General features: G+C 43.4%; 3 protein-coding genes across 3 annotated transcripts; 1 reads left to right on the top strand and 2 right to left on the bottom strand.

Annotated features, from left to right (window-relative positions):
* The first annotated feature begins 4292 nt into the window (after positions 1-4292).
* EVA1B (eva-1 homolog B (C. elegans)) lies at positions 4293-5085 on the top strand. The gene is made up of 2 exons (XM_006867537.1): positions 4293-4359; positions 4649-5085. Exons 1-2 carry the CDS (start codon positions 4293-4295, stop codon positions 5083-5085), a joined length of 504 nt encoding a protein of 167 aa, XP_006867599.1.
* A 758-nt stretch (positions 5086-5843) lies between these two features.
* SH3D21 (SH3 domain containing 21) lies at positions 5844-26473 on the bottom strand. Its single transcript, XM_006867613.1, has 18 exons — positions 26363-26473; positions 25977-26118; positions 25659-25816; positions 25510-25573; positions 25138-25256; positions 24808-24898; positions 24384-24439; positions 24228-24273; positions 23982-24082; positions 23775-23861; positions 23224-23266; positions 8215-8305; positions 8057-8109; positions 7859-7953; positions 6585-7687; positions 6432-6495; positions 6291-6349; positions 5844-6039 (listed from the first exon to the last, which is right to left on the bottom strand). The coding sequence occupies exons 1-18, from the start codon at positions 26471-26473 to the stop codon at positions 5844-5846; spliced, it is 2679 nt and encodes an 892-aa protein (XP_006867675.1).
* A 2241-nt stretch (positions 26474-28714) lies between these two features.
* THRAP3 (thyroid hormone receptor associated protein 3) lies at positions 28715-46545 on the bottom strand. Its single transcript, XM_006867536.1, has 10 exons — positions 46378-46545; positions 41458-42360; positions 39211-39921; positions 37770-37942; positions 36928-37039; positions 35927-36011; positions 33868-34055; positions 31143-31341; positions 30532-30675; positions 28715-28936 (listed from the first exon to the last, which is right to left on the bottom strand). The coding sequence occupies exons 1-10, from the start codon at positions 46512-46514 to the stop codon at positions 28715-28717; spliced, it is 2874 nt and encodes a 957-aa protein (XP_006867598.1). The 5' UTR covers positions 46515-46545.
* Between the last annotated feature and the right edge of the window lie 15822 nt (positions 46546-62367).

Genomic DNA, 62367 nt, shown 5'->3' with positions numbered 1-62367 from the left:
TGACCCAAGTCATGGCATTTATAGTAACCTCATATGCATATGAAAGCATACGGAAGATCATAGAAGAACTGATGCTTTTGAGTTATGGTGTTGGAGAAGAATACTGAAAGCGCCATGGGCTACCAGAAGAACAAACAGATCGGTGTTGGAAGAAGTACAGCCAGAGTGCTCTTTGGAGGCCAAACTTTGTCTCTCATACTTCAGACATCTTGTCAGGAGGGAGCAGTCACTGGAGAAGGATATCATGTTTGGTAAGGTAGAGGATCAGAGAAAAAGAGGAAGACCCCCAATGAGATGGATTGGCAAAGTGGAAGCATCAGTGGGCTCAAGTGTGGCAACAATAGTGAGGTTGGCCCAGGATCGGGCAGTTTTTCGTTCTGTTGTGCATAGGGTCACTATGAGTTGGTACTGACTCGATGGCAACTAACAACAACAACAACACACATGGACCTCACTGGATGGCATACACAGAAACCAAACCCACTACATCTGTGGAAAGAAACAATGGAGGAGGTCAATGTCCTCAGCCAGAACAAGGCCAGAGGCTGACTAGAGACCATCAATTGTTCCTAAGTTCAAGTTGAAACTGAAGATACTTGAGTTCAGAGAGCCCAAGGACAACCTTGAGTATATCCCAACTGAATTCAGAGATATATTGAACACAAATGACTGCAGATCAAATGAGTTGTAGATGATATCAAGGACAACCTACATGAAGAAAGCAAAAGGTCATTAAAAAGACAGGGAAGAATGAAAAGATCAAAATGGATACCCAAAGAGACTCTAAACAACTTCTGCCCTGAGACATCAAGCAAAATAAAAATGAGAAGTTTCCTTCTATTTTAGCCATCAACTGGTCTCCAGTATCCTCTTTAGAGACAAGTCAGACACTGAAGTTGTGGAGCTAGCTAAGGTGGGAAAGGAAGTGAGCAAATGAGTCTCGATGCCTGAGTTGTTGAGACTCCAAACCTGGTATTAGTGAATTCTCTCATATTTCATGGCCAGTGCTCTACTAATCCTGTTGCCTGGGCCCTACCTTCAGAACATAAGCAAAACATCATTTTGTCACACCTCCACCCCGTTGTCTGGACCCTCGGTGTGGCTCTGTAGGATCAGCACTGGATTGCAACCCAAAAGGCCCGCAGTTCAAACCTACCAGCTGCTCCTTGGAAACACTATACAGGATCACTATGAGTCGGAACCAACTCAACGGCACTTACCAACCCCCTTGTCTAAGCCACCATCTCTCACCTACCTCATTGGTCTCTATCCCTCTGTTCACATCAGCCACAGTGAACCTTTTAAAATTGAGTCGCAATCAAGTCTCAAGGCCTGATTGGCTCTCCCTAATCAGGTCCTGGGCTACCTCTGACTTCTCAGCCCCGCACTCTGGCCAGCAACATAGGCCTCCTTGCTGACCCAGGAACAAGCCAAGCACATTTCTTCTACCTCCAGGCCTTTGCTCTGGCTGCTCTTTTCTGATTAGAAGGCTTCCCCCAACCCCCCAACATTCTCATGGCTCCCTCTCATTTCATTTAGATCTTAGCTCACATGTCACCTCCTAAAAGAGGCCTTCACGGACCACATCTCCCATGTATTTTTCTTCACTGCATTTAGCACAATCCAGGTTATATATTTAACTATTGTATCTGTCCCCTATTCTTATGCTGAGTTTCATGACTCCCTGAAGGGGTGGGAGGGAGTTTGGGGAGTTGGTTGTCAGTGACTGGGAATTGTTGTTGGGTTCAGGGACTCCAGACAACCCCACAAAGAAGACCGAGTCTGTGTCTCACATGATATAGGAGAGAAAAAAAAAAAAATTTGTTTATAATGATTCGAGCCAAGAATCTAACTCCATTTTAATCATAAACATGAAAGACTTGTGTACACATAATATACACTGAGCCTTCCAGGAATGCAACTACTGCGTCAAGTGGAAAGAATTTGTACTTTGTGTTGTTGAGAACTTTACTGAACGCCCGTCACCACTTAGTCACTGACACCACCTCAACATTCCAGGGTCCTCTGCACTCAAGAGCGGTCACCATCTTGGCAATTGATGGCATCCACACTTTACCTTTGATTTATTAAATACTGTTGTACTCACAACCCTGTCTATGCACAATAGAAAAACACTGCCCAATCTTGCGACGTCTTCATAATTGTTAAGGTTTGAGCCCATTGCTACCATCTCGTTGGGGGTCTTCCTCTTCTTTGCTGGCCCTCCACTTTACTAAGCATGATGTCCTTCTCCAGGGACTGGTCCCTCAGTGACAATATATCCAAAGAACAAGAGACAAAGTCTCTCCATCTTGGCTTCTAAGGAATATTCTGGAAGTACTTTTACCAAGACAGATTTGTTTGTTCTTCTGGCAGTCCATAGTAATTTTAATATTCTCCAACACCAGAATTCAAATGCATAGATTCTTCTATGGTCTTCCTTATTCATTGTCCAACTTTCACATGCACATGAGGTGATTGAAAAATACCATGGCTAGGGTGAGGTGCACCTAGTCCTCAAACTGACATCTTTGCTCTTAAATACTTTTAAAAGGCCATATAGATTTACATAGACACAACCCCCCCACACACACAAAATACCCAACCAGATAAGCCACATAGACGCACAGATACACATACATGGACAGAACAACCTCCACAGAAACGTCCAGAAACAGACACAAGAAAGCCTTTCCCCACAGGCATCAGTCCTTGTCCTTCCTCCCATGCAGACCTGCCCTCTGTTTGAACCCAGTACGAGGCCTGGGAGTGGGGTCTCCAATCTGGACAAGGAGGGGTCGCTGGCCCACAGGCCTCAAGCAGCGCCTTCAGCTATGTCTGCAATTTCCTCTCCCCCTTCCTTCCCTCCTCTCTAAAGGCTCCCGCCAAGAAGGCCTCCCCCTCACCCCAGCTCCGGCCCAGGAAGGGGGACCAGGGAGGAGGGTGCAGGGAGTCTGGACAGGAAGAAGACTCCAGGCTGCACACACCACACCACAGCACAGGGCATGCACAAGTCCTAGCTCAGGAGGGAATGTACGCAAGTGCTTGGCTGGTTTAACCAGTGTGGAGATGCACCCCGCCACATGCTCTGAGTGAGGAGCTCAGGAACCCATGGCTGGGTTTTGCCAAGGCTGGCCTGGCCTGGCCTGGCCTGGAGCCGAGTTCAACAATCATTAACCCTGCGTCACACAGCTCTGCCAGCTGGACACACACTGCTGGACCCTGGTTGGGAGGGGCTGAGAGCGCCCTCTCTTCAAAGTCGGGTTGAGGGACTGTAAGACTGGCAACCTTGGGGTGAAGGGACGGTAGGTTTGGAGCAGGGACTGAGCATTTGAGCTGGAGGTGAGGGGCGTCCTGGGAGGAGGAGCAAGGTATAAGGAAGTGATCAAGAGCCCAAGATGTAGGCTCGGAACGGAATAGGTTCAAATCCTGACTGGAAGTTATTCAAGTTCTCCGTGACTCAGGTTACTTATCTGCAAAGTGAAAGAATACACGTCAAGTGTTTAGCCCACAGCCTGGCATCTAGTCAGAACTTCATCCTCATTACTATTACTGTTGTTGTTAGCAGCCTGGGGGCGGGTCGCTGCCACCCGCCTCCCCAGCGGTTTCCTGTGGGAAAGCTGCCGGGCTTGGCTCCCCTCCTCCCTCCCTCGTTCCTCTCCCCTTCCTCCCGGGCCCTTTTCCTCCCCGCCTCCCGCGCCCCGCCCCGTCCCTCCTCTTTCCTCCGAGGAAACTTTCCGCCCGCTGGTCCAGCCGCCCGTGTCCGGCCCGCGCTGCCGCCGCCTGGAAGTCAAGCAGGACGGGCGGCCGGGACGGACGGGGCGGGAGCGACCGGGCCTGGGTGTATGTGACTGCCCAGAACGAAGGCCTAGCCGCCGGGGAGCGGGACGTGACGGTGAGTGAGCCCGGGCTGTGGGTCCCCACGGGCGGGCGGGCGGGCGGGCGACGGCCTCCCTTCCAGAGACCGCCTAGGTAATGGGGGAGGCCGCAGCTGCGATCTCCATCCAGCTCCGGCCCTAACTGGGAACCCACAGGGCGGAGCCTCCTGCGGCCCCTCTGCCCCAGGATGGAGGGGCGTGCGGGCCCCGTGGAAGGTGTCCCTAGAGCCAGTCCAGACGTGCCACGAAGTTAGGGAAGTGTTCGCTCCAGGGTGGAATCGGGGGCTGCTCCTACAAGGAGAGGAGCTACCTCGAGAAGGATGCGGGTCACGATCAGCTCTGGACTTAGAAGATGGGGCTGACCTTGCTGATCTCGCAGGCTGACAGGAGAGCCGTCTGTCTCCCTAGAGCAGCATGGACGCCCCCCGAAGGGACATGGAGTTACTCAGCAACAGCCTGGCGGCCTACGCACACATCCGTGGTGAGGGCGTGCGCCAGGAGAGACCCTGGGGACTTGGAGCCTTCCCTGGCCCTCTCAGGCCCCACTCCACCCTTGGCCATCCTAGTCTTCCCGCCCGCCCATAACACTAACTCCCTACTAGCCACTCGCTTCCTCTCAACTTCGCCACCCTCCTTTCGCCCCACAGTCCGTGGCGGGTCCTTAACGTCCTTGTACAGGGGTTAGAACCCTTGCCACCAAACCTTGGTCCAAAAAGACCAAAGTCTTTTCCAGAAGGACCCCTACATGACCTCTGCCCTCTGATCCCCAGCGAACCCTGAAAGCTTTGGTCTCTACTTCGTGCTGGGCGTCTGCTTCGGCCTGCTGCTGACTCTGTGCCTCCTGGTCATCAGTATTTCCTGCGCACCCCGCCCGCGACCCCGCGGCCCCCCTTCCCGCCGTGACCCCCGTAGCAGCACCCTAGAGCCCGAGGATGATGACGATGACGAGGATGAGGAGGACACTGTGACGCGATTGGGACCTGATGACACGCTGCCAGGAACCGAGCTGTCCCAGGAACCTGATGGACCCCTCAGCGTCAACGTCTTCACGTCGGCCGAGGAGCTGGAGCGGGCTCAGCGGCTGGAGGAGCGGGAGCGGATCCTAAGGGAGATCTGGCGCACCGGGCAGCCGGACCTGCTGGGCACTGGCACCCTGGGGCCCGGCCCCACAGCCACTGGCACCCTGGGCCGCATGCACTATTATTGACTGATGCTCTGGGTACTGGACATTGTAGATGAGCCCTGAGCTGCCCCAGGACCTTGGAACTGTCCCCACCCAAGGTGCTCTGGAGGCCCCGCACTCACGGCTCCCTGGTGCTATCGGGCATGGGCCCCCCCCATCCTCTGGGAGGCACCCTTCCCTTGTCCTGCCAGGCCAGGGGGTTGGACAGGAGGCGGGGTTCCCACCCCCACTAGGGGGATAATGAAATGACCAATGAAAGCTGCATCCTCAGTGCCTCGCCTTCTGTAACCCCTGCCCCCTCTTCCTAGAGGCCCATAGGTTCCTGCCATTCAGGGGATCCGGGGGCCAAGGCCCCACTGACTCCTTTAACAGGTTTTGCTCATCTGACTCACCCACCAGATGTCTTAGCACAAATGCTGAATTCACTTCATAGACAGCAAACACACCTATTCCTGAGCGCGCATACACACACACACATACACAGTCCTGAACTCACACATGCACTCCTTTCCCACACAGGCCTGTGTGTGCAAATCACATCTCCCTCCAAATACGCTGGGCTACGTAAACACAACTGTCACATACTTACATCACCACCCACCCCCAAGCCTCAGGGTCTTATTGGCCCTAGTGCAGTTATTTTTAAGGGAGACTCAAAAAGTTCGTGGAAAACGGAATTGAAAGATTAATTTTTCTATGACCTGTGGAGCCCCATTCATAAGTGTCTGAGCTGAGGACTCTTCCTGTGAGTCCCTGTGGTACCAAATGAGAGGGCTCTGGGCTTAAGAGAAAGTCTTCCGGGCAGCTGACTCCTCCCCCTGGCACACAGCTGGATTCCGGGATCCAGGCTCCCGCTCCCGTGGGCAGAGCCCGACCCCTCCTGGGCCCCACCGGCCCGCCATTACTGCAGCACAGAGCTGGCGTCTGAAGTAGCCCTCCCCGCCATCATCCGGTGGATAAAAATAGCGGCGCGCAGGCCTTGGGAACAGTAATGGGAGCCACATGTTGGCCAGATGTGCCCTGGAGAGACCGCCAGGAATGCAGAGGGCCGGGAGCACCAAGCTGGGCCCGCCCCCGAAGCAAGACCCCGCCCCCAAAGACCAGGCAAGGTGAGGGCAGGCAGAGTTTACTTTCTTGGTTTTCCAAAGTTGTATGCAAGGACATGGATGGAAAAAGTCAGACATCCCTCCAGATTGAGCTGTGGTCCTTCCCGGGCCCACTCTCAACACGTTTGCGAGCGGATGGAGTCCTGAGACTGGGACTCCTGGGTCCTCTGCATCATCTGAACCTAGTAGAGCGAGTAAGTGAGGGGGAAGGCCTGCCCCCCTCCTCCCTGGTCCCTCCTTGCCTTGGGTCCATATCCCACCCACCTCCAGCAACTGGCGCTGCTCCCTCTCGTTCTGCAACTCCTCCCTGATGTCCATCAGCTTCCTTCTGTGGACAGAAGACCTGGTGGTGAGGGGAGGGTCTGGAAGGCTTAGAGCCCCTCTTCTCACATCACATCCCTCTCCATTCCCACTTACTCCAACTGCTCCCCCATCAGTTCCAGCGCCCTCCTTAGAGACTCCACCTCGACCTTCAGCCTCACGATGTCTTCTTCTCTGTCATCCTTGCATTCTGAACGATATTGTAGGGGGGAGGGAGTATCTTGGGGGTCTGGGGTGGGCTTGGTAAGATATGGCTTATTTGGGGCAGGAGTTAAGTTGGAGGGCCCTCTCTCTTTGGGAGTGACTTCCTTCTGGGGGTGCATTTCATCTTTGAAGGGTGCCTCCTCCTTCTGGGTAGTCTCGTCCTCTGCAGGTAGTGGCACCTCCTGTAGGAGGGTTGTGGCTTCTGTCTGGGAATGGACCTCATCAGGGGTGGGTTTGGACACTCGCTCAGGCAGGAGCAGAGAGCTGTCTCTTTTATTGCTGTAGGGTTTCATTATAGAGCAATTACACGCTGGGCAGTTAGGCTGTAACTGGGACTCTGCTGGCACCTCCTCTTGGGATTGAGTCTCTTTGGACACAAGAGATTTGATTTTCTGCAGGGCTTCCTCTGAGGACAACCGATGGGACTGAGAGTCATGTATGGTACAGGGCGCTTCTTCACACGTCACCTGCTCCTGCACCAAGATTGTGTCTAGAGTGGGGGCCTCATCCCCAGGAGGGGTCATTTTGAGGCCAGGGGCTTCATCCTCAGGTGGGACATCTGGGCCAAGGGCCTCATTCATAGAAAAGACCCTCTCTGGGCTAGGAACTTGGTCAGAAGTCAGGATCTTTTCTGAGGTGGGAACCTCATCCAGAGTCAAAATGTTCTCTGGGGTGGGGGCCTCGTCCAGGGTTGGAATCTTCTCTGGGCTGGCAGCCCTATCTGGAGTCAGGATCTTTTCTGGAGTGGGGGCTTTGCTCAAAGTTGGGGTCTTCTCTGGGCCAGGGGCCTTATCTGGAGTCAAGGTCTCTTCTGGAGTGGAGGCCTTGTCCAGAGTTGGGGTTGTCTCTGTGGAGGGGACTTTGTCAGAAATCCGAGTCTTCTCTGGGGTAGCAGCCTTATCTGGGTGTAGGACCTTCTCTGATTTGGGGTTCTTGTCCAGAGTGGGGGTTTTATTCACAGAAGGGGCCTTGGCCAGGCTGTTCTGCTTGTCGTCCTGTGGTGACAAGGGGTGGGGTCGCAACTAAGGGCTGGAGACCTTGCAGGTCTAGCTCCCCTTTGCCACAGATCCTTTGTATACCTTATATACCTCTGATTCCCAGAGGTATGTATGGTATACAATCAGACTCTGCCTAGTACCCCAATTCCCACATCTTGGGGCTCTCACCTGACTGGGTGCAGGGTGTTGCTGGGGAACCTGGGATTTGGATCGCTTTCTGCCAGGGTGACCAGGAGCCCCACCAAGGACTTTGCCACTGGAGCCTATGAGAGCAGAATTGCAGAATGTCAGCCCCACCTCTGTTCTTCAGCACAACCACCTGCCCCAGCCCTATCCCCAGCCCCACCGGAGGGAGACAGCTCTTACCTGAGTCACGAGAGGGGCGTTTCTGATTTTCCCCACTGGATGTCCAAGATAGCCTGGAACATACATACCCTCATCAGGCCCTGGGGGTGAGGTGGGGGCAGGGAGCGGCTTTTCCTATGTACACTTCTCCTTATCCCACTCCTATCCCTGCTCCTTACTTGGCTTTGCTGGGCCCAGTGGGGACTGTCACCAGCTTCTTGACAGTAGGAGGAACTGTTTTGGACATCTTTTTTGGTTCTTTAACAGGAACTGGGAGGGAAGAGGGGAATGAAGCATTCATTCATCATTTATTCATGTATCTAACAGTCTTCAGCTCCACCATGTGCTGCTCACAGGAGACCAGAGTCAGATCAACTGACCTTGCCTCCTGGGAGTTAGTTCCGTGAAGGGACCCCGAGAAGATGGCTCCATATCCACCTCCAGTTTACCTCCACCCCTTTTAAGATCTGCCCCCTTCTTAGTGCCTGTGGCTACTTTCCTAGTTCCTGGGAGACAACAGCCTTCCCCTTTCTAATCTACTCTCTTTTGAACCTCATTTTTCTCTATCACATTTACTCCCCAAGAGGTCTCACCCAGTTTCATGAGACTAAAATTTCCATCTCTAGAACCTTCTTCTTTCCTAAATTCCAGACTCATAGCCAACTCTCATTATCTCCAATTGGAGAGCTAATTGGCATCATACATTGAGTATATCCCAAACCAATCTCTTGCTTCTCAACACATTCATCCTTCTATATCTTCCCCTTCCTCCCCTTCCCCACCGTTCCCCATCTTGCCCATATAAGAAGCATCCTAGATACCTTTTATTCCTATAAGCTGCACATCCAAACCATCAGCATAGCCTGCCAACTGTACCCTCAAAATAGATCCTGAATCTAGACCACCCACCACCAACTTCACATGGTCTACTGCAACAGCCTCCAACCTGGGCTCTGGCTGACTACCTTGCCTACAGTGTGTACCTCAGAGTGAGCTCATGCTGTATTGGGAAAGCAGACGTATGTAGTAAAAGAAGTAACATATGCACTCCATTAGTTATTGGAGTCCTGGTGTGGCGCTGTAGGATAAGGACTGAACTGTGAACTGTAAGGTGACGGTTCAAACCCTTGGAAATGCTATACAGGGTTCACTATGAGGCAGAGCTTACTTGAAGGCACTTAACAACAACAACAACAACAGATAGCTATTGTTTGGATAAATAATAAGCAAAGTAGGCGGTCAGAGGAGTGTCCACCAAGAAGGGGACATCAGAGCTGGCACCTGAAGGCAGTTACGTACAGTGACATTCATGCCCATAGACACACAAACAGCCACTTTGGAATAAGCACACGCTGACATTTACTTGCTAACACATTAACAATAATACACCGTTAGTTATGGATCGAACTGTGTTCTCCAAAACATGTGTTTTAAGTCCTCACCTCCATGCCTGTAGTTATAATCCCATTTTTAAAATGGTTTGTCTTTATGTTAATGAGACAGGATTAGCATAAAATGTGTTTAAATCAATCTCTTTTGAGATATAAAATAAAAGAGATTAAACAAGCAAGTAAAAATAGAGGATGCCAAAACACCTGGAGATCTCCAAGGAACCAGGAAAAAGAAGAGATAAAGACTTTCCTCCAGAGCCAACAGAGAGAGAGTGACTTCCCCCAGAGCTGGTACTCTGAATCCAAACTTCAAGCCTCCTAAACTGTGAAGAAAAATTAATTTCTGCTTCCTAAAGGCACAAGGGCAGCAGTTTGAAACTACCAGCTGTTTCGTGGGAGAAAGATGAGGCTTTCTGCTCCTGTAAAGTTACAGCCTCGAAAACCCTGTACAGGATCGCTGTGAGTCGGAACCGACTCCATGGCACATAACAACAACAACAAAGGCACTCACATGTGCTACTTCTGTTATGGCAGCACTAGGGAACTAAGACAGTTATATAGAAATTCACTGACAGTGCATCATTGTGTATAAGAACATGGATTCTACAGCCAGACACCAGGATTGTAAACCACTTCCATTACTTGCTAGCTCTGAGGACTTTGTGCCCCAATGTTCTCGTCTGAAAACATGGGTAATTAGCGCTGTTGTGAGGTCTGAGTCATGGGAGGGTAGTACACAGTCAAGGCTCAGTACACCAAGTCCCCGACTTACAATTCAAGTTAAGCCAAACCACACTTACAACCGTCTCTTTGTGGTGCTGTAGGATCAGCACTGGACTGTGAACCACAAGGTGAGCAGCTCCTTGGAAACTCTACCTATACAGGGTTGCTATGACTCAGAACTGACTCGGTGGTACTTAACAATATCTGTCTTAGATATCTAATACTGACATAATAAAAATACCATAAATGGGTGGCTTTAACAAACAGGGATTTCTTTTCTCATAGTTCAGGAGGCTAGAAGTCCAAATTCAAGGTGCTGGATGGAAGGGAAAGCTTTCCTCTCTCTCTGTTGGCTCTGGAGGAAAGACCCTTGTCTCTTCGCGCTTCTGTCATTGGGTGATTGTCATATGACTTAGCATTTCTCTTCCCCATCTCTGCTTCTCTTGACTGTTTACTCTCTTATATATCTCAAAAGATTGATGCAGTACACCCATATGATTTCTGCCTCCTTTGTGTAACAAAGAACCCATTCCCAATGGGAATATAACCACAGGCATGTTGTTCTTAGGTGCCAATAAGTTGGAGTCTTCCTCTTTTTCTCCGACCCTCCACTTTACCAAATATAATATCCTTCTCCAGGGACTGGTCCCTCCTGATAATATGTCTGAAGTATGAGAGACAAAGTTTGGTCATCCTGGCCTCCAAGGAGCACTCTGGCTGCACTTCTTCCAACACAGTTCTGTTTGTTCTTTTGGCAGCCCATGGCACTTTCAATATTCTCCTCCAACACCATAACTCAAAAGCATCAATTCATATTTTTAGGGGACATAATTCAATCCATGTTCACTTGCAAATGTTCAGTTTTATGACTTACTGTTCAAAACACTGTTGGATTTATAAAGATACTGATAATAAAAGGTAATAGTAATGAAAACTACACACACACACAAAAAGGACTTGACTTAGAACTGATTTATAATGGAGTCATTGAAATGAGACCGTGTTGTTAAGTTGGGGACAACCTGTAAATGTTAACTTTGACATGATTTTTGCTGTTGTCAAGTGCTGTCGAGTCACAGTGATCCTGTATCAGGTCTCTAAGGAGCAGCTGGTGGGTTTGAACTGTGGGCTTTGTGGTTTGCAGTCCAGTGCTAATCCTCCAGAATCACACCAGGAGCCCTTGACATGGCTAAGTGCTCTGAAAGGTCTTGTCACTAAAAAATAATTCTATCCTGTTTAGGATATACTTTTTGAGGCATTCCTGAACTGAAAAGAGGTAGGGAGGTGCACTAAAAATGGGGGAGAAATGGAGCCAGAGAAGTGGATTCTGAGCCTTGGTCCTTGGGCCTGTGGTGAGGTATCTCAGACTCTGATGTGTCACCTCACCACAGAACAGTGCTACCCTCTTCTCACTGCCTTTCCTCAAGAGGACTGAAGTGGTCCCAGGTGGTTGGTACACTCTGGCTACTGACAGAAATACAAGCAAATTCTCCTTGGACAAAATCTTCCAACTAAGTCCTGTAAGACTGTCACAGAGTAAGATCAAGTAAAGAATTTATAAACAGAGATCATAGAACACACACAAAGGTAGGCAGGAGTCAGCAGACACAACACAACAGGTACTGGAGTTGTCAGGTAGAGAACACAACTTTATATATTTATATAAATATATAAAGGAAGTAAAAAAAAAGATGGAGCATGTAACAAAGGGCCTGCTAGGGGTAAAAAGGCATTTTGGGGAAAAAAGAAAGTTAAAACTACTAGGGGTAAAAAATAATATTCTTGAAATAAAATGCAATGTACAGGTTACAAAGCAGATCAGATTTAGCCAACTAGCTAGAGAGAGAATTAGCAGACTGGAAGCATAGGAGAGAAATATTTGGAAGCAAAATTAATGGATAATACAAGTGGGACTTGGCTATGACTAAGTAAAGTGGTGGAACCACTACATAGCTGGAAAAAATTGGCACACACACACAAAAAAACATTTAAGTACTCTGGACACTGACCTGAAGCATAAACAATCTAAGAAGTATTTATGCTTGCTGGGGTTCTTGTCCTGTGAGTGTTCCGTCAGAATTGAGCAGACTGTGAGGCCCAGCAACTTCACTGCCACGGTTGAAGAGGGATCATTTCATCTGGAGTGGGCAATGATCCCCACACCTACTGACATGTCAGTGCAGAGATACCTCACGACAGGCCCAAGGCCCAAGGCTCAGAATCCACTTCTCTGGCTCCATTTCTCCCCCATTTTTAGTGCACCTCCCTACCTCTTTTCAGTTCAGGAATGCCTCAAAAAGTATATCCTAAATAGGATAGAATTATTTTTTAGTGACAAGACCTTTCAGAACACTTAGCCATGTCAAGGGCTCCTGGTGTGACACATATTACTGGCTGGCCAGTGCAGCAGAGACCAGAGCAAGCCCGAGTTATCCACATAGTCCTGGGCCACCCTGAGGCTGCTCTCAGGCCTAGTGAATGTGAGATTGGGCTGAGGAGAAAGTAAAAGGCAGACAAGAGTTGAAAATGGCTTCACCTTTGAATGTGCTATTCTACCCACAAAGAGACCTGCTGGAACAGGGTGAGAGCTTTACATACTCAGTATGTCTAAGCACCACCTCTGTCCAATCACTGGCTGAGCAATAGCAAGTTATGCCCACAGGGGTGACCCTTAAGAAGCCATGCTTTACATTAAAAAAATAAAAAACTCAGAAGACTCAATTGGTATGTTATACAACAGAGGAAACACAAATTCAGCCCAGATCAGCAACTAAGCAAAGAAGCAAACAGCAGAACCAACTTTCTTCAGGGAAAAATAAAAATCCAGATTTCTGCAATATGTCCAGTTTTCAATAACAACAACAACAACAAAGAGAAATACAAAGAAAAAGGGTAACCCATACTCAGGCGGGTAAAGCTAATAGAGATTACTTATGACTATCCACAGACACTGAATTAACAGACAAATACTTCAGAACAGCTGTTACAAATGAGACAACGAAAGAAAGGAAGTTATGCTTAAAGACTTGAACCACCAATCTTGAAGTTATCCTACAGTACCACACCAGGACTCTGAATCAACAAGTAGAGAATCTCAATAAGGAAACAGAAATTATAAAAAAAGAGAACCAAATGGAAATTCTAGAGTTGAAAAATATAAAACATTAAATGTCTACTAAAGGCACCCGGGAGCAGATCTGAATCAGTGAACTTGACGATAGATCACTAAAAAGTATGCAATCTAAAGAACACAAAGAAGAAAGACTGAAGAAAAATGTACAGAAACACAACGATTGGTGGGAAAACATTAAAATACCAACATAAGTGTAATGGAAATTCCCAAAAGAAAGGAGAGAATGAATGGGCCAAGATAAAGATTTGAAGAAATAGTTACAAACTTCCAAACCTGATGAAAACCATTAGTTTAAACATCCAAGAATCTCAACAAACCCCAAGGAGGAGAAATATAATGAAATCCTCACCTACACACATCATAGTCAAACTGCTGAAAGTCAGAGACAAACAGAAAATTCTGGAAGCAGCAAGATATAAAACGCCACCAGGGATACAACACAGTCTCTATACAATTAAATGGTCGACTTTGTGTCAGGAATAGTGGACTTTCATCTAGACCAAAAACAAGGATGTCCACTTTCACCACTGCTATTAAGATTGTACTGAAGTCCTAGCCAGAGCAAATAGATGAAAGAAAAAGAAATAAAAGGCATCCAAATCAGAAAAGAAGAAGTTAAATTGTCTCTATTTGCATATGATATGATATTATATATAGAAAATCCTCAAGAATCCACAGAAAGCTACTAGAACTAATAAAAGAATTCAGCAAAGTTGCAACCAGGAATCAGTAGTGTTTTTTATATACCAGAAAGTGCTGTAGGATAATGCACTGGACCTCAAGGTCAGTTTGAACCTCAAGGTTGGTGGTTCAAACTCACCAGCTACTCCTTGGAAACCCTATACAGGGTTGCTATGAGTTAGAATTGACTCAAAGGCACTTAACAACAACAACAAAGGAAATAAGAAAGCCATTCGTTTTACAGTAGCTTCTTAAAGAATAAAATACCTAGGGATAGATTTAAGCAAGTAGGTGAAAGTTTTATACTGAAAACTACAAAACAATGCTGAAAGAAATCAAAGGAGATCTAAATAAATGGGAAAAAATTCTGTGTTTATGGATTGGTAAACTTAATATTGTTAGGATGTTAATTCTACCAAAAGTAATCTACAGATACAACATAACTCCTATTAAAATTCCCAGTGATGGGCCAGGAAGAGGGAAGAGCAGGAGAGGAGCAAGGGACCCTAACCAGAAAAGTAACAACAACAGAGATGGTGGCAGAGGGGATGGCATGGAGAGACCGAGCAGCGGTGGACTCTAGGCCCATGGACTGAGAATGGGCAGGAGGCTGGCCTGCAAAATGTGCCCTTTGGACATTCAAATGAATATATATTTTCAATGTGGTATGTGTACATTAAAAAAAGGTAATAGAGGTAAATACTGTTAGCTGATGGTATATACAGGGGATTGTAATCTTTGCAATGATTTGCTGAACATAAAACAGATGATCCTCCCTATAAACTTCACTTACTCAATTCACAATAAAAGTTTTTTGTTTTTTTTTAATTTCCAATGGCCCCCTTGGCGGAATTAGAAAAGTCAATCCTTAAATTCATAGGGAATTATAAGGGGGACCGAATAACCAAAATAATTTTGAGGGAAGATGATAAAAGACCAAAGCAGTTGGACTACTTTTTAATTTCCCAATTAAAAAAAAAAAAAAAAAGCAAACTACAAACTGAAGTAATAAAAACAATGTGGTACTGGTATAAGGACCAACATACAAACCAATATAACATAACTCAGAGTCTCACAATAAAGCCATGCATCTATGGTCAATTGATTTTTGATCATCAATAAAGTAAAGTGGGAAAAAAACAGTCAGTAAAGTGGGGAAAAGAACAGTCTCTTCAAAAATGGTACCAGAATTGGGGAGCTAGGTTTGCTGAGTGTCTACAGCAGAAGAGAGTGCCCTTTGGGCATTTATCAGCAGTGCTAGAAGAGTGCTGTAGCATTACTATGTGAGAGAGGCTAGTTCAAGGGGCTGAGGGCCAGAGAGGGGCCAGCCTGTGGGCACAACAAAAGAGAATTGTATCCTGAACATTTTTAATGCTGAATTGTAATCTGTTGACTTGCGTAATAAACCCCATAATGGTGGTGGTGGTGGGGGGAATGGTACCAGGACATTGGATTTCTGCATAAAAAGAATGAAGCTAGACCCATACCTTTGACCATATACAAAATTACTCAAAAATGGCAATCGATGATGTCAATATACAAATAAGAGTTCAAACTATAAAACTTTTAAAAGAAAATACGGGAGGGGCAGATAAAGCTTGAAGATTTTCTTTTAGTTAATAGATTTTTAGGAATGATACAAAAGCACAAGCAATAAGAGGAAAGCAAACAAACTGGACTTCATCAAAATTTAAACCCTTTTTGTATCAATAAAGTAGAGAGACAACCCTACACAATGGGAATAAACATTTGGAAACCATATAATAGCCAGAATTTATTATAAAAAGTCTGAAAACTCAACAACAAAAAGACTAAGAACCCAATCAAAAAATGGGCAAAAGATGTTTCTCCAAAGAAGATATACAAATGATCAAAAAGTACAAAAAAGAGGCTAAACATCATTGGTTATCAGGGAAACGTAAATTAAAAAGATGATGAGATATCAGCTCATGCCCACTTATATGGCTATTATTTAAAAAAAAAGGAAAGAAAGAACAAGTATTGACAAGGATGTGGAGAAACTGAAGCACTTGTACATTACTGATGGTGGTGGTGGTGGTCGTCATGTGTCGTGAAGTCGGTTCTGAACCTGTATGAGGTTTCTGAGACTATAAATCTTTACAAGAGCAGAAAGCCTCATTTTTACCCCAAGGAACCAATGGTAGTTTAGAACTGCTGACCTTTGAGATTAGCAGCCCAACTCGTAAACACTACGCCCTTTGTACATTGCTGGTAGGATTGTACAATGTTGCAGTTGCTATGGAAAAGTCAGGTGGCTTTTAAAAAAGATAACTGTAGAAATATCACATAATTCAGTATTTCCACTCCTAAGTGCTGAAAGTAGCAACTCAAAAAGACACATATCCACCAGTATTCACTGCAATGTTATTCACAATAGCTAAGAGGTACAAACAACCCAAGTGTCCATCAATATATGAATGGATAAATTGTGCTACAGACACACAATGTTATTCAGCTAAAACAAAAAGGAAGTTCCTATACATATGGATGAACCTTAAAAAAAACCTTACACTGAGTGAAATACGTCTATCACAAAAGGGCAAATATTGTTATTATCCCATTCATAAAAAATATCTGGAATAGGTAAATCCATCAAGACCTAAGAAAATTGGTGGTAACCAGGGAATGGAGGGAGAGAAGGAGGTGGGGAGGAACCATCATCTTTCTCATTTAAAATTGGTGACTTGTATTTTATGTAATTTTTTCCTTCAGAAAGATTTATGAAAAAAAGAAAAGACAAGGCCAGGATGCATTCAAGGTACTGGGGGCTTGTGCCTGTCAACTAAGACAAATGTCTTATTCAAATATTCAACAAATGTCTCCTTCAAATATAAGGGTAGAAAAAAACCAAACAAGGATATTCTAAGATGTAGAATAGTAGGATCTCATACACACGAACTGTTGTTAAGTGCCTTTGAGTCAGTTCAGACTCATAGCAACTCTGTTTAGGGTTCCTGAGACTCCTAAACATAGCGACTCTGTTTAGGGTGCAGTCCAGTGCTTATCATATGAAGCCACCAGGCTCACTATACACTGCTATTGTGTTGTTAAGTGCCATCTAGTCAGTTCCAACTCATAGTGGCCCTGTATCGGGTTTCCGAGGAGTGGTTCGTGAGCTTGAACCACCAAACTTGCAGTCCAGCGCAATAGCCCGCAGCACTACACCAGGACTCGTATACACTAATAGAGGAGTGTTAAAGGTATACAAAGGAGCTCTGCTAGTTTTGAGTTGGGCTGCTAACCTCAAGGTCAGCAGTTCGAAACTACCTACCATTCCACTGGGAAAAGATGAGGCTTTCTGTTCCTGTAAGGATTTACGGACTGGGAAACCCTATGCAGGATCGCTATGAGTTGGAACAGACTTCACAGCACAATACCACCACCAAAGGTAATACAATCACATTGGAAATCAATATGACTTTATCTTGTAAAAACTGAATATTTGCATACTTTACAATCCATCAATGTCAATCCTCGGATTAATTATATACTGTTGTTGTTATTGTTGTTAAGTGCCATTAAGTTGATTCTGACCCATAGCGACCCTATGTAGGGTTTTCAAGGAGTGGCTGGTGAGCTTGAACCACCGACCTACCTTGAGGCTCAAACGACTTCACAGTCCAGTGTATTAACCCACAGCACCACACCAGGACTCCAATTATATACTAGATAAACTATATATTATACAGGATTGTAGTTGTTAAGTGTTATTGAGTCAGTTTTGACCTATAGCAACCCTGCATAGGGTTTCCGAGGAGCACCTGGTGAGCTTGAACCACCGACCTTGCAGTTCAAATGGCTTTGCAGTCTGGCGCATTAACCCACAGCACCACACCAGGGCTCCTATTGTACAGGCTTAGCTTGAAGATATTGCAGGTTTGATTCCAGATCACTGCAATGAAGTGAATATTGCAATAAAGCTAGTCACACAAACACTTTGATTTCCCAGTGCACACAAAAGTTATGGTGAGCAGTTCAAACCCACCAACCACTCCTTGGAAACTCTATACAGGATGGCTGTGAATCAGATCTGACTTGATGATACCTAACAACAACAGCAATAGTCTACTAAGTGTGCAATGTTGTTTTTAGGTGCCATTAAGTTGGTACCGACTTATAGCAATACTATGCACAACAAAACAAAACATGGCCTGGTCCTGAGTCAGCCTCACAATTGTTATGTTTGAGTTCATTGTTGCTACCATTATGTCAATCCATCATTTTGTTGAGGGTCTTCTGCTTTTCTGATGACCCGCCATTTTTTCTAAGCATGATGTCCCTTCTCCAGGAACTGGGCCCTCCTGATAATATGTCCAAAGTATGAGAGACCAAGTTTCACCATCTTCACTCCCTTCTAAGGAGCATTCTTGCTATACTTCTCCCAACACAGATTTGTTTGTTCTTCGGGCAGTCCATGGTACTTTCAATATTCTTTGTCAACACAACTCAAAAGCATTCTTTTCCAATTTTCATTATTCACTGTCCAACTTTCACACGCACAAGAGGTGATTAAAATACCACCCCCTGGGTGAGGGGCAACTTAGTCCTCAAACTGACATTTTTGCTCTTAAACACTTTAGAGAGGCTTTCCGCAGCAGATTTACCTAATTCAATAAGTCTTTTGATTTCCTGACTTCTGCATCCAAGACTTCTGATTGTGGATCCAAGCAAAATGGAAGTCTTTGACAACTTCAATCTTTTCTCCATTTATCATGGATGCTATTTATTGGTCCAGTTGTGAGGGTTTTCGTTTTCTTTACATTGATGTGCAACCCATACTGGATGCTGTAATCTTTGATCTTCATCAGTAAGGAGCTCAAGTCCTCTTCACTTTCAGCAAGGAAGTTTTGTCATGTGCATATCCTAGGTTATTAATGAGTTCTCCTCCAATCATGATACCACGTTATTTTTTATATAATCCGGATAATGTGCTCCTTTATAGACATTAAACATGGTTCACACTATTCCTGATTTTAAAGCATTCAGCATCCTGCTCTTCTGCTCTAATGACTGCCTTTTGGTGTACGCACAAGTTCCACATGAGCACAATTAAATGTTCTGGAATACCCAGTCTTTGCAATGTTATCTATAGTTTTTTATGATCCACACAGTCGAATGCTTTTGCATAGTCAATACAGCACAAATAAACATCTTTCTGGTATTCTCTGCTTGCAGTCAAGATCCATCTGACGTCAGCAACAATACCTCTCATTCCACATCCTCTTCTAAATGCTGGTTGGATTTCTGGCAGTTCCCCTGTCACTTTACACAATTGCTGTAACCATTTTTTAATTATCTGCAGTAAAACTTTAGTTGCATGTAATAGTAATGATACTGCTGGATGGTTTTCACATTTCATTAGGTCACCTTTTCTTTGGAATGAGCACAAACATGGATCTTTTCCAATTGGTTGGCCAGGTTAATTTTCTTTCAAATTTCTTGGCATAGATGAGTGAGCACCTCCAGCAATGAGTCAGTTTGTTGAAACATTTGTCTTCTATCATTTCCTGGAGCCTTGTTTTTCTCCAATGACTTCAGCGCAGCTTGGACTTCTTCCTTCAATATCATCGGTCTTTGATACATGCTACTTCTTGAAATATCTGAATACCAGCCAATTCTTTTTGGTACAGTGATTCCATGTATTCCTTCCATATTCTTTTAATGCTTGCCTATTTGTTGTTATTAAATGCTCTTGAGTCAGTTCTGACTCATGGCCACCCTGTATAGGGTTTCCAAGGAGCAGCTGATGAATTCGAACTGCCAACCTTGCAGTCCAAATGACCTTTCAGTCCAATACTTCTACAATGCCACACCAGGAATCCATTTTGCCCAAAGAATCCTTCAATACAGCACCTCGAGGTTAGAATTTTATTTCAGTTCTTTCAGCTTGAGAAATGCTGAGTGTGCTTTCTAAACCTTTTTGGTTTTCTAACTCCAGTTCTTCGAACATTTCATTATAATACTTTAAGCTGTCTTCAGGAGCTGTCCTTTGAAATTTTCTGTTCAGCTCTTTCACTTCATCATTTCATCCGGTTGTTTTAGCTTCTCTAAATTCTAGAGCACATTTCAGAGTCTCTTTTGACCTTTTTTTTTTTTTTCCTTCCCGTTTTTTTAATGACCTTTGGCGTTTTTCTTGGAAGATGTTCTTAATGTCACCCCGCAGCTCTTCCAGTCTTCAGTCATTAGTGTCTGGTGCATCAAATCTACTCTTGAGATTATCTCAAACAGGTGGGCTATATTCAAGGTCTTATTTTAGCTTAGTGAATTTGTTTCACTTTTCTTCAACTTCAACCCTGAACTTGCAAATGAGCAATTGATGGTGTGTTACAGTCAGTCCCTCGTCTTGTTTTGGCTGATGATGTTGAGATTCACCACCGTCTCTTTCCACAGATGTTGTCAATTTGATTCCTGTATGCCATCTGGTGAAGTCCATGTGTATAGTTGCCTTTTATGTTGTTTAAAAAAGGCATTTGCAATTAATAAGTTGTTGGTCTTACAAAATTCTATCTTGTGATTACCAACATAATTTTTATCCTCAAGGCCAACTACAGATCCTTCCTCTTTGTTTCCAACCTTCACATTTCAATCATTAGTAATGATGCTGATGGCACATTTGATCCGTTTCAGACTGAAGAAGTTGGTTTTGTTGTTGTTAAGTACCGTGGAGTTGGTTCCAACTCATAGTGACCCAGCACAGGTTTTTCAAGGCCGTAAATATTTACGGGAGCTGAAAGCCTCATCTTTCTCCCACAGAACAGCTGGTAGTTTCGAACTGCTGGCCTTGAGGTTAGCAGCCCGATTCGTAACAACTAAGCTACCAGAGCTCCTTGGTTGTTGTTAAGTACCGTGGAGTCGGTTTTGACTCATAGTGACTTTACACAGGGTTTCCAAGGCTGTAAATCTTTATGGGAGCAGACTGCCTCATCTTTCTCCCGCGGAACCGCTGGTAGTTTTGAACAGCCAACCTTGAGGTTAACAGCCCGATTCGTAACCACTAAGCTACCAGAGCTCCTTGGTAGAAATCTTCAATTTTATCATCACTGGTTTTAGTGGTTGGTGCATAAATTTGAATAATAGTGATATTGTTAGCTGGTGTTCCTTGTTGTTGTTAAGTGCTATAGAGTCTGTTCTGACCATAGCAACCCTTTATAGGATTTCTAAGGAGCAGCTGGTGAGCTTGAACTGCCGACCTTGCTGTTCAAGCCAACTTTGCATTCCAGCGCATTAATCCATAATGCCACACTAGGACTCCTATTATCCTATCACAGACAGCATTGTACTTCATGATAGATTTTGAAATTGCTTTCTGACAAAGACTGCTATGCCCTTCTTTAATTTGTCGTTCTCAGCATAGTAAATCATATGATTGTCCGATTTTAAAGAGCCAATACCAATTCACTTCAGCTCACTAATGGATATTAGTGATATCAATCTTTATGTGTTTCATTTCATTTTGACTTCTAATTTTCCTAGATTCCTGCACTGGACGTGAACTATATTTCACGTTCAGTTATTAACCTATGTTTGCAGCTAGTGTTCTTACTTGAGCTGTACTCATCAGCCAATGGAGGTTCTGAAAAGCTTAACTCCATCCACATCATTCAACTCTACTTTGAGGAGGCAGTTCTTCCCCAGGTGTATTTTGAGTGCCTTCCAACAAGACAGACTCATCTTCCAGCATTCTATCTGACAACTGTCTGCTGTTATTCATAAGGTTTTTAGTGGCTAACCATTTAGAAGAGGTCTGCCTCTTGTTCTTCCTAGTCTGTCTTAGTCTGGAAGCACCACTGAAATGTGTTCACCATAGGTGACCCTGCTGATATTGACAAAAACAGTGGCATGGCTTTCAGGATCACAACAACACACAAGTCACCACAGTACAACAAACTGACAGACGAGGGGTATTAGGAAAAAACTGGAACTAACGTGAGACTTTCCAAACTGTGACAGACAAACATGAAGTGCGCACATGCTGTTGGATGAATGAAACTGAATAATAATATTGAAGTTAGTAATATTAACTTCATTGATGCAGAGTTAATACAAACCTTCAATTTGAAAAAAAGGCAACATCTGTGATGTACAGTAAAACGAAGTTTGCCTGTGCCTGAACACCAGTAGACACACACATAAACACTAATGGAAATACTATTTGAGATACCAAAAAACTGTAACTACAATGTGCATCCTATCAGGAAAACAGACACATAAATTGAAGGACATCCCCTACAAGGAAAAGTATATAAAACAGGAACAATAGATGAACTACAGCTATATACAAGAATACGGATCAATCTTAGCTATAATGTTGATTGAACAATTCCCAGAAGACTATCTACAGTATAATAACACTTTAATATTAAAGTTTAAAAACAAGCAAATCAATATATAAATAAGTGATTTCTTTTGTAGGCACACACATATGTTTTAAAAATAAATAAATAAAACTAAAGGGAGTTAAAACACAAAATTCTGGTTACTTTCAGGGTGGGAGAAGTCACTGAATGGAAAAGGGAAGGAACAGCCAAACTATTATTAGTGTTCTAGTTCTTGACTTGGGTGGTAAAACATAGGGGTTCATTGTTAAGTTCTATGACACATCTGTGTATTTTTGGCATGTTTCAAACATCATATTAAAATATAAATTAAAAAACACACATCCCTACAGACCCCCTGGATACATATAAAGAACTATGGGATGACACACACATTAAGACACATGAATCTACAGTCTCATATACACAGAGATATGGTGGTGGTGGTTATGTGCCGTGGAGTCGGAACTGACTCATAACGACCCTGTACAGGGTTTCCGAGGCTGTAACTCTTTACGGGAGCAGAAAGTCTCATCTTTCTCCCGTGGAACAGCTGGTAGTTTCAAACTGCTGACCTTAAGGTTCTCAGCCTGGTTCGTAACCACTACACTACCAGAGCTCCTTACAGAGAGATATAGATCCATAGATTTCCTCACAAAAATGAAACAGATACATACATTATCTGTTGACAGCCACATTCTAAAGTCACGCACAGAAAACATGAAGCTATACCAGCCCCACATTGACATATTCACACACATTGACTCATGTACATTTCTACCAGGCCCTTGACACACAGGGGAGGGAGCTCCTATAGGGGTGATGGTGAACTAGATGGTGGGGGATCTATGGGTGTTTATGGGTAACTGAGCTTGGTGGGTCTCCCAGTGAGCACCTCCCAATCCAGGCTTCCCTGGCACCCACCTGATTCCCGAGATACCACTTTCCGCGGGACCAGCCTCTTGATCTATGCAGAAAGAATCAGAATCTGATGAGGTACCCTGATCATTCTCCTGCAGTGCCACACCAGGACTCCGGTTAGGTAGGGTGGTAAAGTTAGGTAGGTGGTAAGGTTAAGCAGGGTGCACAAATTTACAAGTTAGATTATGAAAGGATCAAAGGGGTGGAGGGTCAGGCCTCTGGGAGAGTCACTGGCAACTGCAGTCTGTCTGGTCACAGGGTTCATGGGGTGACAGGATGAAGGTCTCACTGTCCAGCAACTCCACACTTTTAGGGGACAGCTAGCCATCCATTTCCATTCAAACTCCTTGGAAACCTTATACAGGGTTGCTATGGGTAGCACTTGACAACAGCTCGTCTTGGGGTGATCCTCCAAGTGGGCTCAAGGAGCACTGTAAACCCCTGACTTTCTCAAGGGAGTTTCATGTCCCTCCTGCAGTGCCCAGAAAGCACCCCTGCAGCTTTGTCCACAGTAGCCTGGCACGTGCTACCTGAGTATGGGGTTCTGTACTCACTGGGGGTGGTGGAAGAACAAAATTGTCTGGAAAAACTCCTCTCCTGCCTTGAGACTCTCCTTCCCACCAGCCCGCATCCGCTGTGGTCTAAAAGAGAAAGATGAGGGTGCAAAGGTGAGCCAGGTCCTCCAAGTTCTCATCTGGGCACCACCCTTTTCAGCACCCACCCCCTTCCCTGGGCCCTCCCCTGCCCTATTCCTTTCACACCTTCCTCAGTACTTTCACCACGTCCCCCCTCCGCAGCTCCAACTCGTCTGGGGCCTCGGGTTGGTAGTCAAACAGGACCCTGTAGGTCTCAGGGTAGGAGACTGAGGGGAGGTCAGTCCACTCAAGTCAACAACCCTCCAGTAGCCAGCAGCTCCCTCCCCCAGTAGCCTAACTGGTGTCCCCTTCAGTTGGTGTGGTTTTGGGGTAGGGGAGGGAAGCCCAGTGACCCTTTGGCTTCATGCTCACCTGTCCGAAGGTACTCTGGAGGGCTGTCATAGGTCAGACTGCTCAGCTAGTAGGGGCAGGGAGAGGGAGGAACAAGCTGGGCCTCCAACCAGCCTACTAAGGGAATGTGCCATATCTACATTCATCTACATCTATGTGCACCCTGACCCAATTTACCTTGGGAGGCCGCTGGGGAGAAGAGCTGATGGAAGGCACGTCTGGGTTATCAAGGCCTGGAATGGATAGATTAGGTGGTGTTGTTAAGTGTCGTCAAGTCGTTTTCAACTTGTAGAGACCTTTTATAGGGTTTCTGAGGAGCGACTGGTGGGTTTGAACTGCTGACCTTGTGGCTCAAACTGACCTGCGGTCTAGCACATTCTCCTGCAGTGCCACACCAGTGCTCTGGCTAGGTAGGGTGGTAAAATTAGGTAGGTGGTAAGGTTAGGTAGGGTGTGCAAATTTACAGGTTAGATTATGAGAGGATCAAAGGGGTGGAGGGTCAGGTTGTGTGGGTGACAGGCTCAGGCCTCTGGGAGGGTCACTGGCAACTGCAGACTGTCTGGTCACAGGGTTCACGGGGTGACAGGATGAAGGTTCTCACTTGGGGGCCCACTGTCCAGCAACTCCACAAAGTTGGATGGGAAGGCTCCCAATTGCCCGTTCTTCTGCCCCAGCCACCAGCCGTCCTCAATCTGGGGAGGAGGGGAGGACGCAGGGGTATCTGGTTCTGCCCCAAGGATCTCTCAAACTCTGACATCCCCTGATGCTCCGATTCTATCTGAGGACCCCCTCCTCTCTTGCTTTCTCACTTCTCCATCTTTGCACCCCTCATCATTCTCATCGCCCAGACCCTCCCTTCATCCATCACCTCTCTCACTCAGGAGGCTTACTCCATTATCTCTGGAGCCCTATTAACACCTCATCCCCTCACCTCCTTTAACACTTCCACCATCTCCCCAGCTTGCAGTTGCAGCTCGTCCGCCTGCTCTGGGCTGTAGTTGAAGTTCACTTTGCACCATCTTTGGGCGCCCCGAGATTTGGCGGGGTGACCTGATGTCGGAGGAGATTGTGATAGCCGCCGCCGGGAGCCCTAGTCCGCTGAGCTGGGGGGAGGGGCAGGCAGCCAGCACACACAAGAGTGCGTCCAGGCCCCGCCCCGTGGCGGAGCATTGTACTTGAGAGCCAATCACAGGCTCCAGCGCGGCCCCGCGGCCCCTCCGAGAGCCGCGCCCGGCCGCCGTGGGACCCCGGTGGCTCTGGTGCTAAAGGCTCTGCGTGCTAGCCCGCCAGCCCCTACGCTTACCTCGGCTGCGCACGCAGCGCGGTCTTGGCGCCTCCACGGCGCCCCGCAGGTTCTCAGGAATCTCCTAGGGATGAGGACAGGCGGGAGGGAGGCGCTCAGCTCCCGGGCAGCGCACTGATTCCCTCGGCGCCCTTCTGGCGCCGCCTTACCTGCACCAGGCGCTCGGGGAAGAGGCCGCAGCGGCCACCCAGCTCTCCTCGCAGCCAGCCCCGCGAGGGCCCCCGGCGCACCTGCCGGACCACATCACCGGGCGCCAGGTTCAACTCGTCGTCTTTCTGTGCGCGGTATCCATATAGAACCAGGACCTCTGCGGGAGGATGAAGCGGGAGCGCGGCTCAGCGGGGCCCAGTCGTCTAGAGTCCCGGGCTCCGGGTAGAGGACGGCGGGCGAGTGGGGTGTTGGTGGTGGCTTTTTGTTACCATGTCCATACGGAGGCAGAGAAGCCACTCAGACCTTTCGACACATACCCATGGCTTCAGGGCGCCCTCCGGATCCGGGCAGCGCAGTCCCACTGCTGGTGGAGAACTGGGGCTGGGCAGGGTGGGACGGGCGGCGAGAAGGTGAAGCAAAGGAGGCGGGGACTAAAGCCGATAGGTCGGGTTCTAGGTGCTGGGAGTGGGTGTGGAAGAGGGGGCGGCCCGGCTTAGCAGGTTCGGCCCCCAACGTGGGGGTGAGAAAGCCTCTGAGGTCTCTGGCCCGCGCTGGGGGTCACACCTTGTCCAAACTCTTCCCGCTCAGTCACCTAAATTCCTGTCTCTCCACTTCTCCTAGTGGATCTTAGCCCCAAGGCACCCACCCACTATTTGCAGTGCCTTCTCGGGCCCATCCTCCTCTTAGCTCTGCAAGGTTTTACCTGCAGGGGAAGAGGTGTGGAGAGGCACATACCAGGGTGGGGCTCCCAGTAGGCAGCAACTGCGCTAACCCTAGTCAGGGTGAGGGTGTACACAGCTATGGATCTGTCCATTACTCCTGGTGTGGTGTCGTAGGATAAGCAAGGTTGGTTTGTAATGCAAGGCCTGCAGTTCAACTACCAGCTGCTCCTTGAAAAGCATATACAGGGTTGCTATGGGTCCGAACCGAACAGGGCACTGAACAATGGCCCTGTTAAGTCCTGGTATGGCACTATAGGGTAAGCAATGGACTGCTAACTGCAAAGTCGGTGGTTCAAGCACCCCAGTCGCTCCTGGAAAACTCTTACATAGGAAGCAGCTGAGCTACTACTACTCAAGGTAGTTAACAAATGGCACTGTAGGATACACATCGGACTGTGGACTGTGGTTCAAACACACCAGCTGCTCCTCGGAAACCCTATACAGTAACTATGAGTCAGAATTGACTCCACGACACAATTGGTGGTATGTTCCAAGCCCTGTTAAAGCATATCCCCCTCCCTCTCTGGTGCCTGTACACACTGCTAAGATCTGGTCTTCTGGACCACAGGGGCATCGACTCTCCAGATTCTTCTTGGGGGAGGCAGGTACAAAGAATTTTACAGCTCACTGCCAAGCCCAGGGCTGGCAAGGGTCCAAAGGTTAGGGTCCACCTGGGGCCAGGATCATGTAGGTTAGGCTAGCTTACAGGTAATCTTCCTGCTTAGTTGGGAGTTCAAAGGTCTGAGCCATGTTATCCACACCCCGTGTCCCCTGCCCCAACACCAGGGAAGCCAAAGTCTTTGCCTATGATGCCACAGTGAGAAAATCGAATGGTTCTCCTGCAATCCAAGGAGCACAAGCACTGTAGTGGGAATGAGAAATGATTGGCCCACAAAGGGATAGACGTAACTCCTCCCAGGGAATCACAAACAGGTTGCCTGAGACAGCTGTGGAGAGATAGATACCCACCCCCTCACCACACCCACACATCTTCACATGGAGTGACAATGACCAGACCCCGCACGTACATCTGCCACTTCATTTATTTTTTTTAATTGCAGGAGGAGTTGAAACAAATTTTAAGGGCATTTTTTTACACACACCCCCCCATAAACATGAATCATTCAAGTAAAACCAACTTAACTATAGAACGTAGCAAAGTAAGGGAAAGTAGCACAACAATCCAAGAGGCAAAGGCTGGGGGTAAGGGGTGGGTGCAGTCCGCATATAACATATGCATAAATGCCATATGGTTCACCTGCTCAGGACCGCCTCCCCAGAAGGCAAGCACAGGACCCATTCTAAGAGGATGCCCCCAAAAAACATCTGAGAATGTTTCAACTTAAAGCTTTAAAAAAAAAAAAAATCAAATAAACCCACAAACTACCCAACCAAGACCACCTTCCTTAATCACAGGAGTTTCTTTATAAAAAGATTAATAAAAAATATTGAAAAATTATTTTCTTGTATTTGTAGAGATAATAGAATTCAGAAGTTTTTAGAAAACAGACCAGAAACCGCCCTCCAGTTTCCGCCCAGTTGCTGAGCAGTCTCAACAAGATTAGAAAGTTGAGGGTATTTGAACTGCTGCTGGAGGATGGGCAGTCTAGCCGAGAAGAAATCAGTAAAGACGGAAGGCTGCATGTGGGGTGGGGGTGGGGAGGGTAGTCAGGAACAGTCATCAAGTGGCTGTGCAGAAAAGGGGAACAAACACAAGGCAGTCATAAAGACCTTGAACTCCTCCAAGACATACAAAATCAGTTTTTACAAAGATCCAAGCAGTTTGGTCCCAACTGAGGTGAACACTTCAATGTTTATTCACATGCTTTGTTTTCTGTTTTAAGAATCAAAGTTGCCCAAATTAAATCTTTTTTAATGCTAATATTACTACATATGTCTAAAAAAAAAAGGGGGGGGGCTTTTAAAGTCAGGAAAGTGGGAGAAGAAATAGAAAATAATCAAATTATTCCAAATGAAATGAAGAACTGTTGGTTTTCTAATAGGGAACAAACTGAAACCCAAGCATCGCTCTCCCCTCCCCACCCCAATCCCCACCCTACACACCAACAAGAACTGAGAAACACAGCTAAAGCCCAATGGGTTGTGTTCTGCTCAAGAGCTGGACCTAACCGCAGGCTCCTAGACCAGCATCCTCTGTCCAGTGGGGTGCAGCGCCAGGGATGCTTTTGGCTGTAGTAGGAATCTGCCAGGCTGGTGGTGGGTGGGTGGGTGGGTGGGTATTTTCCATCGGATCTTTACGAAGCTCCTGTTCAGCTCCTACCAGCCATCTTCCCAGCGCCGCTCCCTTGGGCAGGGGCTCCAATCACTGGTCCTTATTCTGTTGTGGGCTGTAAGTTGTCCTTCTCTTCTCGGTTCTCTGTCCCACTCTCGTCATCTTCAATCTCCCCTTCCTCCCCACTGAATTTGTCATGGGCCCATTTGGGGCTGGTGCTGGATTTCCGGAACATGAACCGGCCTCGACCTCGGGGAAAGGCTCCTCGGCCCCGGCCCCGGCTCACCCACTTCTCGCTGCCTTCACCTTCGCGGTCATCATGCTGAGAAGAGAGAAAATTGCTATCAGTGCCAGAAGCCCTCTTCTCCAGCACCCACTCAACTGTCCCTTTCCCAAAATAACCTGTGCCCCAACCAGTCTTTTACTCCTACATTTCTCTCCGGCCCTCACTCCAAAAGCACCACTGGTTCTGAGTAAAGAGCGTATTGAGTTGGGGGGCCTTTCTGGACTTACAAATGATGATAAATAAACCTTCCCTGAGCACTGAATTTAAGACTTTTACATGCCTCGTCCACCTCATTACCTGTCATTACCTGCACCCCCAACTAAGCAAATGAAGTTCATGTGAATGCCATCTCTCAAAGGATGTGTTTGAGAATGTCGATAACACAGAAACATGAAACTGCCTTTATCTGGGTAGCTGAGGAAGTTCTTCCGGACCCACTCCCAGTCCTAGTCAAAAACAGGTCAAATTAGGGTCTCAAACTAGCTAGTAGCTGAGGCAGGACCAGAACCCAATCCCCAATCTTGTGTCTGTCCTCTCTAGGGTTTATGTAAGGAGAGAGAGTAATGACAGAGTAGGAAAAACACACTACATTTCAAACAATACCTGCTCTGATGATCTCATGGGATAGAAGGGAGTCCAATGAAAGAATAGGAGAAAGCATACTGAGAACTAAAAGTCACTGTTACCTCACCTATATCCCACCCACTCAACCAGCCTAAGGCCTTAGGCTCCTGGGGACGGGACAGCTAAGTGAACCAGGTTGACAATGCTCTTTGTTTCAGGTGGGAAGGGGGTGGGTCTTGTATGGCTTTTATCCTTGTGGCTATAGCAGCCCTACTCCATTCAGCACTTGTCCTGGGCCCAGCCAATTAGTTTCCCTAGAGATAGGATCAAGGGTTTACTTGGAGCTTCACTGCCAACAAACAGCAGGTCTAGAAAAGCCAAGTGGCTATACACAGTCATCCACACAACATGTTTCCTTGCTAAACAACTGACTACATATACTCACACCCTTCCGAGGGGTGACGAAGATGAAGCTGCAAGTCTACCTGGTTACAAAAGCCAAAACCACATGTGCTTGGATTTGAGCCTGCTGTTTACGAAGCATGACAGATCACTCACTGACTAGGTTAGATCCAGGCTAGAAGAGACCCAATCTGAGAGCAGGAAAGACAGGCCCAGAGGGGCTTGGAAACAATTAACTTGGATAAGAGAAACCCTTTTCTCAGGAATAGCTTCTGAGTGACTTTCCTCACTGTCAACCTAGCACTGGGAATGAGCGTGAACTGTGGATTCAGCGGAAGGACTGTGGCTCTCTAGTAGGAAGACACTAGAGGAGGCTGAGGTTGGGAGTAGTTAAATAAGTTACAGAGTAGTTACAGACAAAAGCAACACTTCTTTTTTATCTTTGGAATCCATATCACCTTCTGTGCTAAGACTCTCCAGGTTGATACTGCCTAACACCCATCTAACCAGCACTAGTCTGTACCCATCTGGCTTGTATACAGTCCCCAAATACGCCTGCACACATATTTAATCACGGTCTTGGCCAAACCAATTAAGGTTTTGCTATCAGCTACTATTTGTGCCAAAGGCCCTCTGGCCCTTCCTGGTTATCCTCAAACACATACCAAGTAATACTTCTTGCTTTTGGGTGTGTACTCTGGGTCCCACTCCTCTTCCCGGTTTCTCTTTTGAAAATCATTGTTGCTGTTGTTGTTATTGTTGCCAGAGTAGTTGCCTCTGCCCCAGCCTCTCCCTCTGGCCCGAAACTGCTGTGCCAATAAATGGGAAAAAAGAGTCATGTCAGGAATAAAGACAACAATTCCCTACATTCTGTTCAAACACATCTGGCCCAGAATGCGTAGCTGTAGCTGTCCTCCAGTATGTGTGGGTCATTCTCAAACCATTCTAGCATTGTTTTCCAGGCAGTTCCTTTCAATTCATCCCAACTCAAGCCTACAGCCTAAACATGGTCCAAGGCTTTCTCCACAAGCAGCAGGGGATACATGGGGAAGGCTCTGAGACCAGAGGCTCCAAGATCCAAGAGCCTTTCTAACTAAATGATTAATGGACCAAAAAATATCTCTAAGTGGAAAGGCTGAGGGGTAGGAAAGGGACCGCAGAGTCTGGGGTCTATTACTTATTTCTATCAAAGGAAAGAATCCAGTGTTCTGGTGAAACATAACCAGAATTGGTGGCAACAAAGGGTATGAAGAAAGGGAAGAGGGTAGGGTCTTACAAAGGTCCCTCGAGCTCTGCCTCCTCCCCTTTCACTTGGACCCCCGAATTCTTTGGTCCCCAGTCTTGATTTGTCAAAGCCCGTAGTGCTCTCCTCTCTCTCCTCCGTCTCTTCAGTGTACTCTTCGGCTTTGTAGGAGTGGGACGACTGGGAGGAAGAGGATGAGGACCTGGACCGGTCTCGTGCTCTCCGGTGCTTCCTAAGAACACAGAAGGGCCAGGTCAGTCGATAGTCTCAGAGCCTAAGAGGCAAAGGGTAACTAGGAGGACCTCTGTGATGAAAAAAAATTAAGGATGAGTAATCTAAAATACCAACCAGGGCACACTTGGGAGCTTCCTCCCCAATTGTCAGTTGTGTTAACCAACACACCTATGTCTGAGGCTGAAACAGGCACAGGATATGAACAGAAGTAAGAACAACTCACACTGAGCTGCTAGTAGCCCTGCCCAACACACAGGCATGAGTTAGGAGAGAGCAGACAGTGCTACATGGAGAGCACTGGTGTATCTGGGAGTGTGCCAAAGGCTTTGTTATGTACTCTCATCTGTCAGCGCTTTACATTACTTATACTATTCACTGGGGCACTCTCCCCATCTTACAGGGTTACTCTAAAGATGAAATAAACAGCGTGTTTAAACATTCTACACTGCCATCACAGGTATGCAGTAAATGGCAACTATGATTATTGGGCATGATTTTCCTCATTTTATAGATCAGCAGACTCAGGGGACAGAGTCAAGGAGAACCTGGATTCAAACTGAGCTCTAACTAATTATACCATGAGTCCACATAGCACCTCCCACTGAGCCCCAAACAGGTTGTGTTATTAAGCATAGGATCTGGAGAAACTCTTCCCAGAGTTATGTGCCTTCCCTTCATCTAGGGGAAATTACAGACTAGGACAAATGAGTTTAATGTGATGAGTCATAGTCTCTGTACTAGAGGCCGGCCCTGCCATGCGCTTGTGATGAAGGCCTGCCTCTAAGGTAGCAGAGGCTTGGGTACCCAGAGCAGGGATCGCCCCACAGAGGTGCTAGTCAAGTGCCAGCAACCTGTTGCCCTTCCTTCTCTTAGTCCTTTTCCACTATGAAAAGAAGCCCCAAACACACATACACACATGCAGGTAAGACAACGTCCAGAACTCAAACCTTTGAATCTACTTGTAAAAAATGGGGGGGGAAATTTAAGTTGCTACAGCATTCTTACACTCAGACTCTACTAAAAACCAATGCTATTTCAAGGTTTTCAAAAATAAGACTCTGAAAATGCCCTATATGGGAGACCTAGCATCCCCTCTTACTAGCTATGTGACCTGACCTTATATAAATGATTCTTCCCTTATACAAGAGGCTTCAAAAAGTTCAATGAAATACCATTATTTTTCAATTCCAGTTTTCCATGAGCTTTGTGAAGCCCCCTCGTTTGGGCAAGTGTTCTTATAAACTGTAGTGCAGTATTTTAATGACAAGACCACAGAAAATTAGGGATAGATATAACAAGACTGCTTCAAGATCACACTGCAAGTCAAAGTTCTGTGTTCCAAGAAGAGGAACCATGTTAAGTGTCCAAGCCTAACTCTGAAAGTCCTCAAGGGTTTTGCTCCCTTCCTTAAAGGGGCAGCCCTGAGGATCAACATGCCACTACTTCCATTTCCTGTGAAAGACGGTCGACCAGGGACAGTCTTGAAAGCTGCTAGGGCTCCCAGTGCATAGCTAATACAATAGAACCAAAGACAATGCAGCAGAGAGTATCTGAGTGTTGTTGATGTGATCTTAGCAAGTCATTCTGAGTTGAGCTTCACCTGTCAAATGGACATAATGGGCGGCTCAAATGATCTCAAAGGGTTACCAGAAAATAGATATGAAGATGTTTGCCAGATGAATTTCATGAACAGCAGGAGTGCTTCTTCTTCAGAAAGGTGTGGGACTTCAACTTTGCTATGAGGCACAATTGAAAAGCTATGGAACTTTCAAAAATGTAAATAAAGACATCAGGGTCTTGGCATGAATACTGCCCTACAAAATCCAACAATGCTACCTTTGTTAAGGAGTCCTGGTGTAGCGCTGTGGGTTAATGTGCTGGACTACAAAGTCGTTTTGAGCCACAAGGTTGGCGGTTTCACCAGCCGCTCCTCGGAAACCCTATTCTGGGTCGCTATGGGTCGGAACCGACTCAACAGCACTGGACAACACCTTTCTTAAATGAGTATTTTAATACTTCTCTTGGAACTAGAGTCAAAACTAGTTTAAAAGGCATTAAATCTGGTATGGTGTTATGAATCATTTGGGAAATTGTCCACCTAGTTCCACCCTGTTTATTTGACCAGTTATTATCTGAAAATGGCTTTGAGCCGTTTCTAAAATATGATGCCACCACCCCCACCCACCACGAAGATATATGAGGCACAAGAACATGTCAAGGACCATGTCTGAAACAATCACAAATTCCCAAATGATTCGTAACACCGTCACTTTAGCCAGATTAACCACCAATCTCCTAGGAGGCCTTCTTTGTACAAGGATCACTTCTACTTGTCTGTAGAAGTTGTTTTCAAATAGGGTATCCTACTTGACAGTTTCATTATATGAAGGAGGAATTGGCACAAGATGCGCTCAAATTCCTATCCCAAAGACCTCTGGTCCAGAAGGTCTGGTATATTGCTCAAGAAGGGCAAACAAGAGACCCTCAAGAATTTTAATGGGGTGACAGACAGGGGCTGACGTACTTCTGCTTCTTTGATCCTTTGTGAGTTTTCTCTGTTTTCTCAGCTGATCTTTCCCTTGAGTGGCTTGAATCTCGGGAATCCACTGATTCTCTTGATTTACCTCGTTTAAGATCTCTCTCTTTATGTTTTTTACGACGTTCAATATCAAGGCGGAGATCAACAGGATCATCTTTGTATTTTCCCTCAGCCTGCCAAAAAAGAAGTCAAGATTAAGGTTTTTGGGATTCAAGGCTGCCAACTCAACCACCCCACACACTGTGGTTTCTACTCCAATGGGGTGGGTGGGTGGTACAAAGGAAGCACTGGGAGTATGAGGCACCTCACCCAAACTTGACAGGGATGTAAATGTCCCACTGCACAGAAGTCACGGCATGAGGACTCCTCACAGAGTCCAAGCCAAGTGTCTAAAATAATGAGGATGGTAGCCTCTGAAAGGGCTACAGTGTGATCTCACTTTGTCTCTGTACCCCTCTGGCCCAGCAACGATTTTGGCTAGCCTATAAGTTAAAGGAAGCCAAAGTCAGCTCTGGAACAGGTCACCATTAGGAGAGGAAACTGTCCCGGAACTGCTGATATTCTCCTTACCCTACCTACACTGTAGCAGTCACCCAGGTCTTTATCTTCTAGCTGGTAGTATCTCTGAGTACTGAGTCCAAAGAGACAATGGGAGACTTACGCAGTCTTCCAAAATTCTGAGTTCTACTGGGAAACTTCTCTAGAGAATATATTTTATATATATATATATGACAATATGTTCATAAAGTGGCGAGACCAGATAGAAGTTTATGAGATCTGTTAACTTTCAACAACAAGGGTATGTTGCATACCACTCCAAAACCTCACAGCAATGGCTTTCAAACACTCATGGGTAATCAGGCGGTCCATGAGAGCAAGATGTCAAGTGGTGTCAAGGACATCTTACACTCAAGACTTCTCTCATGGAAATAAATCCTTCCCCTAAAAGAGGAAGGAAGGAGCAGTTCATTCTGTACCAAATCTTCTGGTTCATAAAGCTTAGTTTTAACTGTCGGAGTGGTAGTAAGGTAAGTTTACTGTTTTGTTATGACTATTTTTGAGAGAGGGAATGGGGTCTCTACATCCTCCAAAGGAAGAAAAAGAACAAAAAACAGAAAGACCAATGCAACCTTCCACTCCCTTGGTCAGTGCTGACAGCACCTCTGATGAGCTAGCTTTCTGAGGCATGGAGGATGTGGTTTCTTCTGATGTTTCAAAACCCTGGGCTTCACATGGTTAGTGCCAGGATGGTAACTACTTGGAGACAGACTGCGCAAGGGTGCCTCATCAGCACATTCAACCAACACCACGAATTTGTTTAGAAAATTTGAAACTATTAATTGTTTTAAAAGTTTAGAGCAGCATGGGAACAACCATCTCTTAATTTAAATTTCAACTGTATATGTGAATGAAGGTTAAAAAAAAAAAAAGAAGAAAAAAAAAAGCTCAGATTAAAAAAAAAACCAAATCTAGTTATTTCATACAAGCTTAACTAACAGTGTTTACGTGCACATCATTGCAAATGTAGTTGGGCTATCAAAGTAATGTTTAGCTTTAAAATAACAATAACCGACAGATGACAGATATGGTACAATGCTAGGAAAAAACTGGACTCGCTGCTTATGACACTCTACTCATTTAAGAATGAATATTTCCCTCTCCTCTGACATGCATATGTCTTTTTGAAATCATGGTTGGAAATAGCGCATGTATACAGTTGATTTGATAATACTTACAAGCAGAAAAATATCACAAAAAGTTTCTTCTCTCATCATGGGCACTTGTTCCAAAATTCCTCTCTTTTTTTTCTCAAGCTCACCTCAATAGACTTTGGGGTCATTTTTACCATATTCTAACCACTTCACAAAGGTTGTTGATACATTTAATAAAAATTAACCCTTTGTAGTTCATTTTTAGAATTATGCCCATCCTTAAAAGAAAAACACAAACTTAAGTAGAGAGTAATTTAAACAAACACATTTCTGTCAAGTTCATGCCCAACGCACTCATTTTGTTGGAATTACTGATCAAAGCAACAGTTCACCTTGTAGCCAGGTTCTCGAGGACTTTTCATCTCGTCATGAGCCAAACCATGTTTTCTGAATGTACTGGGGGAAATGTCTATCCTTCTAAAATTGAAAACACAAAAGTTGTGTAATATTACATTGTGTGAATATGGTATTGGTAACAGTTCTTAAGTTGGACAGTGGATTCTGACCATTCCTTATATTTTGTAATGCAAAGATGAGTGCCACTGAGTTGGTTCCAACTCACAGCGACCCTGTACAGGGTTTCCAAGGAGCAGCTGGTGGGTTTGAACCTCAGTCCAGTGCTGATCCTACAGCACCCACACCAGGAGTATATATATATAAACACACCACACACTCCCAACTATCTAGCCAAATCCAAAGGCATGTCTATCACGTTCCCTCCCAGCAAGGTAAGACAAACCCACAGCCATGCCTATAATCTCAGTATCATATCAAGATTTCTATGCTTTGCTAACCTCAAAGAGCAGTTTTCATCTTGGGAATTAGAGAAAAAAATGGCTGCCATGTATTAACACTGCAAGAGACCCCAAATTCAAGACTTAAGCAAACATGGTCCTCCTACCTACTGCAACAGGCTCAAGAATTGACTACTGAAGAATTGAATGTAAGGTTAAGATTTTGTTTCAGACTAAGTTCCTATTTGCTGAGTAGACTTTCACAATTCTTTAAATCCATTTTAAACTCTTGCTTCTCCATAGCCCTAACCCTGCTGCAAATTCTTCCAAGAGAAGAATATGGTATTCAATCAAAGTTTTGCTTAAAGAAATGTACAAAGTTAATCTTTAACAAGAGAGTTGTATTCCTCAGGCCCAAAACAAGAGATATTACTGTTATTTAAGCATATTCCCACTTCCACTCTCAGCTATGCCTACAGTTTAGATGGTGCTCCCCTAATTTTGCTATTCATGTACCCAACATGGCAAAAACAAGATGTTAAAAATTAGTATCTGAGGTGAACTCTTAGATTACAATCTCAAATTGAGAATCTCCTCACCTGTGTATCTCTGGGCTTTTCTTGTTTTTAGCTGCCTCCTGCTCAGTTCCTCTCTTTAGGTATTTAGTAAAGCGTTCATGCAACGTCATTCCTGAGGACCCAAAATGATGCTCTGTAGGGAGTCAAAGAAACACACAATACATGCTGTTTACCAAAGACAGATACAAGATGCATGTGTCTTTTACATGAACCTGCAACCAAAGAAATTAACTAAAGAGGTCAAATCCACACAACAAACATACTGGAAAGCAGGAGAAAAGGCTGGTTTAGACATAATCCAATGTTGGGTACTAGTTTCTACTGTCTTAAAACATGCACACACAGATAATTTGGAGCGTGCTTCCCTTTAAAGTACAGCACAAACTCCTGTTTTAAGTTTGAGATGGAGCCTGTAATTGATCCAACACAGCTTCTATATCACTTATTACAGTCATTCACCAACCTGTTTGTGTCCAAGGGATGGTAGACTATGGGGAAGAAACTCATACCAGAAGGTATGGAAGAGATTTGCTCCTGTCTATTGGAAAGGAAAAGCCAGTGGTGATGGAAAATTATTTTCCACACCTAATTTTTCTAGTATTTTTAACCCTTCATATTAAGGGTTTTACCTATTCTCATGATCACAGGTTAGTAGCATTTCAAAATACTCAGCTCTGTAAATTTAAAAAATGAAGACTTCTCCCTGGAAATTTCTCTGAAGCCAGCCACTAGCTTCAAAGGCCATTCGATGAGATGGGGGGGCCTCCAAAGGCTCCCTATTCATGCGCTCATGCTTCTGTTTGCAATAGAGAAAGCAAAGGGTGTGGAAGGGGAGGCCAAAGCAGTCTGAAGGCTTGACTCACCTTTAACATGGTGAACAATGGTCACTATATGCTGGGCAAACAATTCTGAGGGGCTACGTTGAGACTGAGCTGACTGTATGTGCTGGAAAATGGAACGAAATTCCTGTTCCTTTTTGTTGCTATGGACTAAATCCCGACAAAGCTTGCGTTCCTGAGCCAATAAGCCACTGGGTCTGAAAAGGAAACATAGCAAAGGCCCAGTTAACAAGAAATATATCAGTAAGAGCATTTAAACTAAACAATGCAATATTACACACCTCTATGAAAAAAAGAGAATTTAAAATCTATTATTATAAAGCTTTTTTTCCCCTTCCTGCGTAAGATTAGGAATCCTGGTGAGGCACTGGACTGCTAACCTCAAGTTCAGCGATTCAAACCCACCAGGCACTCCATGGAAACCCTATACAGGGTCGCTATGCATCAGAATTGACTCAACAGCACTTAACAGCAAAAGTAAGTTTAAGAGAACCTCAATGCACCACAACTATGAATAAAAAGGGTATCAAAAATCTATCGATACCTTTCCTTTTTCTCACTGGGAATCTTTAATTAGAACCAATAGGAGGGGCAAAGTACTAAAGCTGAGATTCCAGTGTTAGGGTGACCAGTAGTTGTAACACAACACAGCAGATGGGAAGGCCTTATAAAAGGTGAACCAGTTTGGCCAGCCAAGGCCATTCAGTGAGCTGACACAAAGAAGCTGGAGTAGGATGTGGCTGGAATGATGCTCAGGCAGACTTCTAACAGGCTGGGCAAATGTTATTCCAAGCAAAGAATGGTCAGCCTGGGATTTATCACTCTTTACCAAAGGTGCAATGCAGAGAGGGAGAGAAACACATACATCAGTCTTCCTCAATTCTCAAATTGATACGTTATCTGATGGTTGTTGTTGTTGTTAAGTCCTGTCAAGTTGGTTCCGATTCACAGCAAACCTGTATAGGATTTCCGAGGAGCAACTGGTGAGCTTGAACCACCAGCCTTTGAGGTTCAAACCAACTTTGCAGTCCAGCACATTACTTTGCAGCACCGTACAACAATATGGACTTTGGTGAATAAGCTAAGAATAAAGAAATGGATTCAGAAGGCAGTACAAGCAAAAGCTAAACATATTTGAGAACAAACAGAATGAAGTAGGGATGCTGGACATTGGACTAGAGAGAACAAGAGACCCAGGAGGTCAAAAGCCAGTCACTGAAGACTGAAAAGAAGCTTCCCCTTTTATGTGATATTGTCCCTAGCACACAACCACCAGTGACACACTCTCCACTGAGAACAGGTGGCCATGAGGTATCAGGCCTGAAACATGAACAACAGTGGGCAATCGATGAGGGGCCTATCTTAGTTCCTGAGTGCCCTTTTAGCACACGTAAGCAACTCCACGGCACATAACAACAATAACAAAGTCCACTAATACCTCTGAGGATCAAAGACTACATCTCACCGAGCAAGGTCCTCGTCAAAAGAGTCCATCCGGACATTGACCTGGGCCTCTCGAGTAATAGAGAAGGAAGACTTCCCTGTGGAAAAGTCTCCTTTGCCTCCCAGCTTGTCACGGCTCTCAGAGGTCTTCCTGGGGGGAGGTGATGAGCTTTTCTCATGGACTGCTTTGTATGCGGTCACTCGGAAGTTCTTCTCTGGCACAAATCCTCTGTGGCCAGTCTCGCTTCTCTTGGCCCCTCCTCGGTCCTCCTTTTTGGATCTCTCTGAGAAAGACTCCTCCTCCAGCTCCTCGGTTTTCCTCTGCTTTTCCTTCCCTGGAGGTGCATACACGAGGCCTTCCCATTTGGACGACTTCTCCTCCTCCTGGGTTTTGTTTGCTCCTGCTATGACTTTCGACATAAATTTGGGTTCATCATCAAACTCAGATTCCTTCCTTCCCTTAGATTTGTCCTTATCTTGGTCATCCATCTCATCCTTGTGGAAGTCAGCCATCTTCTTCTCAAAGTCATCTCGAAGCTTGTATCTTTTGGGAGACTGACTGCCCCGGAAAGGCTTCTCAGTGTCAGATTTGGGAGCAAATAGATCAGATTTCATTTTCGCATCACCCAAGCCTGTGTCAGAGAAGCTCCCTTTTTCTTTCATTTTCTCTTTATCAGTATTTTGTTTCTGTTCCTTATCTTTTCCATTCTCTGTCTTCTGCTCATCTAAATACCTAGTTACAAAAACACAACGGAAACACACAAGAGGCTTAAGCAACGTGCTCCAAAATAACACCATGTCACTGATTTTGAGTCTCAGAACATGTGTTGTAGATATCAGTGTTACCAGATGACTTTTTATTTGCCTGTGTTCTAGTAATTTCTGGAAAACCAATATACACAGATCTATGAGCTTCTCACAATCCATGGAGCTGTACCTTACCTATGCAATGAAATAACAATGGTCACTTTTAAAAGGGCACTAAAGACAAAAACAGAACCCCCCAAAACTGAACCTACTTACCTGTAATGTGGTCTAGGAAAAATAATTTAAGGTCTTACCCAACCTTCACTCAGTCACTTAAAATCTGCTTTCAGCAAAGTTAACATAGAATGGTCAACCTTGGACTGTTTGGCCTTTATACAACACATTATTTGGAAACACAAGTCTCAAAAGAGACTTCAAATTTGATGCAAGTCACCTAGAAGATCTAAACATGAAATGTACTGCAAATACAAATAAAAAAACACACAAAATGTACGTTAATTATAGGGGCAAAAAGCAGCATACTATTTCTTATGGAAAAGTTTGAGCCTTTCATGGAGGTGACACCTCTAGCAAGGAACAAAACTTGAATTTTAAAGTGAACTTACTAAAGGCTGGAAAGATTCTGAACATTTCATTTGTAACATCAATGGAGACAGTCTAAGCAAGGTATACTTGCATTAATAAAGAGAAAAATAAAAATCACAGGATAGTAGGTCATCAAAGAATATACTAATTTAAAAGGGGGGGGGGGGAGGAAAGGACACCACCTGCCTAGTCATTCCCTCTTGACCACAACTTGGTTTCACTGCAACTTCCCTGTAACCTGTCTGCCATCCCAATCCATCCATCCACACGCACACGAAGATTCATGTTCCAACTCACCGTGTCCCCCAGGGTAGAAAGATGGAAGGAAGCAGAGCATGTTCTCTCCTAATATGGAGCCTGGTTGGCTTCTACTGGGATACACACCCACCTTGTGGTTTTAAAACAAGGCCTTCCTGGACTAAGCCTTGGATTTTCCCAGTCTGCCCAGTCTCCTCAAGTGGAGGGTGTGTCAGGGTGCAGCTCTTCACCATGGCGGGCTGATTGATGCAGATCGATCACAGCAGCTGGTGGGTCCTAGAGGATCTAACAGCTCCAATGGCCACTCATTTTGGCAAAGATCATATTTTTTTTGATAGCTGACCCACAAATCTATACTGTTCTTTGGCTTACATTGGTAGAATCCAAGGCAAATTTTAAATGTTTTTCATATTTAACATCATTGCAGAGTAGTCTAAAGAAACTTTATGCTGCAATACAAATTCAGGAAGGTAGGAAAGCTAGAGTTAAGCTGAAGGTTTCCTTGGGTGATGCTTTAAAATTTGCTAATGAAGTTTAGGAAATGAGAATTACCTTATTATCATTAATCAGAATTCTAACTTAGATCACATTACAATTAAACTGCCAAGCTGGTGAGATAAATAAAGGTACAACTAGGCAGGGGACACCAGATACTTGCCTCTTCGTATAGGCTGCTCCTCCTGAAGCAACAGAATCCTCCTTCTGAGATGAGCCATATGTGGAGCCACTGGCCGGCGGACTCTTACCCACAGGGCTCTTTTTGGATGGACTCAAGGACCCAGAGCCATGGTCGAACTGACCTTGGTGAGTCCCAGCCTGATACCCAGCACCACTCGAGAGAGTTGAGCCCATCTGGGATGTGTTGGAGAGTGGAGGGCTAGGCTTTGGCACAGGGCTAGGCCGGGGTGACCGCCGCCTCACCACAACTGACTGGAGAGGGCTTTTGAGAGCAGGACTGCGCTCCCTGGGGCTCAGGTCAGAAACAGCCGAGGCCCTTGATGCAGAACCAGTGCCGTAGGTTGTATCAGACCATGGCTTCGAGCTCTCAGATCCTTTTGTATCTTGCGAGGTACCTCCAGAGAACGTCTGCTCCTTGGCCTCATCACCCTGGTTATCCCCAGCAGCCTGAGATGGCCGACTATCCTTGGAAGAGGACTTCTTCTCCTTTGCGGACTTGCGCTTAGAAGATTCAACTCGGCTGTGGTTAGAAGATGACCGAGAGGATGAGGAGCGCCTTGACCTGTCAGAGGAAGACTTATCGGAGTTTCTTGAATGGCTCCTGGATCTTGGTGAAGGGGACCTTCTTTTTGGAGACCGGGATCGGGAACGGCCCCGACGAGGACTGTAGGCTTGCCGGTAATTCTGCCAATTTGAGCGGTAGTTTCCATAACCACCTCTGTTATACTGGCCCCATGGATAAAAGCCTCTGTTGCGCCCACGGAAGTAATAGGGCCTTCTATAGCCTCTGTTGTGGCCTCGGAAATCACGATTCTGATATACTCTCGGGTGATTTCTTTCTCTGTTATGAGCAGGAGAATACGATCTGGAACGAGACCTAGAACTGAAAAGGGGAGGGAAAGGGAAAAATAGTTGACTTTTTGACCCAAGCATTTTTATTCAAGAAAAGCCTGCATACAACGGTAACATTCTGAAATCCCTCATGTTTCTTGTATTTTTCTAGTTTTGTTTCCAAGCAAAGATAAAAAAAATTAGCATTCAGTCTCACTGTCTGTGGTCTGTATGAAGTACAGAAACATAGATGAGGATCAATACATAATGAACAATAAAATGACTTCATTAAAATGGCAGCACACTTAAAAGTAGAGTGACTAAAAGGATACAACAATGTTCTTAATGTACCAAATTAAACAAAGAGAGCTTAATTAATATAGTGAGTTTTCACAGGTACAGAGGATTTTACAGGTCCCAAGTCATTGAAGTGAAGAAGAAATGGAAGGCAGATAGGTAACTATTCAGGTCCTCCGGCTCCTAGACTGTTAGACCATGCCACTCCTTATCATAATGACCTCTCTGTGCAGGGCTAATTTCTTAGTCCATACTAAGAATGTCGTGACAACAGGTCCACATCAAATAATATTTAAATTGTAACTTAAGAAACGCATGTCTTCAAAGCATAAAAGAATTGGATTTGAATCAGCAAAACAAAAAAATACTGATTTAAACAAAAAACAACCTGGGGACCTGAAAATAGTTTCACAATTTAAAAGGTCAAATTTCCATGGTTGCACTACAAGGTCTTACCTTTAAGTGCCACAAGAGGGCATCATCTGACCATAAGGCACCCAAGTGCATGAGATAGGTTAAGAGAAAAATATGACAGAGTCCCCTGTCCCTCCCGGCCAATCTACACATTTTTCAAGTCCACCTGCAGACTAGCATTGCATTCCTCTTCATTTAATGACACACATTTCTAGAACCACAGGGATTCAACAGTAAACCAACTGTCAAAATTACATGCTCATGTAGTCAATGACAGAAAGCTTTATTCCTTTCTATCCAATAACCGAAAGCTACTTTGTTGAAGTGAAAAAAACCACTGGGGTTCTTAGAATCAACTTATCACTATGGCTTTTTTATCACTCACATTAGTCATTATTCCTAGGTTGTTGACTAGAAATACTAACATTTACCAGAAAACTCTTCAGAAATATTTTCTTTGCCATCTAGAATAAAAATCAGCCCATTAATTGGTAGGCCTTCCAGATCAGGCCTGACTGGGAACAGATGCAATTTTGTTATTTTCAAAACTAACCCCTTTTGGCAAATGTGATAGGCTCAACAACTAACAAAACAGTACACTAAAAGAGAAACTTATTACTTAATTTAATCTAAAGCAAGGCAGATTTTCCACTTTTTATCACATTACCCTTTACCCCCAAGCACAATAGCAACGGATACCTACGTTGCTACATCTTACAGCTGGTTGTAATGGTTGCTACTTAAGTACAATTTAAAAAGAACTTACCTTCCACACTTTTTCATTCGAAAACAGTAACAACAATGTAAGAAAAGAAGAAAGGAGAGGCAGATGCAGGCTATGAGATTGAATGTGACCAGATTAAAAGGCTATACTTGAAGGAGGTGATCCACCACCAGCACTAAGGAGGGTTTAATTCATGTTCCCATCCTCAGGGGCTGCTGCTGCTTCTGTTATCAATTACTAGTGAGGGCCCTGTGGCATACTGCATCCAAACCCCGCAGTCATTGCACTGATGCAGGAATGTGAGTCTCTGCTGATTGTAAATGAAGTTATTTACGAGAAGTCACTTAAGAGGATATAGTCTGTGAAATACAAGGAAACAATCAATTTTTTCCAAATCTGTAGAACTCAGCAGTTAGTTAATTTTTAAAGGCATGGCATCTCAAACTCTCTGGATAGTATACTTTCCTTGTAGGAGAGGGGAGGAAAAAAAGAAAAAAAGCATGAAACAGATAAGCCAGAAATAAAAATTGAACATTCATTGGCAATTTTATCTGTTTCTAAAAAACACAGCCAGCAGACTAGAATCAAGTATAAAAGCAATTTTTCTATTGGAGAAATTTCCTCCAAAATTACAATCTGCTAGATATGAATTGTCATATGAAATGGCTCTAGGCCTGTCTCAGCACATACTGCCTGCCTAAGATTGTTTTCTCTCTTTTGCCAAGCCAATGACCATGCCAAATAATCTGTAGACAACAGAGAAAAGATGGGCCCAGAAAGATCTGTCCAGACTTTGAGGTTGTCATAAATATTAGTTAGTTAATATTTTTCAATTTGGTTCGTGTTTATTCAACTTGGTCTTTTAGTTCTGGTTGGTTTTGAACCATTTACTACACTAAGTTTTAAAACAATACTTTCAGAGCCAAATAAGCTAAAAATGAGATTTAAACCACCCAAATCAAAAGACTCTGGGTACAAGGTAGCAGTTACTGAGTTTCTGCTTAATTCTGTGGCCTTGTGAGCAATTTCCTACGATAGATGTCAATACACTTGGTGGGTTTTCCCCATTCTCATTTAGTTAAGGACGTAGGATAAAATTCTACTTATATGAAATCTGACACAATTGGGCAATAGACAGGCTCTGGCCTAGGGCTTAATTAAAGTTTAGTACGAAAATGCATACACACACAAAAAAAAAAAAACAGAAAATCTAGGACTTGTGATCCTCAAATGGAATGCTATCTTAAAAATATCTATGTTGTTGTTATTTTTTATGAAAGAGAAAGAGTCTTAAGTTTAAAAATTCCCTGTTCTCTATTAGAATCATCAACGTACAGCTATTTTTGGTTTAACCTCTGGTGTGATATTGTTTTTCAAGGAAGTTTCTCAAGATTCTATTTCCATTTAAGAATTAGCCTGTTTTTGTTGACAGAGCAAAAATCCCACCAGTCATTACAGGCTTAGTGACTTTTCCTGTAGTCTATTATATATTCATGAAGTCCTCATGTGGTGCTATATATAGGGTAAGTCCTGTACTGTGAGGGAAGTTTGAACCACAAGGTCAGTGGTTCAAATCCACCAGCTCCTTGGAAACCTTTATACAGGGTCACTATGAATCAGATCTGACTTGAAGGTACTCAACAACAACAATTAATTACATTCATAATTAATTAATTTAGGAAAAGGATTCTAGACACTCATTTGAAAAAAGAGCAGGGATTCCAAGTGGCAAAACTTGAGAAATTACCTCCCTGTCTAGTATAATTCTGATTCAAATGTGAAATTATACAAAGATTCCTCCTTTTAGTACTTAAATACATCAATCACATTTTCCAAACTCACATAGGAAATTCTTATCTACTGAAAGGTTCTTATCTGCCAACAAACAAAATTAAAACACTTTGAAAGAATTAAAAACCAACTCACAACATATCAAAAGAAGAAAGACGCTGGAGGTTTGACATCCTATTCCAAGATATAACTGAAATAGGGAAATCCACCTAAAGGTGTGAAAACTGACTAAATTAAAGCATTTTGGCAGTAAATTCAAAAGAATAATTTTCACATTTAGTTAAGACAAAGTGATGCCAAAAACAGTAATTTTTAGATATTTTAAAGGTGTGTTTTATAAAATAGATGTAGCTAGTTAGTATTGGGTATAGACAAATGACTCCTGAGAAGTTATGTCGAGTTTAATTATTTTTCATGGGTGAAGGCTTCTCTCCCTTGCCTTGGTGATCACACTACTAAATCATTCCAGCTATCCATTTCTTCACTGGTGTTGCAGATAAACTTTGGTCCAAGCCTCCAAAACCACTTCATTGAAAAATAATCAGGTGTAGAGATCTGAAGCAAGCAGCTCAAATAAAAATAAAATGCTTTCTTCCAAAGTGGATGGGAAATAATAGGTGCTGGCAGAGGAGAAAAGGAATTAAGACAAAAGCATGGCAATCACAGCTGATTTGAATTTGCAGTGTTTGCAGAGACATGGGTCTTCTCTTGCAGCCCAACCCTCCACCTCTGGCCAGCCCTCCGATTCATTTGAAACGTATAGAAAGAGTCTAACAAATGATCTTCAGAAACCCATACCAACAGATGCAATAATTATCTCAATATAGAATCAGACCCCCTTACCTCAATCTGCGCTTCCTTGAACGAGACACAGATCGACTCCGAGACCGAGACTTTGAAAATGAACGAGACCGAGATCTTGATCCAGATCTTGAACGAGAAGAGCGAGATCCAGACTTGGATTTATTTGTTTTTGACATCTCTGTATGGAGTGTCACGCTTCAATTATACCTAAATGTAAGAAAATATATTCAAACAAATGGGTCTCTATAAATTGAACTTCTCTGAACATTTAGGAACTTTTAATTTTTTTTAATTTAAAAGCAAAAAGACCCTCCTTGTCCTTTCATCAACAAGGACTTCTAGGCAACACACAAACACCCAGACCAAGTCACAGCAGGAAAGGACATAAACACATGTCCTAACTAACTGGGGAGAACTATGAAACACTGACAAGGATGAAGGGATCTACCAATGATTCGACACATCATTTTGTCTCGATAAGCAGATATGTTTTGAGGGCTGTCAGCCATTAGTAAAAGATCTGAGATGACCTAACACAGGTATCACACTTTCAACAATTGTAGTGCATGTGACAATTCTGACCATTTCTCTATTCCCTATACTACATACGATTTTCAAAGCCATCAGTACATCCTTAATATTTACTTTCAAAGAATAGATTAAACGAGAATGCTCTCAAATAGTCTAATACTGAGCTAACAAATACATGCAGTCTTGACTTATGACAGCATTTTGGTCCAATGACTCCCCTGTCAGTCAGTTCTGATATAAACGGAATACCTCATTTTAAAAGTTTTCATTACCAGCATCTTTATAAACCGTAACATTGAACATCTGTAAATTACGTAATCCAACATTGCACGCAGTACATATTACTGACAATAATGTTGTTGTTCTGTGCTGTGGACTCGGTTCCAACTCATAGCGAAACCTGTAGAGGATTTCCGAGGATGTAAATCTTTACAGGAGCAGAAAGCCTCATCTTTCTCCCACAGAACAGCTGGTAGTTTTCAAACTGCTGATCCTGAGGTTAGCAGCCCGATTCGTAAACACTACGCTACCAGAGCTCCTTATTACTGACACTAATAAGATGCTTTAAATTAAAAACTAAGATGGGAGAACTAGGCAGACAGACCAAATAAAACAGTCACAGATGAAACTTCTGGCACCCAGAACTTCAGAAGAAAGGTTAGAGAAGTGGATGGAGTGCTTGTCGGAAAGAGAGGCCAAGGTGGGATAGTGGGAGGGAGACTGAGTGGTGAATAGCTGGCCAGACGCAGCTCAACCATCTTGTGGGAAACTTTGGTAATGGACAGAAGCCCGGCAGAACAGATTCTAGCAGGTAACAGAAAAGGTGTGATTTCTTCTTTTTCCCTCCCATCCCCTGATCAACAGCATGTGGCCAGCTGTGACTCTCATCCATTCCCAGCGCAGACCCTGTTCCTCAAGAATTTGGCTGCATGTACTCAGGAGCCAAGCCAGCATGAGATGGGGCCAGCTGTGCCACTTTGGTGTGCCATATCAGGATCCAGACCCACAAAACTCAGTCATCGGACCAGAATTTAACCAGTCCCCCTCTGCCCCCAAGTGCTTTGTGGTTCCAACAAACACTGAAACCAACTCCACCAAGGGCCCCCATGAACTACTTCTGCATTGAGTGCCCTCAACATAGATAAGGAGGCTGATCTAGGGCCATGAACTCGGCCATCACATCCCTTCCATAATCACCTCTTAAGTTTCTTGAATAGCAGGAGCTATTCTGGTCCAAAAACTGCGAGGGGTGTGGCGCTGTGGGCTAATGCATCAGACTGCAAAGTCATTTGAACTGCAAGGTCGGTGGTTCAAGCTCACCAGCTGCTCCTTGGAAACCCTATACAAAGTCGTTATGAGTCGGAATCGACTCGATGGCATTTAACAACAACAACTGCTGACCTTAAGGAACTCTGGTAGTATAGTGTTTGCTAATCTCAGTCAGCAGTTTGAAACTACCAGTTCTTTCACTGGAGAAAGATGAGGCTTTCTTCTCCTGTAAAGATTTACAGCCTCAGAAACCCTATGCAGGGTCGCTGTGAGTCAGAACTGACTCCATAGCAATCACAACAACTGCCAACTCTGACCATGTCTTATGCCTGCAGTCCATTGTATTGACAGCAACTCAAAAAAGTCCAAACCACTTATTTAAAACTGCTAAGATCAATGATCCTTGGACCAGCATAGCGGAGTGGTACAGACGAATTTTACTTAAAAAGCAAAACATACACAAAAGCCAAAACTGTGGTCTATGATATATAATAGCACATGGCTTCCATACCAATAAAAAGATCTTATTTTCAAGTCCAAGAATAAGGGAGTAATATTGGCAGAGAAGGCTAAAGCCATGATCTCTATATCAAAAACTTAAAAGAACAATTAAATTACTACATTCCCTCCCTCTCTGTATTACTGCTTCTTCTCTGTGTATCTACTTAGTATGTGAACCTTATGCCTGGTACACGGTATCTGCTAAATTCAAGAGAACAAATATTTGGGAAGCATTCACTACAAGTTTTCCCAATGTTTGGAGTCCTGAACGTGGCCTATTGAGAGGTTATATTTGGCAGGAGGTTGAGTTCCCAGAACTAAGCAATGCCTAAGATAGCCTTTCATTAGGGCACCCTAGAGGGGTTTCCAACCTTGGCAACCCTGAATGACCAAGCTACATATAAAAGACAAAACTATCCTTAAGCCCATAAATCCTAGGTTCATATACAAAAGGCCTTCTCAAAAAAGACTTTACTGTTTATTTTTATGGAAAAAAAATTCATCGGTTAAGTAAATAAAAAGCTAAGACAAACATACTATCACCCTAAAGCAAAACCAAACCAAACCAAATCAGACCTAAACCCTCCTTACTATGTTGTTGTTAGGTGCCATCAAGTTGACACCATAGAATGAACACTGCCTGACCCTGCACCATCCTTGAGCCCACTGCTACTGCCACTGTACCAATTCATCTTGTTGAGGGAATTTCTCTTTTACCTGACCCTCCACTTTACCAAGTACAATGTCCTTTCTCCAGGGACTGGTCCCTCCTGACAATATGTCCGAAGTATGAGAGACAAAGTCTTGTCATTCTGGCTTCCAAAGAGCCTTCTGGTTTTATTTCTTCAAATGAAGATGTGTTTGTTCTTCTAGCAATCCATGGTACTTTTAATATTCTCCTCTAATACTATAACTCAAATGCATGAATTCTTAAGTTGTTGTTGTTATGTGCTGTGGAGTCAGTTCCAACCCATAGCGACCCTGTATAGGGTTTCTGAGGCTATAAATCTTTACGGGAGCAGAAAGCCTCATCTTTCTCCCAAGGAGCAGCTGGTAGTTTCAAACTGCTGACCTTAAGGTTCGCAGCCCAATTCGTAACCACTACGCTACCAGAATTAGGCCCACAATAATCCTCAAGCTGACACGTTTGCTCTTGAACACTTTAAAGAGGTTTTGTGTAGCAGATTTACCCAATGCAATACATATCATCTGATTTACTGATCACTGCTTCCATGACTATTGATGGTGGATCTAAGCAAAATGAAGCCTGACAACTTCCAATTTTTCTCCATTTGTCATGATATTATCTATTAGTCCAGTGGTGAGGATTTTTGTTTTCTTTACATTTCAGTGCAACCCATACTGAAGGCTGTAGTCTTTGATCTTCATCACTAAGCATTTTAAATCCTCTTAGCTTTCAGCAAGCAAGGCTGTATCATCTGCATATCAGGCTGTTAATGAGTCTTCCTCCAATCCTGATGTCACATTCTTCTTTATGTAATCCAGCATCTTATTTGCTAAGCATAGACTGAATATATATGGTGAAAGAATACAACTGTGGGTGCACACCTTTCAAGACACTAAACCGTTCAGTATCCCCTTGTTCTGTTTGAACTACTGACTGACTCTTGGTCAACATACAGGTTCCTCATGAGTCAAACCACAGGCTTCAGAATACTCATTCTCTATAATGTTGCCCATAGCATGTCATGATCCACACAGTCAAAAGCCAATAAAGCACAGGTAAACATCCTTCTGGGATTCTCTGCTCTCAACCAAGATTCATCTGACACCAGCAGTGATATCCCTTGTTCTATTTCATCTGTCAGTGTACTATTCAGCCATTTTTGAATTATCATTAGCAAAATTTTATTTGCATGTGACATGAATGATATTGTCTGATGATTTCCGCATTGTATTGGGTCACCACTCTTATGAATAGGGGGAAATAAGGATTTCTTCCAGTCAGTTGGCCAGGTAGCTGTCCTTCAAATTTCTTGGCATAACTGAGTAAGTGAGTGCCTCCAGCGTTGCCTCAGTTTGTTGAAAGATTTCAATTTGTATTCCATCAATTCCCAGAGCCTTGTTCTTTGCCAATGCTTAGAGCACCTTGGAAATCTTCCTTAAGTACCTACCACGGGCTCTTGATCATATGCTATCTCTTGAAAAGGATGAGTATTGTACATCTTTTTGGTACAATGACTCTGTGTATTCTTTCCATCTTCTTTTGATGCTTCCTGCATCAATTCAATATTTTGTCAAAAAAATCCTTTAGTATTAAAAGTTGAATCTTCAATTTTTTCCCTTAGTTCTTTCGGCTTGAGAAATGCTGAGCATGTTCTCCCCTTTTGTTTTTTTAACTCCAGATCTTTGCACATTTCACTATAATATTTAACTTTATCTTTAATGTCATCTCACAACTCTTCTTGTCTTTGGTCATTAATGTTTAATGTTTTATTGTGAATTATGTGATAGTTTACATGGGAGGACATTAGCTTTACATTGATCCCATCGTATATCGTTTTCTTGCCATGGTTAAATGTATTCTTAACGTTATATATGGTTTGTGTTTATTATACATAATAAACATAACATAAATGAAGTTAATGGCATTAGATCTTTTATCTTTAACATGGTATCAAGCATCTCACTGCTTTGTTGTTGTTGTTCCTGGAAGAGTCTAAATTCTATTTTGGAATGCTCCTTAGAAGCCAGAATGATGACCAGACGTTGTCTCTCATACTTTAGACACATTATGGAGGCGGACCATTCCCTGGAGAAAAACATCATGCTTGTTTAAGTGGCGGGTCAGTAAAAAAGAGGAAAACCTTCAATGAGATGGATTGGTACAGCGGCAGAAGCAATGGGCTTAAGTGTAGTAACGATTGTGAGGTTGGCACAGGACCGAGCAGTGTTTCGTTCTACTAGGCATAGGGTCGTTATGAGTTGGTACCAACTCAACAGCACGATCACAGAACCATGAGCACTGACTTGTGGAAATGTGAAGATGAAGAAAGTGTGAACTCTGAAAGGGAAAAATGGGCACAATCATAAAAGTAACTTAAATGCTAGGCAAACAGATCCACCAGAGAGAAATGGACAGTAATTGTTCTATAGTGAAATCTGACAGCTTATAGATGAAATGGTTGGTCTAGTATAAGCAATGGGAACCTTATGAGAAAGAATTAACCTTCATTGTATTTTTGTGACTATTGAGGGAATGTTTATTTCTTTAGTCAGTAATAAAATTTAAGAAAAAAACCAGGTATACTTTCATGGTCATAAGGGACAACAAAAATAGTTATCCTTATCAGTTATTAACATTGAGGAAAGTAAGTATTCTGGAACACTTAATTGTACTCATATGAACCTGTACATAGACCAAGAGGCAGTTGTTTGAACAGAACAAGGGAACACCAAAAGTTTCCAAATTATTCATTCAGCTTGCTGAACAACATCTCACTGCTTTTGCTGAGGTATTTTAAAAATTTTTAAATAAGATTTTTCACACAACTCTAATAACTGTATTTTAATTACTTAAAGTCCATTTCAGAAATCTTTCTACAAAGAAGTTTTGTTTTTTTCTGACTTTAGAAAGGGTTAAGAAGAGCCAGTCGTATAGTCAACTGGTGGACTTTATATTCAGTATCAAAATTCTCACAAGTTTGGGGGAACACAGTTCCTTCTTCTATGCCATTCCCCCAAAAATACAAAATGGGATTTCCTTACTAAAAAACAAACATCTATAATACAAGGACCAAATGGCTCACCTCTACTTGTCTCTCAGTGTGTGTGCTCTGCACATCAGTGTAAAAAGAGTGACTTAGCAACAAGTGACAAAATTACTGTGATTTAAACTCAAACACAATGAAAGTCAATTCTAAAGCACAAACTCAATCTCCCAGATAGAGGACACGAGGAGTCCAAAATATGGTTCCCATGGGAGGCTGTTTCAGTTGTCTTCAGAAGTGTGGCTACTTCCTAATAGTTGAGAAAACTTATTAAGAGACAGGTGAAAATACACACTAATAAATTACATTTTAAGTGCTGTACAGTTCGTTCACACTCATAGTGACCCTGTATAGAGTTTCCAAGGCTGTGAATCTATAGAAGAGCAGAACGCCTCAGCTTTCTCCCATGGGGCACTTGGTGGGTTCACAGTTCAGTGCTTTCCCTGCAGAACCATCATGCTTTGCATTTTTTGATCGTTGTTGTAAAGTGCCATTGAGTTCCAACTCATATTGATCCTGAAAAGGATTTCCTAGGAGTGGCTGGTGGGTTTGAACTGCCAACCTTACAGTTACCAGTCCGGTGCTTATCCTACAATGCCTTACCCTCCTAATAGGCAAAGGAGCATTCTATGGAACCCAAATCCATTATTAAACTTTTTGCCTCATTCCAACTTTTTTTAGCATTTGAATATCTAATTAGATATTATAATTTTCTACCAATGTGCTTTCATTTTTATGAACTTCCTTGAAAATAACTTATTACTGCTCCAGATAAACCCAGGAACCTTTATGTGGGGCAAGGAGTTTCCTATTTGTTATTTTACCCACCAAACAAGGCTTTGGAATGGCTCTATCACTGTTACTTTCACTCATATCTCAATAATTAAATTCAGTGATTAATACCACCCACAAGGAGCTCTGGTAGCGTAGTGGTTACGAATCGGGCTGCGAACCATAAGGTCAGCAGTTCGAAACTACCAGCTGCTCCGCGGGAGAAAGATGAGGCTTTCTACTCCCGTAAGGATTTACACTCTCAGAAACCCTGTACAGGGTCACTATGGGTCGGAACCGACTCGAAGGCACTTAACAACAACAACAACAACAACACCCACACCCCCCATCGCTGAAATGTAGCACAAAGGATTACTTAAGATCCTTATATTCTATTCTTTTTTAAAAAACAATGAAATCTACCTGAAAATAGATATAAACTACCCAGGGACTTGGGACACTACACATTTATACTTTTAGAGTGATCCAGCTACACCAACTTCACTTGGGAAAGATGAGTTCCAAGAATAAGTCAAGGCTCAGAGCCTTTTAAGGGTCAGGGAAGCTGTGCTGCTAGCTAGCTTCCAGTAGAGTCCACAATGGGTCACATTTCCTTCTTGCTTTTCAATGACAGTTACTTTCTATCCAAATGGCAGAGCAAACCCCACCCCTCCCTTCCATCTATCACTGTTTTAAAGCAACAGGTCCACATTCCTTCTCAATAACTTGAAAGGGTAAGTAAACTTCAGTGAGATACAGATTTCCCATAATACAGTACATAGAGAGGCACTCATTATTTCAACACTGATTCCCACACAGGAAACAGTGCTTCATAAAGCTTTTTGCTTTATTTTTGACACCAGAGAAGGTATTAACCAAAAGTAGCATACTCAGTTTATTTCAATTAATGTTTGAAAACTACACAAAAATAATACATTTAGGTCTCAACTCATCTTGAAAAAGGTTTGAAAATTGTAGAAATAAAATACACGCAATAATCTTTACACTCCAAACTTTTATAATACATACCTCTTAAGAGGCATTCTAAAGTAAATTTCAGAGATGGTGGGTTGTAGGTGGTATTAATCACTGATTTTAATTTTTGAGATATGACTGAAAGTAACAGTAAATAATAACCTGCTCAATTTGTGCAAACAAATGTGTCAGTGATAGAGCCATTCCAAAGCATGTAGGTTGGTGAGCTTAACTTTACCTGCTGGCATCCTGTGTTATAAGCATACAGTTTACCTATTAACAGCAGAGTAAAAGGAAATGACTTGGAATGAGAGAAGAATTCTGAGGGACTTAAGTACACTGCATTAAGAAGTGCTTATTGGAAAGGTAAATACAAAATCAAATCTAAAAAGTAGGTCTGCTTTCTCATTAAAGCAAGTTTTATAAGCCCTGCACTTTATTTTAGTTGTTAAGTGCCGTCAAGTCAGTTCCGACCCATAGCAACCCTGTATAGGGTTTCCGAGGAGCAGCTGGAGAACTTGAACCGCCGACCTTGACCTCACAGTTCAAACGGCTTTGCAGTCTGGCGCATTAACCCACAGTGCCACACCAGGACTCCCTATGACCTCAACACAGTAAGAAACTGAGCTAAGACTAGACCCCAGCTTTCATTCAGTGTTTTCTGTAATGTTACATATTTCATGACAGACATAAAATTGGATGTTTCTATTAGTTGAAGGAATTGCTAAAATGATCAATCTAAAATGTCCTGGCTCTATTGGATGGAACCCTAGAATGCCACTTTATAAATGGTGGGCCAGCTTTTGCAGTGAGTAGTGGCTTAACAGCAAAAACTAAGTCAAATCCTGGCTCTAGCACTCATCAGCTGGAAGATACACTTACTCTCTGTCTTGATTTGTAGATGGAAACAAAGTCACTTACATCTCAAAATGCCGTGAGGAATTAAAATATACATATAGGTAGGGTGTCTGGAATATAGCTAGTATGTTCCCACCTTAAGCTATTCTTATCTATAGTATCAGAGTGTGAAAGGGAAAGCTTTAGTAACTTCCTTGGGAACAAATCAATTTCACGAATGAGTCTATTTTCTTGCTGTTTCTCTGTCTATAAATATAAGAAAGTTTAAAAATGTCCACAGAAAAGCAAATCAAAGATAATGGAATTTTTCCAAAACATATTTGAAGTCCCTGTTGATAAGTAACAAATAATCTGAAATCTTTCTACAAAGTACAATCAAGTGTGTTCTACCTTTACTAGCTAAACTGGCATATATTGAGCTGAAAATATGTACTGAAAGCAAATAAGAAAAGGTCATAGTCTATATTCTCCAGTCTATATTCTCTAAAAAACAAATCCCTTTCTTGTTAAATTGTTGGTAGGGGTGTTGCTAACCAGGCCACTAATCTGGAACTTTGTCATTACAATATTCCCCGTGTATCCTCCTGAAAGTTTACTCGAATACGTACTTATCAGGCTCGGGATCAACCATCCGACTAATCCTTCATCATTAGAGAAGCAATGAATAGCATATTCAGCAGCTCAAACAAGCTTCACTTTACCTATCAAGGCTCCTCCCCTGTATGCCCAGGGGAAAGTAATAGCAATTTTAGCTCCCATTTTAAATGGATTCATGTTACCACTAGGGAGTATTTTCTTTTCATTTTTTAGAAAAACTCTCCTTTTTTCTAACATACTAAAGAAAACAGATAGCCTAGGTTACCTAATGACCTACAGCTTCCTTTCAGCTTTTATTAAGGAAAACCATTTTTTTAAACTAAGCAGCCAACTGTGATACTTATTCAAGAATACGAATTATTACTAAGGTCTTAGGTTGAACAAGGGTATAAAATCAAATGCATATACAAGAATTTATTCATGCCCATCACAGGAATTATAATAGGGAAAAATAGGAGAAAGGCCTACAAAAAGGGATTCAATAAATTCTATGATAAACTGCCATGCAGGCAATAAGATATTAGTTCCTCTTAGACCCATGCACTTACCTTGTTTGAATAAAGATTCAGCTTGCACTGGATCACAAACAGACACCACCTCAAGAACTCTGGCAGCACTGCCGGCTTTTCCAATGTGCAAAATCAGGTAAGGATCCTGGGATGAAAGGAAATAAGCACTGATAAAATGGCTACCCACACCTTGCAGATTGCATTATGAATGCTTGAAATTTCAGCTCTCAACTTCAAGTGAACATAGGCTTCTCTCTCACAGTACACTGATCTGATGGTATGTGTGTGTTTGTGTCTCTCTCTCTACCTCGTTTTCATCAACTCAACCTCCAACAATAAGAGGATGGAATGTGGACAGCTAAAACCTTCCCTCTTGTAACCTGATTCTTCCACTGGGAATTATTTCAGGTGGTAGGGTTTGCATTATGCAAGACTAATTCACAAGCTCCATTATTCAACCTGGAGAAAGTCACAGAAACTAGATGTTATGTATGAAAGGGGAAAAATATGGTATTGAGGTATGTGGAGCTAAAACTTTTAACAGACTTTATTTTTTACAGCAATCTTAGGTTTACAGAAAAATTGTGCAGAAAGTACAGAGAGTTCCCACTGCTTCACCCCCACTTTACATCACTTCTTACAGAGCTAAATGTAACAAACACATTTCAAGTTAAAATACCACCCCCATCCCTCAAAGCACACACACACATTAAAAAAAAAAACCTTCAGCTCCAGTTTTCTAGCAATTCTCGGATCTAAACACTAGTACCATGGCCATATATCAGAAAAATTATCATTCAAAACAAAGCTCCATGATCAACAAGCTCATGTATAATATCAGTCTTACTTCTAGTTTATTCGAGCGGTTATTATTCATTTATAAGGCAGGAAGGCACTCAAGATCCCCAAATAATCTAAAGATACTCTCTATATTGACTCATTTGGCATTCACTCAATTAATAGAGCCTGTATATGCTCAGCACCAGGAATAATGTCTAGATCTCAGCATCTAGGAGCAGACAATACACTAAACTTTTCTTTTCTACTACAAGTATCCATTCGATTACTAGGTATGGAATTAACCTCAATATTAAAGAACCAAAAATCCTCACAACCAGACCAATAAATAACATCATGATAAATGGAGAAAAGATTGAAGTTTGTCAAAGACTTCATTTTGCTTGGCTCCACAATCAATGCTCACAGAAGCAGCAGTCAAGAAATCAAAGGATGTACTGCGTTAGGCAAATCTGCTGTAAAAGGGATCTCTTTAAAAATGTCGCTATGAGGACTAAGGTAAGCCTGACCCAAACCATGGTATTTTCCATCATCTGTTATGTATGTGAAATTTGGACAATAAATAAGAAAGGCCATAAAAAATTGATGCATTTGAATTAACTTGTTGGAGAAGAATATTTAAAGCACAATGGACTGCCAGAAGAACAAATAAATGTGTCTTGAAAGAAGAATGGTGAAACTTTGTATCTCATACTTTGGACATGTTGTCAGGAGGGATCAGTCCCTGGAGAAGGACATCATGCTTGGTAAAGTATGGGGCAACAAAAATGGAAGACCCCCCCCCACCCCACCCCCAACGAGATGACCTGAGTGAGGCAGCAATAATGGACTCAAATGTAACAATTGTGAGGATGACACAGGGTGGTTTCAGTGGTTCATTCTGTTGTGCACAGAGTCAATGAGTTCAAAATGACTGGACAGCACCTAACAATTACTACTAAGTATACACATACACAGTAAGTCCTGGTGTGGCGCTGTGAGTTAATGCACCAGACTGCAAAGCCATTTGAACTGAAAGGTTGGCAGTTCACACTCACCAAGCTGCTCTTCGGAAACCCTATACAGGGTCACTGTGGGTCGGAACCGACTTGATGGCACTTCACAACAACAACAACATACACAATAATAGTAGTCCTGGTGTGGCACTGCAAAGCCGTTTGAACTGCCGAGTTAAAGCCTACTAGTTGCTTCTCGGAACCCTATACAGGGTCGCTATGGATCAGAACTAACTTGTTGACACTAACAACAACAACATACATAATAAGAAACCCTAGTGGCGCTGTAGGATGAACACTGGACTGCTAACCTCAAGGTTGGTAATTCAAGTCCACCAGCCACTCCATGGGATAAAGATGAGGCTTTCTGCTCCCATAAAGATTTAATCCTCAGAAACCCTATACAAGGTTCATTATAAACCGGAATTGACTTGATGGCAGTGGTTTTTAATTTAGAGGTATACATAATATATAGTACACTGAGTTGTTGATGTGTGAAGGTCAACAAATCTCCATGTCATTCACGCATCTCATCTGGGGCGTATCAGGACTACCTATTTTACAGATACATGGTAAATTTTTTATTTCAACGTCATTGATCCAATCTGTAGCAGGCCATTTTCATTTCAAAATACTGTCTTCCTGATTCTCCTAAGTCAATCTCTGATGCTGATTCACTTTCCACCTTGGAGATCTGGGTGACCTCACTGGGTGTTCTCAAGTGTGGGTTACCCACCTTAACTATCTCTGAAACCCATGGCTTGCACATAGTTTAACCATTGTCTTTCTGCAGGAGAAAGATGAGGTTTTCTGCTCCCTCAAAGATTTACAGCCTCAGAAACCCTGTACAGGGTTGCTATGAGTCGGAATCGACTCCACAGCCCATAACAACATTAAACAGGAAGGAAAGGAATTTATTTCCTTTAAGTTACAGTCTCTGAAGCCTTTGTACATACAGAACCCCCCACCTAGAATAATATCTCTTCCCTTCTCACCACACTTCTATCTACTCCTTTAAGGGTGTTCTCCCTAGTTCTCTCACAATAGGTTAGGTATTGCTTCTTTGTGCTAGATGAGCACATCTCACCTTAAACCAATCTTTGTATCTGTTTATATGTCAAATTTCCCTACTGGGCTGTGAACTAACTCTAGTATATGTAACAGACAGGTTTTTGTTAAGTAAACGGAATACCTATGCAACAAACTCTTGACCTATACTAAAAATAATCAAAATTATGAAGAGCCAACAAATCTTACTCATAAAAATACTAACAGCATTAGACTGTTTCTTCATCAGATGAAATTAGTAGTCAGTGAGATTCTCAAATTACTGAGAATGTTGTTGACTAAGCTATCTACTTTGTTGATACATAGAAAAAAATATAGGACTTTCAATAACTCATTATTATTTCAAAATACTTTTGTATATACCCTTTGTTTATTCTTACAATACCTCTAAATTTATCTCAGCCAAAACTCATTTCCAAGGTCTCTTAACTCCAGAGGACCAGGGGCTGCCATCCAGCTGAAATCCCAATGACTGCTATAAAACTGAGAACTGGTCTTAGAGGACACCTCTATCCAGGAACATCTCGTCCATTTTCCTAGCCCAACACGTTACTTTCCTACTAATTAACCTCTTCTCAGATACTGGCAAAATTGTTTCGTTCCAACAGGTTTTCTTTCCATTTTTCATTGTTATGATAGGCCATCATTATTCTGGACTGAAAGGAGACACTGAAAGTCCTGTTGCCACAAGTTTTATTCCCACCACCACCATCCTGCACAGCCTGTCTTGCCTTTCTTATCTGTTGAGTATTCTTTTCAGTCTCTTGTTTCCTAAACCCTCCTTGGGAGAGATGCCAAAGTATTACCAAGGACATCAACATTGCCAACAATATAACGTGCCCTTTTATATATTACTAATTGCACACTTAACACCTACTACTACATGATGGTGGTGGTTATGTGCTGTGGAGTCGGTTCCAACTCATAGCGACCCTGTACAGGGTTTCCGAGGCTGTAAATCTTTACGGGAGCAGAAAGCTTCATCTTTCTCCCGTGGAACAGCTAGTAGTTTCGAACTGCTACCCTTAAGGTTTGCAGCCTGATTCATAACCACTATGCTACCAGAGCTCCTTAACACCTACTACATGGCAGGTAGCATTTGAGGCACTGGAGGGAGATCCATCCACCAACTGAAAAGACCTTTCCTTTCTGGCTTTCCATTCTAGGGGGTGGATAGATGGGCCAATTTTATATAAGCAGACAGAGAAGGGTTTTCTCCCCAAACATGTGAGCAAAGACTTGAAGAGAATGAGCATGCTGTGCATGTGTTTAAGCACAGAAGGGCCTAAGCAGGGAAACAGCTAAAGTGCAAAGACTCTGAGAAGGACGTATGCCTGTGTCTTGTCTTGTCTGAGGAACTGAGGAAAAAAAAAGAGTGGCTGCAAAGCCAAAGGTTCAAAGGGAGCAGCTGGTAGATCAGGTCACAGAAGTGGGTGAATGGATAGGGTCTTGTAGGTGACTTTTAGGGCTTTGTGAGGCAGGGGCCAGCAGTACCACTTTGGTGCCTGGATTCAGGAAGGCTCAGCTACAGAGCTACAGAACCTACAGAGCCACCAGACCAGCATTAGTCTAGCAGAAACCCTGATAGCCAGCCACCCTGTCCCCAGCTACCCTGTGGTCCTAATGTGAAAAATAAATTCTCAAAAGATGGTCCATCTTCAGGAATAAAGGGTCCAAGAGACTGCTAGACCAGACACAGATTGTTGATTCAAATATCAACAGTGGTCTCCAGTCCCTGGAGTTTGTGAAGAGGATGAATTGGGGGAGGAGGAAGAAACTCATTCTACTAGGAACTTGAAGAATACAATCATCAAGGCAAAAGGCTTATCCATCCTGGAAAAAGATTGTTAGCCCCACAGTACTCAATGGGGAACGAGGGAGGGACTTTCTCAGATTAAAGGATAAATTCTTTGCAAACGTGCAATGCATGAGGCACATCTCTGCCTGTGTCCTCTGGATTTGAGGCCCAATTTTGCAAAATCGAATAAAGAAAGCCTCACTCCTGCTAAAATGAGCACAGACTGGATTTTTTGAGCATTTGTTGAAAAGGACTCATGGTAACTCATTGGTGACCTCATAACCAAGAGGGACCGAAGCAGTACCAATGTCACACTAACAGACACTGAACATCAAGGGCCTCCATGAACTACTTCCAAGTTGAATAACCTGAACATAGGTAACACCTATGCCTACAGGAACTCCATCTAGGGCCACGAACTCCACCATCACATCCCTCCCACATCCACCTCATGAGCTTTTCTATGTTTTTGTTTGTTTTCAATTTCTTCCTTTTATTTTCTCATTTTTCTCTTCTAAAGGTCCATTTTTCTGTTTAGTTTTCTTTTTTGTTTTTCTGGTTGCCGCCTGTTAATAAATTTTCTCCTTTTATTATTTCTCTTTTCATTACTGGGTGCTTGTTTACTGCTTTGTTTTCTGGTGTGTGTGTGTGGTGGTGGTGGTGGTGGAGGGAGATTTTCCTCTTTCCCAAATGACAGGAGACAGCAACCATGCTCATACAGCCCAGCCAAAAGCGACCCCCTCTACAGCTCTACCCACTGGACAAGAGCCAATCCCAATTCCTATACCACCTGATCAATATCATCAGCATCAACACCAGCCAAACCCACCCTAACCTGTTTCGTGCACAAACACAGAACAGTGCATGTGCTTCCATTCTCTAACTACACCCACAGGAGACAGTTGGTAGGAACCTAAGAACACATCAGTATACATGCATCAGTTAAATACAAATACACCACCACCACTGTGTCCTGGAGACAACAGACAATTTTAGCTCACACAAAGAAGTAAGACAGCTTGGGTTAAACCAATGACCAATATGCAGAGTAATAAAATATTTCTGAGGAATAAAAAGTAATGGAATTAAATGAAAGCGAGAAGTGGGATATTTCTGAGGAATAAAAAGTAATGGAATTAAATGAAAGCGAGAAGTGGGACCCCAAGACTATGGTTCTTGGTCAACTTTCAACTCCAGAACTGAACTCACCCTCATGGCTCAAATTTCAGTCAAGCAATAAATAGGTATATGGGGACAGGTGGGGGTGTGTGTGTGTGAATAATAATAGTGAGGTGCTGACATCATAGAAAAGTCAAGCGTTTGACATCAAAATTCAGAGGGTTAGAAGAAGAAAGGAAACTAGAAAGGCAGAGAGGTCGTAGGATACTTGATGTTACAATGAGGGAACTGCAATCAATGAGATGCAATAAAGTGTCTGATTGGTTTAAACGTAAAACTAATGATAACCTTCACTCAATTCACAATAAAAAGTTAAAAAAAAATTAACAACAACAAGAAATTGCAGCTCAGTTTGCTAATACTGGAGAATCCATAGAAAATAACTTTGCAGCTGCTTGGAAACAGCAATTTAGATACATCACTGGAAACAGTAATCGTCCAACTTTCAC

Source organism: Chrysochloris asiatica, unplaced genomic scaffold (genome assembly GCF_000296735.1).
Source record: "Chrysochloris asiatica unplaced genomic scaffold, ChrAsi1.0 scaffold00106, whole genome shotgun sequence".
Taxonomy (NCBI): domain Eukaryota; kingdom Metazoa; phylum Chordata; class Mammalia; order Afrosoricida; family Chrysochloridae; genus Chrysochloris; species Chrysochloris asiatica.
The sequence above is the reverse complement of the archived record's forward strand: the minus strand, read 5'-3'. Positions and strand labels throughout refer to the sequence as shown.

Bases quoted from the DNA above. Each gene is read 5' to 3' on its own strand.
- EVA1B (XM_006867537.1), top strand. From the start codon at position 4,293: ATGGACGCCCCCCGAAGGGACATGGAGTTACTCAGCAACAGCCTGGCG. The intron at 4,360-4,648 runs GTGAGGGCGTGC...TCTGATCCCCAG, and splicing joins GGCCTACGCACACATCCGTG to CGAACCCTGAAAGCTTTGGT.
- SH3D21 (XM_006867613.1), bottom strand. From the start codon at position 26,473: ATGGACAGATCCATAGCTGTGTACACCCTCACCCTGACTAGGGTTAGC. The intron at 8,110-8,214 runs GTAAGGAGCAGG...TGTATGTTCCAG, and splicing joins ACTGGGCCCAGCAAAGCCAA to GCTATCTTGGACATCCAGTG. The intron at 6,496-6,584 runs GTAAGTGGGAAT...TTCTGTCCACAG, and splicing joins CTGATGGGGGAGCAGTTGGA to AAGGAAGCTGATGGACATCA.
- THRAP3 (XM_006867536.1), bottom strand. From the start codon at position 46,514: ATGTCAAAAACAAATAAATCCAAGTCTGGATCTCGCTCTTCTCGTTCA. The intron at 31,342-33,867 runs GTACGTCAGCCC...CTGTGTTCTTAG, and splicing joins AAAGGATCAAAGAAGCAGAA to GAAGCACCGGAGAGCACGAG. The intron at 30,676-31,142 runs GTAAGACCCTAC...TTATTGGCACAG, and splicing joins GCAGAGCTCGAGGGACCTTT to CAGTTTCGGGCCAGAGGGAG.